Genomic DNA, 72089 nt, shown 5'->3' with positions numbered 1-72089 from the left:
AGAAGGGTCACTGACCCGAAACGTTAACTCTGCTTCTCTTTCCACAGAAGCCGCCATACCTGCTGAGTGGTTCCAGTCCTGCCTGGGCATGTACAGCCCGGGGTTAGATACAGAGCAAAATTCCCTCCACACTGTCCCATTAAACACTTCCTGGACAGTTACAACATGTGGTTAGATACAGAGCAAAGCTCCCTCTACATTGCCCCATCAAACACTCCCAGGGCAGGTAAAGCACGGGTTAAAAACAGAATAAAGCTTGCTCAGCACTGTCCCATAAAACGCTCCAACGGTAGGTACAGCAGAAGGTTATTGTGACTCTCTTTCTCTCCTGTCTCTTTTTCTCTCTCAAGTTCTGATCCAGTTGCAACCGAATGGTTACAAGTTATACTGGTGTTATCAATCTGTACAGCGGCATGGTGACCATCACGAGGAGCAAGGTATTCCTCAGTGCGGATACTGTTTGACTGTGCAACCATGCACTGAGTGATATGTTTCACGGTTGGTCCAGTGCACGTACGGAAGCAGTAATTCTGAAGGCGTTCACGCTGGAAACGCTACTTTACTCCTACAACACTGCTGAACACAAAGTATCCTTCAAACTGTGTCACATGGAATTGTGCGCTCTCCACTCTCCAGTCGCTGCCCTGCGTGCATCACGCTGAACCCAGAGCTCTCTCTCAATCTGAATAATACACCCAAATTCTCAATCATAAAGGACAGGAGGTCATTCAGACCAGCGTCCCTGTGCTGGCTCTTTAAGAGTTATCTAGTTAATCTCACACTCCCCCTTGCCTTCCTCCAAAGCTCTGTACATTCATTCCCTTCAAGTATTTTTCCAATTCTCCTTTTCAAGTTACTCTTGAATTTTCCTCCTCTGCCCTTTCAGGCAGTGCATTCCAGATCATAACAACTCACTGTGTAAAAACATTTGCTGATCTCCCCCTCTGGTTCCATTGCCAATTATATAACATCTGAGTCATTTGGTTACAAACCCTCTTGCCACTGGAAACATTTACACTTATTTACTCTATCGAAAAATTGCATGATTTTGAAAGGCTTGATTAAATATCCTCTTAAGCATCTCTGCTCTAAGGAAAACAATCCCAAATTCTCTAGTCTCTACGAATTAACAGAACTCCCTCACCACTGTTGCTATTCTGGTAAATATCCTCTTGCACCCTGTCTAAAATCTTGACATCCTTCTGAAACTGTGGCGCCCAGAACTGGACACAATATTACATTTGGGATCTAATCAGCTTTTTATAATCCATGTATTGCAGGCTGTGCCTCTATATATAAATCCCAGGCTCCAGTATATGTTTTAATCAGTCCTCTCAAAATGTCCCGCCACAAAGGCCTGTGAGCAAACATCCCCTGTTTCAGATCTATTGGCAGTGCCATTCATAGGGAGTGCTTTACTGTTGCATGGGCAGCTCTGAGGGAGAGCGACACTGACAGAGGAGCAGGATGATGGAGCACTGCAATGTTGGATGGTCAGTACTGAGGGAGTGCTGTAACATCGGGAGAAGCAGCATGAAGGGAGCCCTTCAATGCCGGAGGAGCAGTACTGAGGGAGCACTGCACTTTCGAAGGTTCCATGCTGAGAGAATGCTGAGACAATTCAGAGGAGCAGCACTGAGGGAGTGCTGCAATGTCGAACGGGCAGTACTGAGGGAGCACTGCAATGTCAAAAGGTCAATACTAACGGAATACTGCACAGTCAAAAAGTCAGTACTGAGGGAGTGCTACACTGTCAGAGGGTTGGAGCTGAACAATCGGAGGGGCCGTACTGAGGTAGTGCTGCCCTGTCGGAGGGTCAGTCCTGAGGGAGCAATGCACTGTCAGCGCCACAGTACTGAGTGATTGATCCACTGTTGGAGGAGCATTACTGAGGAAGTGCTGCCCTGCAGAATAGGCGTTTTGAGGATGCACTGCAATGTTGGAGGTTCCGTTTGTTTGGATGACAGGTTATAACTAGGTCCCGTTTGCCCTCTTAGGTTGATATAAAAACTTCCACGACCACTTCTACTGCTGAGGGAGCCTATGCTGCGTTAAAACAATCACCAATTGGCCAGTTACCACCTTCACCACCACAACTGCCATCGAAAGGCGAAAAGGCTCGAGTAGGCCTCTTCCTGTGCAACAGGCTCGAGGTGCTGAAAGACCTCCTCATGTCCCTGTATAACATCGTCTAGGGGGCTGAATGGCCTCCTCCTGTTCCTGTTTATCAGACTGAAGAGGGTTTAATGGCCTCTGCCTTTTCCTCCGTTTTCGCTGATTGGTGAGACATGGCAGACAGTGAATCTCCTTGTCTTATTAAAGCTGTCTTTGTACGTTGTCTCGTCCTCGCTCTCCCATCCCCAGGAATAGCTGAAGATTCCTGTCTATGAGACAGTGAATGACGCCCCAGAGTTTCGCTGCCTGCCACCCCAATTCTCCATACATTACATTGAGATCCCACAGCTCAAGGTCCAGATGGATGATGGACACAATTTGCTCTTCCCCATCTCAACCACAATGGAGTGAAGGACATCTTTAAAACAACATGAGAGCGAGGGATGGGTCAAAGGGTGTTGGAAAGAACGCCCTCATTGCTGGGAGAATGCAGCTTCGAATTTTCAATAGTTAATTCAAGTGATGTGATGAGAATTGTCCAGTCTCTGGAGATTTTCAATTCAGTCTCAGAGATAAATATATTCTATCACAATACGGATTGAACACAATGTCATAATCTGTTTGTTGAATTAAAAAAAAGAACAGCGTGATCAGTGATGCAACCTCAGTATCACCGTGGAGATCCCACAAGGTATAAATGTCAGGCACTGGGGAAGTATTGCCTCAGAGTTTAATGCAGAAAGATTGCCTGCAACAAGAATGGACAGATCACTTCACACAGAAAATGCATCTTCCAATTGATACTTTCATGAAAATATATTACTTGATCCTTGCCTTCATTGGTGTTCCTGGTAAGTGACTAGAAACATTGAAGTTGTGTAAATCTGTGTGTGAGCTGCTCTCTGGTTTTACTCTGTGACCAATAATGTGATATACTGATCTAGTACAAACAACAAAGAACAAAGAACAGTACAGCACAGGAACAGGCCATTCGGCCCTCCAAGCCTGCGCCAATCTAGGTGCCTGTCTAAACTAAAACCTTCTGCACATCCGGGGACCGAATCTATCTATTCCCATCCTATTCATGTATTTGTCAAGATGCCTCTTAAACGTTGCTATCTTACTACCTCCACCACCTCCCCCAGCAGCAAGTTCCAGGCACTCACCACCCTCTGTGGAAAGAACTTGCCTCTAAACATTTCCCCTCACACCTTAACCCTATGTCCCCTAGTAACTGACTCTTCCACCCTGGGAAAAAGCTTCTGACTATCCACTCTGTCCATGCCTTTGTAAACTTTGTCATAACTTTGTAAACCTCTATCATGTCACCGCTCGACCTCCGTAGTTCCAGTGAAAACAATCCTAGTCTTTCCAACCTCTCCTCATAGTTAATGCCCTCCAAACCAAGCAACATCCTGGTAAACCTCTTCTGTACCCTCTCCAAAGCCTCCACGTCTGGTAGTGTGGTAACCAGAACTGCACGCAATATTCCAAGTGTGGCCGAACTAAGGATCTGGACAGCGGCAGCATGACTTGCCAATTTTTATACTCTATACCCCGAACGATGAAGGCAAGCATGCCGTATGCCTTCTTGACTACCTTATCCACCTGCGTTGCCACTTTCAGTGACCTGTGGACCTGAACACCCAGATCACTCTGCCTGTCAATACTCCTAAGGGTTCTGCAGTTTACTGTATACTTCCCAACTGTATTAGATCTTCCAAAATGCATTATGCAAAACCTCACATTTGTGGTCCTAACCAATATTATGCAGATACCTGATCAGTGATCACTGATCAGTTAAGTCCTGAATTTTCTGTGAATTTTCTCCATTGTCTCAGCTGATAATAAAACCTTTGTTTGTAACTAACAGGCTCTCAGAATTATCAAGTTTTGGCATTTTGTGGAATTTCATGTCATGTTGAATTGAAGCTCAGAGAATGTAACTCTCTGAGTGAAGCTTTTAGTGGGAGTATCAGTTAGTGTAAAAGCATACTGAGTGTGGATCACGAACCAGAGTGCAACACCTGACTCCAGTGACCGTGTATTACTGAGAGTATCTGGCTCTGTAGAATTGTATTGAGTTAAGTTCACGAACCGCAGTGGGACACCTGATCCCAGTGGCCATGTATTATTTGGAGTATCTGTCTCTGTTAGGCTGTACTGAGAGTGGTTTTCCAGCCAGAGTGGAACACCTGATCCCAGTGACCATGTACTACTGGGAGTATCTGCCTCCAAGGAGTTGTACGGAGTATAATGGTGGAACACGGTTCTATTTCAAAATCATTTATTCAGGGGAAATAAAAGCAAAATACTGTGGAAATCTGAAAGAAAAACAGAAAGTGCTGGAAATTCACAGCAGGTCTGGCAGCATCTGGGGAGAGAGAAACAGATTTATCTTTCAGGTCTGTAACCTTTCGTCAGAACTGGAAATATTTAGAAATATAGTTGAGTTTGTGCGAGTGAAGGGGGGAGGGGGAAGAGAAACAAAAGGGAAGGTCTGTGTTAGGGCAGATGGAAGGAGAGATTAAATGACAAAGATGTCATGGAATGAAAGGCAAATGGATTAGTAATAGACGTACTAAAAGACAAAACATTTGTCCAGAGAATGGTAACGGTAGAATTGAAAGATGCATTACATGGGCTGCAACAAATATACTTTCCTCGAAGAGACAAAAGCCAAACAGGAAAGATACATTAAACGTGATAGTAAAAGTTAAAGATTGCCCTGATCAAGGTAAGTGGCTTATCAGGTCGCCAGAGAAATGGATAAACCCGAGGAATGAGAGCAATTTAAAATCCAGCAAATGATGACCAAGAAACTGACAAAGAAAGGTAATGGATAATACGAATGCAACCTAGCAAGAAACATACAGATGGATGGTAAAAGTTTAATTAAGTATGTGAAAAGGAAAAGATTAGCAAGGACAAACCTATTGCAGGTGGAGACAGGAAAATTGTTAATGGAGAATAGGGAAAGGTCAGACAAAAAATGAACAATTACTTTGTGTCTGTTTTCACGGAGGATGAAACAGAAAATGTCCCAAAATACAAGGGAACCAAGGGACTTGCGAAAATGAGGAACTGAAAGAAATTATTATTCATGAAGAGTTAGCACTCGACAATTTAACCGGATTGAAGGTTGAGAAATCTAATGGATCAGAAGACCCAGATCCCAGAGTGTTGAAGTTGGTGGCGATAGAGAGAGTGAATGCACTGGCAGTTATCTTTCAATATTCTATAGATTCTGAAAAGGTCCCTTCAGACTGTAAAGTAGCAAATATAACCGCACTATTTAAGAAAGGAGGGAGAGAGACAACGGGTAACTACAGACCTGTGAGTTTGACGTTGGTAGTATGGAAAATGGTCGAATCGATTCTAAAGAATGTGACAACTAGACACTTAATAAATCATGATATGATTTGAAAGAGTCAACATGAATTTATGGAGGGAGATCATGTTTGACAAAGCTGTTGGAGTCTTTTTAGATTGTTACTTGCAGCATAGATAAAGGAGAACCAGTGGATGTGGTGTATTTGAATTTTCAGAAGGTATTTGATACTGTCCCACACAGGAGGTTAGTGAACAAAATTAGAACACATGGGATTAGGCACAATATACTGCAATGAATGGAGAATTGGTTAACAGACAGAATAAACTGGTCGTTCTCAGGATGGCAGCTTGTTGCTAATGGGGTACCACAGGAATCAGTGCTGGGGCTGCAGCCATTCACAATCTATGTAAATGATTTGGATATGGCGACCGAATGTAACATTTCCAAATTTGCTGATCACACAAAACTAGGTGGGAATTTAAGTTGTGAGGCGGATGCAAGGAGGCTTCAAGGGACTTTCAAAGTCTAAGGGTATGGGCAAGAACATGGCAAATCGAATGTAATGTGAATAAGTGTTATGTGATCTACTTTGGTAGAAAAACACAGAAAAAAGTGACTATTTCTTACATGATTAGAGATTGGGAAATGTTGATGTCCAAAGGTACTTGGGTGTCCTTTTTCATGAATCAGTAAAACCTTGCATGCAGCTGCAGCAAGCAATTAGGAAGGCAAACAGTATGTTGAGCTTCATCAGAAGTGGTTTTGGGTAGAGGAGTAAGCAAGTCTTGCTGCAATTGTGTCGAGCCTTGGTGAGAACACACCTGGTGTATTGTGTCGCGTTTTGATCTCCTCTTTCTGAGGAACAATATACCTACCATGAAGGGAACTGGGCCTGCATTCCCTCGAGTTTCGAAGAATGAGATGTGATCTCATAGAAACTTACAAAATTCTTAAACGGTGTGACAAAAGTGGATGCAGATTGGATATTTCGCCTGGCTGGTGAGTCTAGAACGAGGGGGCATAGTCTCCGAATAAGGGGTAAGCCATTTAAGACTGAGATGAGGAGGAACTTCGTCAGTCAGAAGGTGGTGAATCTTTGGAATTCTTTATCCCAGAGGACTGTGGAAGCTCAATTATTGAGCATGTTCAAGACAGAAATCGACAGATATCTATTTGAAAATTACATCAAGGGATATGGGAATAGCACAGGAAAGTGGCCTTGAGGTATATGATCAGCAAAATTTAATTGAATGGCGAAGCAGGCTTAATGGGCTGAATGGCCTACTCTTGCTCCTATGTTCCCATGTTCCGCTGTTCATATCATGAACAGTTCTGTCTGAAAGCAAAACCATGAAAAAACGAAGTTTAAGACACCCATTGAACTGCACCAACAGAAATGATTGTTAACTAATTACTGACATTAAATAGCAGGGCAGCACTGTCACAGCATTCTAATTCTCTGTCCAACGACTTTCTTGCTCTGAGTATAGTCACTGTAAACACTACAGTCATTTTACTACTGAGTATCGCCTTTCCCCCAGCTTGGTCATAAAAATCTGTGTGTCATGAGTGCTGAATTTTATTGTCTTGCTATTACATAGGAAAAGTATTAGACTGTGGTTATTGAAACGACCTATTCTCTCACTGCTTAAGATTTGATGGATATATTATTACCTATGAATCAGAGTCTCGACACATGTAACCTGTATTACTCACTGCTCTGTGCTCAGTGAGGAGTGTCCCTGAGAGAAGGGACACAGAGAACTGAGGAGTATTTCTATCTGGTTTTCATAATGCAAAGCTCAGTTCGAGGGAAATAAATGATAACATTAATAAACGGTTAACGATTAAATAAACCGTGCACTTCTCTCAGTTCTGGTATCATCCTGGTTAAAATAAGTGCACATTCCCCAGTACATCAATATCGTTTTTGCAACATGGAGACCAGAACTGCGCATATTACGCTAACTGTTGTGTAACCAAGGTTCTGTATTAGTTTAACATCAGCGCTGCTTTTTCAATTCCAGTTCCTTCGAAGTGACGTCCAGTAATATAAACAGAAAGTCCTGGAAATACTGAATAGCTCTGACAGCATCTATGGAGTGAGAAACAGAGTTAACTTTTTAGGGCTGTGACCTTTCATGTTTGATGTTTTAAATTTTAATTTTAAATCTTTAACCCTGCATATTTGTTCCTCCCTAGCCTATTCAGGCACTTATGTCCTCAGGTGCATTTCAGAACCTTATCCTTCTGACCAAAAATCCTCACATTCAATTATATTGAAATTAATTTGCTGCTTAACTTTCCATTTAATAACGTTTATATAGCATATTTTTAATGTATTCGGGTGCTTAGTTGCATTCTTCCTCTTTATTAACTATATTCTCAGCGTGGATTTTTCAGCAAAGTTTCAAATTGTGCTTCATTTTGTATGTAACTGTTGAAGGATACTGTTCCCAGCGTTGGTCAATGTGGAACACCACTTCCCACCTTCCACCAATATGAGCTAACACCTTTTACTTCATACTCACTATTTTATCTGTCTGAAGCCAGCTTGCTGTCCATTCTTCTGCTTCTCTCCTCACTCCACTTGCTCTGAGATCAGTTATGAGTCTGCTTTGTATTTCGATCCTGGAGGCTTTTAGAAAATCAATATATATTACACCTATTGTATTAGTCCTATCCACTCTATCTGACATTATTCAGAGTTCAATATGTTTGATCAAGTATGAGGTTCCTTTGGAAATATGTGCTGTCGACTCTTCATTTCATTTTGTGCTTTCTAGATTTTCTTTTACTTCTGTTCCATCTCTGAATAAGTATCCCATTATCTTTCCTGTCACTGACGTTCTGCTAACTGGTCTATAGTTCCTTGCACTTGCTCTATCTCCGGTTTTTGGTGCAAGAACCGCTTTAGCTGTCCATCAGTCCTCTGGAACAATTTCCTATTCTGATGATTATTAATGAACAGGTCACCGTGCCTCTGTTATCTCTTCAATATATATAAACTTTTCTTAGATGCGTGGAAGCACTCCATCCGAAGCAGGAAGTTTTTGTCTATTCGTTCATGGGATGGGAACGTCGCTGGCTAGACCAGCATTTATTGCACTCCCTAACTGCCCTTGAGAAGGTGGAGGTGACCTGCCTTCTTGAACCGCTGCAGTCCATGTGGGGTAGGTGCACCCACAGTGCTGGAAGGGAGGGTGTCCCAGGATTTTGACCCAGCGACAGTGAAGGAATGGCGATTTAGATCCAAGTCAGGGTGGTGTGTTGCTTGGAGGGTAACTTGGAGATGGTGATGTTCCCATGCGTCTGTTGCCCTTATCATTCTAGGTGGTAAAGGTCACGGGTTTGGAAGGTGCAGTCTAAGGAGTCTTGGTGAGTTTCTGCAGTGCACTTTGCAGATGGTCCACACTGCTGCCACTGCGCACTGGTTGTAGAGGGAGTGAATGTTTGTGGATGGGGTACCAATCAAGCGGGCTGCTTTGTCCTAGATGGTGTCGAGCTTCTTGTGTGTTGTTGGAGCTGCACACAGACAGGCAAGTAGACAGTATTCCATCACACTCCTGACTTGTGCCTTGCAGATGGTGGACAGGCTTTGGCGAGACAGGAGGTGAATTACTCGCCGAGGATTCCTAGCCTCTTACTTGCCACATATTGCATATTGTCCAGGTCTTGTTGTATTTCTACACGGACAGCTCCAGTATTTGAGAAGTCACGAATGGTACTGAACATCGTGCAATCGTCATCAAACATCCCCGCTTCTGACCTTATGATTGAAGGAAGGTCATTGATGAAGTAGCTGATGATGTTTGGGCCTCGGACATTGCCCTCAGAAAGTCCTGCATTGAAGTTCTGGAGCCGAGGTGATTGACCTCTCACAACCACAACCATCTTCCTTTGCGTTAACTCCAACCAATGGAGAGTTTTTGCCCTCATTCAAATGGGCTCCATTTTTTCCAGGGCTCCTTGATGCCATACTCGGATAAATGCTGCCTTGATGTCAAGAGGCAGTCACTCTCACCTCAACTCTTGTTTGTCCATGTTTGAACCAAGGCTGTCATGAGGTCAGGAGTTGAGTGGACCTGGCGGAACCCAAACTGAGCGTCAGTGAGCAGCTTATCGCTGGGCAACTGCTGCTTCATAGCACTGTCGACAGCAGCTTCCATCACTTTAATGATCATTGTGAATAGACTGATGGGGCAGTAATTGACTAGGTTGGACTTGTCCTTCTTGAAACATCTCTTTGATTACTGCATCAAATATATTCCCTTTTCTACCTTAAATATCTTCAATATTTTGTTGAATTTATTCATAATTATGTGACAGATTATTTCCACCCCTCAGAGATCTCTCTCTCTCCTTTCTTCAGGTTATGAATCCTTATCCATGCCATCATTGTGCCCAGACTGTCCCACAACAAAGGAGACTTTCTTTCTTCTCAGCTCGGAGCTATGCTCCAGAAATTCACTTACAGTTCTGTCCATGGCAGTCTGCCGCTCACTGATACAAAGTCCAGTAAACACACACTGTCCTTAATCTCACATCTCCTGGTGGACGCCATTTGGAATTGATTTGTGTGCTTCATTCACTCATTTGTGTGTTTCATTCCCGATGGAACGCATTTCGTCCTCAGCGACTCTGGTTTGGGAATGAAAACCCTCGCATGTTCCCCATCCTAATCCTGATCACTGTGCAGTGATCCTGTTGTGAAGTATAGGTGTATATGTGTGGATCTGGAGTGTAACATTCCACACTGAAATGGTGCCACGATGGTGGCCTGCATTTGTTCTCACTATGCTGCCTTTGTGTAGGATAAGTGCACAATTATTTTGTCCAATCCTACTCAAGTCCCTCCTTCACATATCTTTTCTGACACTTTTATGACTGTGCTTCATTCACCTTGCACATGAAATTCTCATCAACTTTGCTTTTAATTTCTATCCCCACCCATTTCTTCCCTCGTCCTTCCTACCTCCATTTCGGGGAATTGGCTGTCCGACATCATCGATTGTAATTCCACCGACTTCCACAAAGACATTGATTATACCTCTTCCCATCTCGCTTCCTGGAAGGCCTTTGTTCCATTCTCCTAGTTTCTCTAGCTATGTTCCATCTGTTCTGACGATGCTACGTTCCACAATAGTGCTTCTGAAATGTCTTGATTGTTCCTCAGCCGAGGCTCCCCCTCAACTGTGGTTGACAGGTCCCTTGGCAATGTTCATTCCATTTCCTGTGTTACTGCCTTCATCCCTTCCCGTCCCTCCTGGAATCACGAACAATTTCCCTTGTCCTCACGGTACATCCCACCAACCTCTAAAATCAATGTTTCGGCCTCCACATGTTTAGGTAAGGACACCAACAAACATATCTTCCACTCTTTAATCACCTCCAATAGCCCCCTCCCCTTCCCCTTGGCAACTTTTTTTGCAAGTTCAGGAGATTCATCTCTTGCCCCTTCACATCCATATTTCTCTCTGTCCATGGTCCCATATATTTCTTCCTGGTGGGAAAGGAATTGATTTGTATTCAATTTAGTAACTGTATTCACTGCTCATAAAGTGGTCCCTCTGCAGGAATTGATAAATGACTTATCTGGTCTCCTCCGTTCAATCAGCAAGTGAGATCCTGAGATTCCAGTCTCCTGTCACCTCAATCCTACATCCCATTCCCACAGTGGCGTATCTATCCTCGGTCTCCTATGCTGTTCCACGGACACTCAATCAGGAACAGCACAGCAGTTTTCCATTAAGCGTTTTATTTCCAGTTGGACTCAACACTGAGATTGAAAAGAACAGATTATTACCAGAAGGTTCTCGAATGGCCTGTGCTGCTAAAGGATGTTGACTACGCCAGTGTCACTGGGGTTGGAGCGGGTGTGGGTTAGTGATTAGGGTGGGGGTCCCTTATTTGTACACAATTTGGACGCTGGTCCACACCCCTGGGATATTCCCACCATTCTCTGTGTCCTCTCAAGGCACTGGAGACTTCCGTACTTTGCCAGATTTTTCATGTTCTCCTGCCCCTCTGTTATTTTGCTGAAACCATTTGCACATCCTCTGGACCAATCTTCTCCTTCTTTATTTGTCCCATTAGTCTTTTACCATCATCTGTTTTATCACTCAATCACTCCTACCCTCCACTTCCCCTTTGTTCTCTTCTCCCCCTCTCCTCTACTTTTCATTGGCCCTCTCATTGCTTTAAAACTGTTAATCTCTAATATCTTCCAGTTTCGGTCAAAGCCTATCAACCTGCAAACGTTAACTCTGTTTCTCTCTCCACAGATGCTTTCTGGTCTGCCATGGTGTTGTCAACATTCTCCTATTTCACTCAGAATTGCAACAGTCTCAGTGTTTTGTTTTTGCTCAACTGCTCAGGCCTAGATATTAATAGCAGTGAGTGAAGTATGTAGGGAATGGAGTTTCAAAACGTTAACTCCACAAAATGCCTTTTTATCATTGACAAGTTCCCCACCTTGAAGTCGGCCTGACTTACAGGCTTGGCTTCCAGCCATGCCAGTAGGACGATAGAGCAGGCCTGTGGACCAGGGAGGTCCAAACATGGCCACTGGTTATTGGAGGGGCTGTCTGATACTGGTGGTCCAATTCCCAACACCAGAAGTGGAAAAAGTGGTGAGATCTCTGATTGCAGGGCTGTCATTCCCCAAAGCCGGGGCGGTATCTCCTATCCAGGAGCATGGACCAATTCCAGGGTAGGAAGATGAAGTGTCTGATCCTCAACACTGGGAAGGCATCCCCTATCATGTCGCAGGGACCGAGTCCAGGGAGAGGGAGAGGAAGTTTCTGAATATTTGCCCTTGGGAGCGGTCTCCTATCCTGTCCAGGAGGGAGGCGAGGGAGTCTCCAATCATTTACCATGGGGAGGGGTCTTGTACACTGTAGCTGAGTCTGTGGCGAGGGACATTTACCTTGGGGAGGATTCTCTTAACTCGTAGCGTCACCTGAGCCCAGGGATGGAGAGAGGTAGTTTTTGACTATTTACCTATGGAGGGGTCTCCAATTCTGTAGTGTGTTCTGGGTCCAGTAAGTGAAAGGATGACTGTTTGATCCTCAAACGCGGGATGGGATTCTCCTATCCTGTAGCAGGGTCAGACTTCATGGAGGGGAAGAGGGAGCGTCTGATCATTTACACTGAGGGGAGGTCTCCTGTCTTTTAGCTTCATCTGATTCCAAGGATGGGGATAGCAAGTGTCTGATCATTTGCCCTGGTGAGGGGGTCTTCTATTCTTTGAATGGGACAAAGCCCAGGGTAAAGGTAAGCGGGGAGGGAGTGTCTGATCACTTACCCTGGGGAGAGGTCTCCCCATTCCAGGAGGATCCGAGTCCAGGGAGGGTGAACGGAAGTATATGACATTAACCGTGTATGGGTTATTCTATCCTGCAGCGTGGTCGCATTCGAGGCATGGGGAGGAGAAGTGTCTGGCCCTGAGCCCCCGGGAGGGGTCTACAATCCTGTAACATTATCTGAGTCTGGGGAGTGGGAGATGGAGTGTCTGATACCCAAACGTAGAGATAGATATTCTATTCTAAAGCATGGCCTGTTTCCAGGCAAGCAGGAAGGAGTTTCTGATCCCCAACCCCAGGGAAGGGTCTTCTATCCTGAAGTGTGGTCTGCGTCCAGAGACTAATGGGAAAGAGGGGTCTTTGAAGCAAAACACGTTTGGAGGATCTGAGCTCCTGGGCTTCTGCACCCTGGAGGCTTGTCTGATCCCGGGAGAGCTGGTTCAAGCACAGATGAGGCTCCAATTCTGGGAGGGATTTCATCCCGCGGGGTGGAGGGTGTGCGGGGGGTGATGGTGATGATTCCAATCCCAGGCGTAGAGCGGTCCAGGGATGAGGTTCAATCCCGGGGATGGTGATATCCAATACAGCTGGGTGTTGACGTCCAACTGGGGGTGGTGGATTCCGAGGCCTGGCCGGGGCACATAATCCCAGCTGGGAGGCATCTGTTCCGAAGGAAGGGTCAGATCCCAAGCGGGGCACGGGGAGTCAGCGTTCCAATGACCAATTCCAGGTGTCTTTGTATGTAGTGTGGGGTAGAACAGCGAAACCCGGCTGGCCAGAGTTAAACATATGAAACGGATTAAATCAGAGACTTGCAATATTATTAAAATTTTTAAACTGCCAATCCGCCTCCTGGGCACTGTTGTCTGCTGGCCCCTGTCCCGGCTTCATTAAACCTGGAAGTGGGAGTGCCGAAGGTGGGTTGGCATCCGATTTGAGATAATTTTTTACGTTGTCACAGCTGACCCGACCCCAAAGCACCTGTTTTTGAGTTAAAATCCTGCCCTTACACTCTGGGTCAGACACTGAGAATGTTTGATCAGTAATTTCCAGTCTAATTTCCCATCTCTCGCTTGCAGTTAATTTACTGACGATTGTGATCCTGTCTCGGGGAAAATGCGGCCTCTCCACCTGCACCACTCGTTATCTGCTCGCCATGGCCGTGGCCGATCTACTTGTCCTGATCACTGAGGTCATACTGTTTCGGATCTGTTATTACTATTTCCCAGGATTTTTCCTGGACATCACCCCTGTTTGTATTGTTCTCGCTGTCCTGATTCGTGCAACCACAGAATGGTCTGTCTGGTTCACCATCACTTTCACATTTGACAGATTTGTGGCCATTTGTTGACAGAAGCTAAAAGCAAAATATTGCACAGAGCAAACTTCGACTGTAGTTCTAGCAGTAAGCTGCATTCTGTTCTTTTTAAAAAACATCCCCTTCTACTTTATATTTGAACCTGTACAGATAATCGACAATGTACCGTGGGGTTGTGATGCAAAGCTAAGTTATTATACAGAGCCCTGGTGGGTGGCATTTGATTGGTTTGATACGGTTTCAACCCCATTGCTCCCATTCGCTTTAATTCTGTTTCTCAACGCTCTAACAGTCATACACATTTTAGTGGCCAGTCGGGTCCGTAAGGGACTGAGGAGTCAGAACAAGGGAGAGGATCGCATTGACTCAGAGATGGAGAGCAGAAGGAGGTCTGTGATTTTACTCTTCACTCTATCTGGCAGCTTCATACTTCTCTGGTTGGTGTATATTATGGAATTCTTATATTACCACATTACAGGAATAGATCCTGGGGATTCCAACGTTTCTGAATATATATTTATAAATGTTGCATTAAAACTGCTGATTTTAAGTTGCTGCTCAAACACATTTATTTCTGTGGTGACTCAGTCAAAGTTCAGAGCGCAGTTCAAGAGTGCGGTGAAATATTCACTTACATCAATTTTTCAATTGTTGAAAAACATAAAACTGAGGGAAGTCCAGAGGCAGGATTCAAGTGTTTCTGGCATGTGAATATAATATTTATCTCCAAAGTCCAGAAGATGACCTACAGTTGGCTTACCAAATAGACATTGGCAGGAGGGGAGATGGTCATACATGCCAAAGAGCAGCGAGACAACAGGCAAGAGGTGATTGACATTTGGTTGACCCAAAATGGTGTTCCAGCAGGCAGGAGTTGACCAACGGTTGGATGACCCGAAATAATCTTATGGGCGAGGACAGATACAGCAAAGGACAGTGGGGTACCGAGAAAGAAGCAGCTGCACTGGTGGGAGGACAGAAGGGGTGTTGGAGGAGAGCCAGAGCGTCTCCTACCGGACAGGAGGGGAAACAGCAGCCAAAGGCGATCCTCCACCTGCACTGATTTGATCCTCAGCTCCCCAGATCTATTCAAAAAGCAAAACTTGATGTTGCTAAAACAAAATGATGCAGATTTTGTACATCTAATCCCGTAAGTTAAAAGCGATATACTGTGGATGCTGGAAATCTGAAACAAAGACAAGAAATGCTGGAATCACTCAGCAGGTCTTTCAGCATCTGTGGAAAGAGAAGCAGAGTTAACGTTTCGGGTCAGTGACCCTTCTTCGGAACGTTCTGAAGAAGGGTCACTGACCCGAAACGTTAAATCTGCTTCTCTTCCCACAGATGCTGCCAGACCTGCTGAGTGATTCCAGCATTTCTGTTTTTGTTTCTCCTGTAAGTTGATTATTGTCATTTGTTTTTGTGGCAACACTTTACTGATTGTGTTTTCCTTCCATTCCCACTGTCCATTTGCTGCCATCTCTCTCTCTCCCTTTCTCTCCAAGTCGGATGGTGGAATGGGAGGGGCGGGGTTGTGTTGTCTGCATCTGGACAAGCCCAGTTGTGTGGTAGGGGGAGACAGATCCTAGGGCAATGGAGTAGATCCGGACTCAGCACAGGACCAGGCAGACCCGGTGTCTCAGCTTGGTGGCTGCTGGAATAAAAGGGTTTGAGTTCCATCCTGGTCCCCAGGTTCGCTGATATTAGCATCTCTTCAAGTGTCGCCTGTCCCTCTTTAAAATCTGCTCTTATCTCCCATCCTTTTGAAAAAGAAACCAGTGACATCTCCATCTATGCAAACTGCCATCCTGTCTGCAACCTCCATTTCCTCTCTAATGTCCATGAAGTTGCTGTTTACTTGCAAATCCGTTGCAATATTTCCAGGAACTCCATACCTGAATCCCTACAGTCTGGTTTCCGCCCTGCGACAGTATTGAAAGGTTTTCTTTCAAAGACAGGAATTATATCTTAGGTGACTGCGACAAAGCTAAAACCTCCTCCTCTTTCTTCCTGGCCTGTATGCAGGCATGTAAAGTTGCAATACGCAGCTCTATCTCATCAACACTTCCCACGACACATCCAAGCTCTGAAAATTATCAGACTGCTTATCTGACTTATCTGACATCGAGAACTGCATGAGTAGAAATTTCCTGCCATTAAATATTGGGACGACTAAACCCATTATCGTCTGTCCCGATTACAGCTCCATACCCTAGCTACCAGTTGCATCCTGCTCAGTGATGCTCAGGTCGGGTTCCACCAGGGCCACTAAACGCCTGAACTCATTACAGCCTTTTTTCAAACATGGCAAAAGGAGCTGAACTCAAGAAGTGAGGTGAGAGTGACTGCCCTTCACATCAAGGGAGCTTTTGACTGATTATGGCATCAAGCAAGACTCGCAAAATTGGAGTCAATGGGAATCTGGGAAGCTCTCCTCTTGTTGGAGTCGCACCTAGCGTAAAGGAGGATGGATGTGGTTATTGTGGGTCAATCATTTCAGTTTCAGGACATTGCTGCAGGAGTTCCTCAGAGTAGTGTCCTAGGCTGAACCATCTTCAGCTGCTTCGTCAATGACCTTCCTTAAACCATAAGGTCAAAAATGGGGAAGTTCGCTGATGATTGCACAATGTTCATTGTTCAGTGTTCAATGACCATTCGTGACTCCTCAGATATTGAAGTAGTCTGCGTAGAAATGCAGCAGGTCCTGGGCAATATCCAGGCTCGGCTGATAAGTGGCAAGTAACATTCGCGCCATACAAGTGCCAGGCAAAGCCCATCTCCAGAAAAAGAGAATCTAACCATCTCTCCTAGTCATTCAATGGCATTACCATCGCTGAATACCCCACTATCAACATCTTAGGGGCTACCATTGACCAGAAACTGAACTAGAGTAGCCATATAAATACCGTGCCGACAAGAGCAGGTCAGAAGCTAGGAATCCTGCTGCGAGTAACTCGCCTCTTGACTCCTCAAAGACTGTACAGCGTTTGCAAGGCACTCGTCAGGAATGTGATGGAATACTCTCCAATTGCCTGGATGGGTGCAGCTCCAACAACACTCAAGAAGCTCGACACCATCCAGGACAAAGCAGCCCACTCGATTGGCACCCCATCTACATACATTCACACTTTCCACCACCGATGCGCATTGGCAACAGTGTATATCATCGACAAGATGCACTGCTTGCAATGCACCAAGACTCCTGAGACAGCCCCTTCCAAACCCTCGAACTCTACGAACTAGAAGGACAAGCACAGCAGACGCATGGGAACACCACCACCTGCAAGTTGCCCTCCAAGTCACACGCCATCCTGACTTGCAACTGTATCACCTTTCCTTCACTGTCGCTTGGTCAAAATCCTGGAACTCCCTTCCTAACAGCACTGTGGATGTACCTAGCCAAATGGACTGCAGCGGATCAGGAAGGCAGCTCGCTACCACCTTCTCAACGGCAATTAGGGATGGGCAATAATAGCTGGCCTGGCCAGCGACGTCCACATTGCATGAAGTGAATAATATATTTTTTTTAAATCCTTCTCCTTGTCAACTGGCTGTGGCAGAACCAAACTGTTCGCAATATTGGTGTCATATTTGACCCCGAGCCGAACCTCCAATCACAGTAATGTGCCACCATTCTGATCGTCTGCTTTCATCTCCATAATTTGTTTGACACCCTCCATACATCCTCCACTGAACCCCATAGCAATGGCTTATTTACCTCTAGCCTGCTCGATTCCAATACATTCCTGGCTGGGCTCCTACTTTCCCCCCTCTGTAAACTTAATCATCCAAAACTCTGCTGCCCATGTCCTCAGATGCACCAAGACGCCCTCATTCTTCATTTGCCGACCTGCATTGATTCCAGTCCCGCAGTGCCTTTGTATTAAAATTGTTATCCGTGTTTTGAAATGCCTCCATGGCTTCACTCCTTATCACTGCAATCTCCTCCAGCCCCTACATACAACAGTAGCACTGGAATCTTCTCCAGCCCGTACAGTCGTCCCGCTGACTGTAATCTCCACCAGCACCTGCAAGCGTCCCTACATCAATGTAATCTGTCCCAGCACCCACAACACTCTGTATCTTACTAACATTCACCAAGCCTACAGCTATCCTTACTTTTGAACATCTGCTGGGGCATCCAACCTTCCCTGTCTTTGTGAACTCCTCCAGTCCCGACAACACTCACTATGTGTTTAACCTCCTGCAGCCTATACAGAGAGCCAGGATATCTGTGTTCCTCCAGTTCTGGCTTCTTGAGTTTTCTGATTTTTATCACTGCACAATGGCTCTGGTGCTTTCAGCTTCATGCGCCCGAAATTCTGTAATTTGCCCCTAAAACTCTCCGCTGTTCACTCTCTTCCATTATGGCACTATTCACAGTCTCCGTCTTTAACCAACCTTTTGGTCACCTGTTCTATTATCTCCTTACATGATCAGTGAGACATTTTATTATATAATACTCCTGTCATGTTCCATGAGATGTTTTCTTTTGGTAAAGGAGCTATATATTAATTAGTTGCTGTGAACTCCCTCTCAAAGGTTTTCTTTCACAAGCTTAAATCTAGCTTTGGCATGAAACCTAACTTTCACCATCAACCTAAACCTAATCGTAAAACTATCCTTCACACTAAATCTAACCTCAAAGTATCCCTAACAATAAAATAAACTGTCACCTTAACCCTAACCCTATGTCGAAAGCAAACTGAATACTAAACGTAACCGTAATCCAAAATTTAACCCAACTATCAATAAACCGAAACATAACACTAAACCTGGTACGAAATATAAAGCTGGTCCTAACGCTAATCTGACCCTAATCCTCACAATGTAACCCCAAGCCAAACACTAAAGCTAACCCTAAAGGTGTACTCAAAGCTAACCTTAACTGAAACCCTTAACCTAAGCCGAACACTAACTGTAACAATTAAAGTAGCCATAAGACTAACAATTACCCTGAACAGTAACCCTAATCATAAGCTTAACAGTAACATTAAACCTAACAGAAACCCTAACACTTGCTCTAATCCGAAAGCAAACCATAAACCAAACCATGGCCTGAACTATAAGCCTAATGCTAACTGCAAACTTAACCTAACGCTAACTGTAACATTAACTCCAATCATAACCATAACTGTAAACAGAGCTGAAATCCCAACGCAAACTGCAATTCCCACCCAAACCCTAACACTGTTACCCTAATGTGAACCCGAGCCCTATTTGTATATGCTACCCTAATGCTCAGCTAAACAGAAAACTTAGCACTAAACATAACCATAACCTTAGCATGAAGCCTAAACCTAATCCTATTCCTAAACCTAACACCATCCGCAGCCCTAGCCTTAAATGTAAACCTAACATTAACACAAAGTGCAACTGTATCCAAATGTTGCCATAACACTAACTAGAAGCATACCCCGAACCCAATCTCCAGGTTTAGCAGGAACCTAACCCGAATCCTAGCCCTAATCCTAACGCTAATCCAAACAGAAAACTCATCTCTAACCCTCAACCTAAACATCAATGTAACCCTTTCCCTAAACTCAACGTTAAACCTAACCCTAACTCTAACCCGAGCTGCAATCCTCACCCCAAAGTTAAGAACAGCGCTAACATTAATCCTAACTGGAACTGTAACCCTTCCCATACGCTAATGCAAACTTTAATTCAAATGCTAGCCTATCCCCAAATATAGCGCAAAAGCTACTCTCACACTAACTCTAACCCTACCTAACGTTAACCCTAAAATTTACACGAACTCTAACACTAACACTGACTCTAATGTAGAGCCCATCATAACCATATTGTGACCTTAACCTTAACAACAATGCAACCCTAAGCCAAACACTAACTCTAAAGCTACCCTAAGTGTAACCCCTAACCATAAACTTAACTGGAACCCTAATCTTAACCCTAGCTCTGACCCTTAACCTAACCTTATATGGAACCTGAACACAAAGCATAACTGTAAGAGTAGCAATAAACTTAACACTAAGACTAACAACTGCCATAAACCAATGTGTAGCCTATCTCTTGACCAAACCCTCGCCCTCACTGTTGCTCTAAACTAAATGCGAGACTGAACCAGAACTGCAACCGTAATCCAAACCAAAACTGCAAAGGTAACTCGAATCTTAACGCTAACTAAGTCTAAACATATCCCTAACTGCAAAGGTAAGTGTAACCCTAAACCTAATACTTAGCCTAAACCCAACTATAACCTGAACACTAACATTAGTCCTAGCCCTAATTGTAAAACAAATCCTAACCGTCGCCTTAAACCTAACATTAACCATAAAACGTACAGTCACCGCAGACCTAATTTTAAACCTAACTCTATTCATAAACTCAATAATAATCTGAACCCCAACATTAACCTTTACCTTAACCTAACCTTACATGCCAAATGATAGCCTAACTTGTATTAAAATGAATATGAACCCTGATCTGATGTGAATCCTAACCTCAAGCTGTACCTTCACCGTACACCACCTGGGGTATTGGGTCACCAATATAAAAAGCTGCCACATCGGAGTGACTGTGCTGCAGTCAGGAAGAACGCTCCAGACTGGTCATCTTAACTCAGAACCTGCAATCAACACTGAGAGCGAGACCGAATGGACCTGCGAGGAGAAAGGCACTGGTGAGCGGGAGTTCCAGCAGCTTAAAAGGGGCATACTCTCACAGACTCTCAGGGGGGCAGCAAGAGATTTCCACGACTGAGATCACAGTTCAGCAAGTGAGGCGTTGAAATGGGAGGCAGCTGATTGGTAAGTAGGAACAGGTGGCTATTTCTACCCTTTTTATCCAACTTTCAATAGCCGAAGTAAAAGTAAAGGTAGGGAATTTAGATTGTAGTAGATTGTGTTTGGAGTAGAATAAGGTCCCTAGCGTAATTAGTACTCTAAATTAAGGGGAGTAACTAAGGAGCTTAATCTAAGGCGAAGTCATGGCAGGAGAGCTCAGCCCCATGACATGCTCCTCCTGTGCTATGTGGGAAATCGGGGGCTCTTCCAGTGTCGCTGGTGAACATGTGTGCAGGATGTGTGTCCAGCAGTAGCTACTAGCCGACTGCATTGTGCAGCTGGAGCTGCGGATGGACTCATTGTGTAGCATTCTTGATGCAGAGGACATCGTGGAGAGCACGTTTAGCGCGGTGGTCATACCGAAGGTAATGACTGCAGAGGAAGAAAAGTGATGGGTGAACACCAGGAGGAGTAGTAGGCGCAGGCAGGTAGTGCAGGGTTCCTCTGTGGACATCCTTCACTCAAACCGATACCGCTTTGCATACTGTTGTGAGGGATGGCCTCCGAGGGGAAAGCAGCAGCAGCCACGTTCATGGCACCACGGATGTTTCTGCTGCACAGGAGGGGGTGAAAAAGAGTGGAAGAGCCATACTGATAGGGGATTCAACCGTAAGGGGATCAGACAGGCGTTTCTGTTGCCTCAAACATGACTCCAGGGTGGTATGTTGCCTCCCTTATGCTAGGGTCAAGGATGTCACGGAGCAGCTACAGGACATTCTGAAGGGAGAGGGTGAACAGTCAGATGCCGTGGTACACATTGGTACCAACGGTATAGGTAGAAAGAGGGATGAGGTCCTGTACCAAGAATTTACTGAGCTAGGGAGCAGATTAAAAAGTAGGACCTCAAAGGTTGTAATCTCAGGATTGCTCCCAGTGCCACGTGCTAGCGAGTATTGGAATAGAAGGATAGAGCAAATGAATGCGTGGCTGAGGAGATGGCACAGGAGGGAGGGCTTTAGTTTCCTGGATCACTGGGTCTGTTTCTGACAAAGGAGGGGCCTGTACAAGTCGAACGGGTTGCACCTGATCCAGAACGGGACCAATATCTTGGCCAGGAGGTTTCCCATTACTGTTAGGCAGGGGGAGCTTAAGCTAATTTGGCAGGGGGATGGGATACAGAGTGGAGGTACAGTAGGTGGTGATGCACAGTCAAATATAGAAGAGAAACTGAGTCAGTCTGGAAGGCAGAGCAAATATGGACCTGTTAAGGCACAAGTGAAAAATGCAAGGCTGATTGTATCTATTTAATACAAGGAGTCTTACTAGAAAGACAGATGAATTAAAACCATTGAATAGAACATGGTATTTTGATATTATTGCTATCACAGAGACACTTTAGGATATAGAATCTTCAGGTGATGGGGTAAAAGAGGATGTGGCATTGCACTGTTGATCAAGGGAGTGATTATTGCTGATCAGAATAAAATGCAATAGTCATGGTGAAGTAGCTCTGGCATGCTGTCCTTAATGGCATAATAAAAGCAAAATACAGCAGATGCTGGAAATCTGAAATAATAAAAAAAGAAATGCTGGAAATATTCAGCAGGTCTGGCAGCATCTGTGGAGAGAGATGCAGAGTTAACTTTTCAGGTCGGTGGCCCTTCATCAGAGCTGGCAAAGGTGAGAAATGTAATAGGTTTTAAGCAAATAGAGCGGGGGTGGGGCAAGAGGTAACAAAAGTAAAGGCGATGATAGGGCAGGCTCACAAATGACTGAAAAGAAAGTCATGGGGCAGAGGAAAAAGGTATGTTAATGGTGTGCTGAAAGACAAACTGTTTCTGCAGAGAGGGTGTTAATGGAAAGAAAATTGAACAGCCCTGGCCCAAAGCACACACATGAAAAAAACAGTGGGCAGGCACAAGGTAAGAAGAATGAATGATGAAACAAACTAAAATAAAATAAAAAGAAAAAATGAAACAACGAAAAAAAAGCTGAAAATTAATAGTTGTGGGTGTGTGTGGGGGGGTTAGGTGGGGGGTGGGTTGGGTGGGGTGGTGGTGTGGTGGGGGCGGCATGTTATGAAATTATTGAACTCAATGTTCAGTCTGGCAAGCTGTAGTGTGCCTAATTGGTAAATGAGATGCTTGTCCTCAAGCTTGCGTTGATGTTCACTGGAACACTGCAGCAATCCCAGGACAGAGACGTGAGCATGAGAGCGGGCGTGGGTGGTAGGGGGTTTGGGGGGTGTGTGATGAAATGGCCAGCAACCGGAAGGTCAGAGTCATGATTTCGGACTTTGCAAAGTTGTTCGGCAAAGCAGTCACCCAGTCTGCGTTTGGTCTACCCAATATAGAGGAGACCCCATTGTGAGCCATGAATACAGTATACTACATTGAACGAAGTACAAGTAAATCAGTGCTTCACCTGAAAGAAGTGCTTGGGACCTGGGATAGTGAGGACAGAGGAGGTAAAAGTGCAGGTATTACACCTCCTGCGATTGCACGGGAAGGTGCCGTTGGAAGGGGACAAGATGTTGGGGGTAATGGAGGAGTGGACCAGTGTGTCACAGAAGGAACGTTCCCTTCGCAATGCTGACAGGGAAGCAGAAGGGAAGATATGTTTGCTGGTGGCATCACACTGGAGGTGGCGGAAATGGTGAAGGTTGATCATTTGAATGTGGTGGCTGGTGGGGTGGAAAGTGAGCACAAAGGGAACCCTGTCGCCATACTGGGAGGGAGGGGAAGGGGTGAGGATAGAGGTGTGGTAAATGGGCCTGACATGGTTGAGGGTCCTGTCAACATTGATGGGGATGGGGAACGCGGGGGTGGCGGAGTGGAATCCTCGGGTTAGGAAAAAAATAGACATATCAGAAGCACTGTAATGCAAGGTAACATCATCGGAGCAGATGCGTCGGAGACAGAGTAACTGGGAGAATGGAATGGAGTCCTTTCAGGCGGCAGGGTGGGAAGAATTGTTATCGAGGTAGCTGTGAGTTTCGGAGGGCTTTTAATGAATATTAGTAGACAGCCTATCCGCAGAGATGGAGGGCAGAAAATTCGAGAAAGTGAAGGGAAGAGTCAGAGATGGACCATGTAAAGGTGAGAGAATGGTAGAAATTGGAAGCAAGGTTAATAACATTTTCCAGTTTGGAGCGGGAGCAGGAAATGGCTCTGATACAGTCATCAATGTACCGGAAAAAGAGTTGGGGGAGGGGGCCTGAGTAGGAATCGAACAATGAATGTTTGACATGTCCCATAAAAAGACTGGCATAACTGGAACCCATGCGGGTACCCATAGCAACCCATTTTGCTTGAAGTAAGTGAGTGAGGCAAAGGAGAAGTTGTTCGATGTGAGAACAAGTTCAGCAAAGCAGAGGATGGTGGCAGTGGATGGGGACTGTTTGGGCCTCTGTTCAAGGAAGATGCAGAGAGCCCTCAAACCGTCCTGGTGGGGGATGGAGGTTGTCCATAGTGACGCGGAGGCGGTTGGGGCCAGGAAACTGGAAAATAACAAAATGATGCAGGACGTCAGAAGAGTCACGGAAGGTGGGAAGAGTCTGGATTAGGGGAGAAAAGGTAGAGTCAAGATAGGAAGAAATAAATTCGGTGGGGCAGGAACAGGCTGAATCAATGGGTCTGCAAGGACAGTCCAGTTTGTGGATTTTAGGAAGGAGGGAGAATCGCGCTGTCTGGGATTGTGGGACTATGAGGTTGGAAGCTGCAGAGTGATTCTGAAAGCGTTCAAGCTTGGAAGTCTCGACTTTACTCACCCAATTTTGCCGATCTCACCGGATGCTTCCTGTGGGCCACGCAGAAACGAGTCCTCCCATAGTCACTGCAATGGGTACATCATGCTGAAACCAGCGCTCTCCCGAACTCTGAATAATACACCCAAGCACAGTATTATAAGGCACAGGAGGAATTTGAGCCCAGCCTGCCTAAGTTGACACTTTGAAAGAGCTATCCAGCAACACTCGCATTCATACTGCTCCTTCCCTGTAAAATCTTCCCCCTTCATGCATTTCTCCAATTCACCTTTTGAAAGTTACTATTGAATCTGCTTCCACCGCACTTTCAGGCATTGCATTCCAGATCACCGCAATTCGCTGCATAAAAGCAATGCTCCTCATCTCCCCCTCTAATCCCTTTGCGTATTAGTTTAAATCTGTGTCCCTCTGGCTTTGGACCCTCATGTCGCTGGAAACAGTTTCTCCTTATTCACTCCAGCAGAAGCTCATCAACTTTAAATCTTCGATTAAATCTCCTCTGAACCTTCTTTGCTCGAAGGAGAACAGTCCCAAAATTCTCCAGCCTCTCCTGCTTCACTGAATTCCCTCATGCCTGGTAACATTCTGGTCAATCGCCTCGAGGACCTTCTCCAAGACCTTGACATCCTTCCCAAAGTTTGGTGCGAAGAATTGGATACAACACTCCACCTGGAACGCAACTCGTGTTTTATAGAGGTTTAGTGTAATTGCATGTTTTTCCATGCTATGCCTCTATTTATTAACCCTAGGATCCATCTGGCATATTTAATCAGCACTCTCAACCCGTCCCACTACTTGCAAAGTCTTGTGTTCAAAGGTCCCCGTTTTCAGATTTACTGAGATTACCAGTACTGAGAGAATGCTGCACTGTCCGATGGTCAGTATTGAGGGAATGTTGTGCTGTCGAAGGTCAGTACTCAGTGAATGAGGCACTGCTGGAGGGTCATTACTGAGGGAGTACTACATTCAGGGAGACGAGCACTGATGGAGGTGCAATAAGCAAGTGATGCTGTGTCGGAAGGGCACGAATGAGGGAGCACTGCGTTGTCAGATTGTGCCTACTGTCAGAGGCTTAGTACTAAATGAATGCTGCACATTCAGAGTCAGTATTGATGGAGTGCTGCCGTGTCGGAGGGGAGGTAATGAGGGAGTGCAGCAGTGTTGAGATGTTGTTTAGGATGAGACCTTATAATGATATCCCTTTTCCCCTCTCAGGTGTATGCAAATAAATCCACGCCCCCTCCTTGCCAAGAGGCCCTCTGTCGCGTTAAAACTCTCATCTCTTCCCCAACTTCCTCCTTTCTCCCGAAACGTCCATGAAAAGACAGCACAGGCTCGAGGGCCTGACTGGCCTCCTCCTGTTCCTGTATAATAGACTCAAGGGTCTGTATTGTCTCATCCTGTTTCTGTGCAAAAGCCTCGACAAGACTATTTGGCTTCCTCTTATTTCCTGTGTAACAGGCTCCAGACCGTTGAATTGCCCACTCCTGTTCCTGTGTAACAGGCTCGACAGGGTGAATGGTCTCCCGCTGTTCCTGTGGAATTGGCTTAAGCGGCTGGAATCCTCCTGTTCCTCTGTTTCCTATGATTCGTCAGTTATGTTGTGTGGCAGTGAGCTTTCCTCTCTGGTTAACCTTCTGCTTGACCTTTGTCTCCTCTGACATCTCCTCTCCCCAGGAATTGTTGAAGCCAGCTGCCAATGAGATGGTGAAGGACTCCCCGGAATTTTAGTTCGAGCAGTCCCACTTCTCCGCATTTTTAGAGTGAGGAAGGCCCAGATGGACGATTGCTGCAACCTTCCCTTCACCACCCGAACCACAATTGTGTGAAGGACATCATTGAAACAACATGAGATCTAGAGGTGTGACAGACGGTGTTTGAAAGAACAAGCTTACTGCTCAGAGAATACAACTTCCAACTTTCATTAGTTATATAATGTGATGAGCATTTTTCTGTCTTGGAAGTTTGCCAATACAATCTCCAAAATAACTATATTCTATCACAACACAGATGACTTTAACGTCGTAATCTGTCTGTTCAATCTAAAAACAAACGGTTTGAACAATGTGGCAACATCAATACTCCGTGGAGATCCCACAGACTATAAATAACAGGCTCTGCGAAAGTATTGCCTCAGAGTTTAATGCAAAGGGATTGCCTGTAGCAAGACAGAACAGATCACTTCACGAAGAAAATGATTAAAACATTTTATAGTATCGTGAAAATATATTACTTGATCCTTGGCATCATTGGTGTTCCTGGTAAGTTGTAAATCTGAGTGTGAGCTGACCTATGATTTTACTCTGTGGCAGATAATATTACATACTGATCGAGTTGTCACCGATATACAGACACCTGATATGTAATATAAGTTTCTTCTATCAAATATCAGAAATTATCCCTCTAGTTTTACTTCATTGTCTGAGCTGACATTAAACATCTGTTTGCAACTGACAGGTGCTCTCACTGATCAAGTTATTGCATTTATGGAATATTGTGCAATGTTTACTTGGAGCTCAGTAAAAACAACTCTAAGAGTGAAGGTACTAGTGGGAGTATCACTTGGTGTAAAATGGAAATGAGTATAGGTCACTGATTGTAGTTGAACACAAGGTCCAGTGGCCATTTCTTACTGGGAGTAACCGTCACTGTAAAATTGTACTGAGTATGGGTTACTAACTGGAGTGGAGCACCTGATCCCAGTTGCAATGTATTACTGGGGGTACATGTCATTGTAGATTTGTCCTGCGCGTGGGTCTCTTACCGGAGTGGGACACCTGTAAACAGTGGCCATGTATACTGGGACTAATTGTCACCGCAGAATTGTACTGCGTGTCAGTCACTAACGAGAATGGAATACCTTATGCCACTGTCCATGTATTATATGGAGCATCCGGCACTGTGAAATTGCGCCTGTTAACCTGTCACTAAACATAATGATAACCTGATCCCAGTGGTCATGTATCAGTGGGTCTATCTGTCACTGTTTTAATTTACTGACTGTAGGTCACTAACTGGAGTGGAACACCTGACCCCAGTGGTCATGTAGTACCGGGAGCATCTGTCACTCTCGTTTTGTACTGAATACAATTGTACAATCCGATTCTGTGCTGAAATCATTGTTTCAGGTGACTGATCTCTCCTTTAATTGGGGTTGCCTGTGTGATTGACGCAAATAAATGACAGCAATGTGGACGATTTTCCCTGATGTTTGCTAATAAGTGTATACATTGAAATGTATCAGTATTGCTCTGTCTTCCATTGAATTGCCCCAACAAAAACAGATGTTAACTACACCCTTCCAGTTACACAGCAGAGAAGCATTATTAAAGCCTTCTAATCCTCTGTAAAATTACGTTACGTAGTCTGATTATATTTATTGTGAACACTTAAGTATTTTTAGTGTTGATTAATGCCTTGCCCCAAAACGGTTCTGAGAATCTGTCTGTCAAAAGTGCTGCTTTTTACTGTCGTGCTAATACACGGAATGAATATCGAATTGCAGTTATTCAAACATTCACTTTTGCAAATGACTAAGGTTCTTTCAATCAGTTCTTATGCCTGGTTTACCGTCTGGAAACATGTAAACTGCAACAATTGATTCCCTGAGCTCAATGAGGTGTGTCCCAGTGAGGAGAGACAGCTGTTTCTAAGTATCTCACATATCAGATTTTCATGACAGACATCAGACCAGGGGCATTGAGTAATAATCAGAGTGAACTGTTAATGATGAAACGAACAGTGCACTTCTCTTAGTTATACTATCGTCCTGATTAAAATAATTGCACCTTCTCGAATAAATCAATCGCCTTTATGTCACATGGAGTCCAGGATTGTACATAGAACGCTATTTATGGAATGAAAAAAACTTTCTATATGAGCTTAATATCAACTCTAGGCTGTTCCAATTCCTTTCTCAGGAAATGAACTCCAATGCTTTATTAGTATTTTTATGGCCGTGTTTACCTATGTTATGATTTCTGAATCTATGCCCATGAACCCCTTTTCGCTTCTGTACCACTTGGACTCTTATCTTCCAAAGTTTATTTGGGAAGCTTATTTTTCTGACCAACATTCAACACCTCAGACTTAGCTGCAGTGAAAAAAATTTGCTGTTCAAATTCCCATTGTGCAAATCTGTTAACTGTTATTCATAATGTTTTCAGGTATTTTGTTGCATTCTTCCTCAGCGTTAACTGGACTCTCAATTTGGATTTTTCTGCGAATTTTGAAATTGTTCGACTGCTTCCCGTGTTCATATCATTTCTGTAACTGGTGAATGATAGTATTCCTCGGGCTGATCCTTGTGGAAACCAGTTCCCACCTTCTGCCAATATGAGGAACAACCTTTTACCCGGATTCCATGTTTCCTATTTTGGGAGCCAGCTTGCTGTCCATTCTGCTGCTTGTCCCATAACACAACTATTTCTGAGAGTTTTCATGAGTCTGCTGTGTGGCTGCTTATCAAAAGCCTTTGGAAAATTAATGTTAATTGCATGAACTATTTTACGCTTCTCTACTCTTTCTGATATTATTCAAACACGTTTATAATAATCTTCTTCTTCTTTTTTGGCCTCCTTATCTCGCGAGACAATGGGTAAGCGCCTGGAGGTGGTCAGTGGTTTATGCAGCATCGCCTGGAGTGGCTACAAAGGCCAATTCTGGAGTGACAGGCTCTTCCACAGGTGCTGCAGAAAAATTTGTTTGCCGGGGCTGTTACACAGTTGGCTCTTCTCTTGCGCCTCTGTCTATTTTCCTGCCAACTGCTTAGTCTCTTCGACTGGCCACACTTTAGCCCCGCCTTTATGGATGTCCGCCAGCTCTGGCGAACGCTGGCAACTGACTCCCGCGACTTTTTAGATTAGAGAAACAGCACTGAAACAGGCCCTTCAGCCCACCGAGTCTGTGCCGACCATCAACCACCCATTTATACTCATCCTACATTCCTACCAAACATCCCCACCTGTCCCTATATTTCCCTACCACCTACCTATACTAGTGACAATTTATAATGGCCAATTTACCTATCAACCTGCAAGTCTTTTGGCTTGTGGGAGGAAACCGGAGCACCCGGAGAAAACCCACGCAGACACAGGGAGAACTTGCAAACTCCACACAGGCAGTACCCAGAATCGAACCCGGGTCCCTGGAACTGTGAGGCTGCAGTGCTAACCACTGCGCCACTGTGCCGCCCTAAACTTGTGATCAATGTCACAGGATTTCATGTCGCATTTGCAGACGTCTTTAAAGCGGAGACATGGACGGCCGGTGGGTCTGATACCAGTGGTGATCTCGCTGTACAATGTGTCTTTGGGGATCCTGGCATCTTCCATGCGGCTCACATGTCCAAGCCATCTCAAGCGCCGCTGACTCAGTAGTGTGTATAAGCTGGGGATGTTGGCCGCCTTGAGGACATCTGTGTTGGAGATACGGTCCTGCCACCTGATGCCAAGTATTCTCTGGAGGCAGCGAAGATTCAATGAATTGAGACGTCGCTCTTGGCTGACACACGTTGTTCAGGCCTCGCTGCCATAGAGCAAGGTATTGAGGACACAGGCCTGATACACTCGAACTTTTGTGTTCCGTGTCAGTGCGCCATTTTCCCACACTCTCTTGGCCAGTCTGGACATAGCAGTGGAAGCCTTTCCCATGCACTTGTTGATTTCTGCATCTACAGACAGGTTACTGGTGATAGTTGAGCCTAGGTAGGTGAACTCTTGAACCACATCCAGAGCGTGGTCGCCAATATTGATGGATGGAGCATTTCTGACGTCCTGCCCCATGATGTTCGTTTTCTTGATACTGATGGTTATGCCAAATTCATTGCAGGCAGCCGCAAGCCTGTCGATGAGACTCTGCAGGCACTCTTCAGCGTGAGATGTTAAAGCAGCATCGTCAGCAAAGAGGAGTTCCCTGATGAGGACTTTCCATACTTTGGACTTCGCTCTTAGATAGCATGGTTGAACAACCTGCCCCCTGATCTTGTGTGGAGGAAAATTCCTTCTTCAGAGGACTTGAACGCACGTGAAAGCAGCAGGGAGAAGAAAATCCCAAAAAGTGTGGGTGCGAGAACACAGCCTTGTTTCACGCCACTAAGGATAGGAAAGGGATCTGATGAGGAGCCACCATGTTGAATTGTGCCTTTCATATTGTCATGGAATGAGTTGATGGTACTTAGTAGCTTTGGTGGGCAGCCAATCTTTTCTAGTAGTCTGAAGAGACCACGTCTGCTGACGAGGTCAAAGGCTTTGGTGAGATCAATGAAAGCAATGTAGAGGGGCATCTGTTGTTCGTGGCATTTCTCCTGTATCTGATGAAGGGAGAACAGCATGTCAACGGTCGATCTCTCTGCTCGAACGCCACACTGTGCCTCAGGGTAGACGCGCTCGGCCAGCTTATGGAGCCTGTCTAGAGCGACTCGAGCAAAGACTTTCCTCGTTATGCTGAGCAGGGAGATTCCACGGTATTTGTTGCAGTCACCTCGATCACTTTTGCTATTATAGAGGGTGATGATATTGGCATCACGCATGTCCTGAGGTACTGCTCCCTCGTCCCAGCACAGGCATAGCAGTTCATGTAGTGCTGAGAATAAAGCAGGCTTGGCAGTCTTGATTATTTCAGGGGTAATGCTGTCCTTATAATAATACGACACTGCCAGGTGCTTCTGGATGTTTTACTGTTAAATCTTTGAATAAGTATTCCATTATCTTGACTACCACTAACGTTACACTTAATTGCCTATCGTTCCTTCAACAAGTTCCATCTTCTGTCTTAAATACAAGAATCACATTAGCTGTCTGTCAGTTCTCTGGCAGTTTTCCCTACTCTTATGAACATGAGTGAACAGATAAGTATGTCTCTCTTATCGCTTCCCTATCTTTCAAGGTATGTGTGGATGCAATCCACCTGAACAAGACAGTTTGCCCTTTCTTTGATTAATTTATCAAATATCTACCCACTTTCTACCTTAAATAGCATGACGGTGTTTTCGAATATATTCACCATGAACTGACATTAATTCTTCCCCTCAGAGGTCTCTCTCCTTTCTTCAGGCAACGAATCCTAATCCATTGGGTCTTTCTGCCTCAATTGTCCCACAGCGCACGACACGTTCTTCCGGAGCTATGCCTCAATGGTTCTTTTACATTTCTGTACATGTCAGTCTTCCCCCTTCTGGTCCAAAGTCCAGTAAAGCCTGGCTGTCCTTCAACTCCCAATGAATGATATCTTGCCTGGCAGACACCATGAAGCCGTTTGTCAGACAGCATCCATTGACCATCTCCTGCTGGATCATTCCGAGACCCCCACTTGGAACTTATTTGTGCTGTTTCATTCACTCAGCATTCCCCGTGGAACTCCTCCCTTCCTCAGCAGCTCTGCTCTTGGAATGAAAATCCTCAGAGTATCCTGATCCTGACCCCTGTGCAGGGACACTGTTGTAAATGTTAGGCATGTGGACATGTGGTGTAAACATTGGAATATATCACACTCAAATGTTGACGCTGTGGCAGTATGTACTAGATATGTTGCCTTTGCATCTGAGAAATGGACTATACTTTGCTCAGAACAGATGTGATGAAACGTCACAGACCTGCCATGTTAATTCTGCCTCTCGCTCAAAAGATTCTGCCCGACCTGCTGAGCATTTCCAGCCCTTCCTGCTTTTAGTTCAGGTTTGCAGCATCTGCAGCAGTTTTCTCCTATCCCGGAACGTGGTCTGTGCCTGCCCTTATTGTCTGCATCAGACAATTCGAGCATTTGATCGGTTACTTCCAATCTCTTTCCCATTCTCTCTCTTACAGTTAATTTACTGGCGATTGTGATCTTGTCCCGGGGAAAGTGCGGCCTCTCCACCTGCACCACTCGCTACCTGGTGGCCATGTCAACGACGGATCTACTGGTCATTACCTCTGAGGTCGTACTGTTCAGGATCAATTTTTATTATTTCCCAGAAGTTTTAATTTACATCACGCCTGTGTGTAGTGTTATCATCGTCCTGATTTGTGCAGCCACAGATTGTTCTGTCTGGTTCACTGTCACTTTTACCTTTGATCGATTTGTGGCCATTTGTTGCCAGAAGCTGAAAACAATATATTGCACTGAGAAAACCGCAATTTTTGTTCTAGCAACAACCGGCATTCTGCTCTGCTTAAAAAACGTCCCATTGTACTTTGCATATGAACGTTCAGAGATAATCAGCAAAGTGCCATGGTTCTGTTATCAAAAGCAAAGCTATTATACTGAACCTGGATGGTTGGGGTTTGACAGGTTTGCTAAGTTTTTAAACCCATTGCTCCCAATCACTTTAATTCTGTTGCTCAATGCTTTAACTGTCAGACACATTTTGGTGGCCAGTCGAGTTCGCAAGGGACTGAGGGGACATAGAAAGAGAAAGAATTGCAGTGACCCAGAAATGGAGAGCAGAAGGAAGTCTGTGATTTTACTCTTGACCATATCTGGCAGCTTCATACTTCTGTGGTTGGTATTTATTATAGAATTCTTATATTATACCATATCAGGAACGGGTCGCAGGGATTACAATGATTCGGAATACATATTGCGACAAGTCGGATTGATGATGCGGAGTTTAAGTTGCTGCACAAACACATTTATTTATGGGGTGACTCAGTCCAAATTCAGAGAGCAGGTAAAGAGTGCGGTGAGATGTCCGGTTAGATCAATTATTCAATTAATCGATAAACTAAACTGACAGCAGCCCAGAGGCAAGTCCCAGTGTTTGCAGTCCATGAATCTAATATTCATCCCCGATGGGCAAGAGGTAACCGACAGCTGGATGATCCGAAATAACTTGGCAACCGGGGACCGGGGCGGGGATAGTGGGGAGGAGGTCGGTGGTGGTGGCGTGGGGTGTGGTCACACATGCCAAAGAGCATCAGGACAGTGAAATGATGTGACCGACAGCTGTATGATCCTAAATATATTGGCGGCAGGAGGTGCTGCTGTTCACACATCCCAAAGAGCATTGGAACAGTGGACAAGGGGTGACTCACAGCCAGATGACCAGAAATACAATAGCGGGAGGCAGGTGGGTCACACATGTTGAAAAGCAGCAGCGCAGAGGCAATGAGGTGACCTTTGGAGGAGCGGAAAGCTGACAGGAGGAGAGTCAGAGCGTCCCCTGCCGGAGAGACGTGGAATCAGCAGCTACTGTCTCTCCAGCACCCCCACTGTGTCCATCGCTGAAAACAAAAGTTATTCTTACCAAATCAAAATGCTGCAGATGCTGCAAATCTACATTTGTCTGTTGATTACTATTATTTTCTTTCATTTTCGAGAGATATTATTTAGTCCATCCCCCTTACTTGCCCGCAACTTGGTCACTGCCAACTCTCTTCCTTGCTCTCTCACTGAGTCAGATGGTGGGCTGCTGGAGCTCATTTGGGGTTCGCAAGATGCATGAATTAGAGGAGCGCCGAGGTCTCAGTGGGTTGTAGGGGCTGTTGGTGTTTACAGATATAGGGTGGGTGCTGGGGCTGGAGCAGGTCGCAGTGATAGGGTGGATAGAGGGTAGTCTGGGCTATCGTAGGTTAGAGATAAGAAGGATTGTAGGAGCTGCAGGAGGTTACAGTGGTATGGATGACTAGCGTCTGCAGGAGGTTACAGAGATATGGGGCGGGAATGGCTTATACGGGGTGCAGGAGGTTGCAGAGATATGGAGTTGTAGAGGCTGTAGGAGGTTACATAGACAAGAGTGTTGTAGGAGCTGCAGGAGGTTACGTATACTGTCTTGATCCATTTTATTCTGTCCGGGAAATATGTGGTGTGTCCTTCCAACAGCAAAGGATCATTACTGCTTTAAGAACAAACAGGCCTTAGGAGTTACCGAAAAAGTGCATTCTCATTGTCTTGGATAAAGCCATTCGGAGGAAGCATCGAGAGACTCGTTTGTTACAACTTAATTTTGAATTGACTTATAGTGCAGACAGAGTATTCTAACAGAGGAAGCAGACAGACATCGATGTGTTAGCACCTGAAAGAAGCGTCTTAGCCCATTTTAAACAGGAGGAAGATAATTTAGTCTGTTTATTTATTATCTCTCAAACTTAAAAGCAGAAATCAGGCCGAAACAGATATGTCTGGTAATTTAAACAGAAGGAAGGGAAGTTTGACGGTGACAATCTTTCATCACCCAATCACTCTAAAGCCAGATTGAGGCAATTGAAAGTGGTTGTGAGTTGTTGATCTACAGCGGTCACCACTGAAGAAGGAAAACATCACTTCCTACTGGAATTAGACGACAGACTGTTCTACTGTTGAAGAACATATTTTGTCCCCACCCAACGGCTGTGAGGACTTCAGGCTGCAAATTTGCAAGGACTATATTTTTCTATTTTAAATGTTGTTTATGTCTTGGTAGTGTTTAAGAATTTACACGTTCTAATCAAACTATTAATTTGTTGATTTAAAACACCTGGTTTGGTTAGCTTCATGAGGGGGTGAATAGATGGTACAATTTGACTGGGTCTTTCTTTCAATTAGAAAGATTAAAATGATATGTTACGTGATCTGTGGAGGGACGGGATTGAATTTACAGTGTGATGCTCCGAACATAATCAGAATCATATATTTAGACAGGGGTCACAGTGACTGTAACCGTCTGTCATAACAATATATAAAGTTTTATCGAGGCTGGAGGGGGGCACAGTGATATGGATGGTTGTGGGAGCTGCAGAGGGGTTACATGGATAGGAAGGGTTGTAGGAGCTAGAGGTGGTTACAGAGATATGAAAGTTGTAGTGGCTGCAGGACGGTTATATAGATAGAGAGGATTGTCGAGGCTGCGGGAGGTTCCATATAGACAGACGGTTATAGGGGCCAGATGAGGTTAAAGAGATACAGAGTGTCGCAAAGGGTGTAGGAAGTTAAAGAGATTGGGAGGGCTTTTGGGGCTGGAGGAGTTTACAGGTTTATGGAGTGTTGTAAGACCTGCAGGAGGTCACAAAGATTGGTGGGGGGCTGAAGGAGCTGGAGAAGGTTGCCGAGTTTTGAAGGGCTGCAGGGGTTGTAGTGGGTTATATAGATATGGAGAGTTATAGGAGGTGGAGGATGTTACATAGATATGGATGGTTGAAGAGGCTGCAAGGGGTTACTTGGTTAGGAATGTGTTTAGACGCTGGAGGTGGGCACAGTGATATGGAGGGTTGTAGAAGCTGCAGGAAGTCAAATAGATTAGGAGGATTGCAGGAGAGAGAGGAGGTTGCAGGGATATGGATAGTTGTGTGGAGTGTGTTATATGGATAGGGAGAGTTGCATTATCTGGAGGAGGTTACCGAGATATGGGGTGTTTTAGAGCAGCAGGGTGCTGCATAAATAGGGCTGTAGGAGTTGCAGTGGGTTACAATAAACGGAGGTTTGTAGGGGCTGGATGAAGTTAAAGAGATAGGGATGGTTATTGGGGCTGGAGGAGGTTACAGAGATATGGAGGGTTGTGGGGTTTGCAGGAGGTTACATAGATAGGGATGGTTGTCGGAACTGGAAGTGGTAACATCGATATGGAGGGCTGTAAGGGCTGACGGAGGTTTGAGTGATATGTAGGGTTGTAGAAGCTGCAGGAGGTCAAATAAATTCGGAGGATTGTAGGAGCGAGAGGAGGTTGCAGAGATATGGATAGTTGTTATGGAGGGTGTTATTTAGATTGGGAGAGTTGCAGGATCTGGAGGAGGTTACAGAGATATGGAGGTTGTTAGAGCAGCAGGGTGCTACATAAATAGAAAGGGCTGTAGGAGCTGCAGGGGGTTACAATAAATGGAGGTTTGTAGGGGCTGGAGGAAGTTAAAGAGATAGGGAGGGTTATTGGGGCTGGAGGAGGTTACATGTTTATAGAGGGTTGGAGGAGCTGCAGGAGGTCACATAGATGGCGGGTGCTTTAGGAGATGGAGAAGGTTTCAGAGATATGGCGGGCGGCAGCGGCTGCGGGGGGATATGTATATAGAGAGGGTTGCAGGATTTCGAGCAGGTTGCAGAGATATGGATGGTTAATGCCGGTGCAGGGGTTACATTGATAGGGAGGGTTGTAGGAGCTGGAGGAGCTTACAAAGATTTGGATGGTTGCAGCGGCTGGAGGGGATTATATATATATATATATATATATATAGTGGCTGGCGGAGATTACACAGAGAGGGAAGGTTGTAAGAACTGAAGGAGGTTACAGAGATATGGACGATCGTAGGGGCTGCAGGAGGTTCCATAGATAGGGATGGCTGTGGGAGCTGGAGGTGGTTACATATATATGGAGGGTATGGAGCTGGAAGAGGTGATAGTGTTATGGAGTGTTGTCGGAGCTGCAGGAGGTCCCATAGATTGGGAAGACTGTAGGAGATGGAAGAGGTTGCACTGATATGGTTTGTAGGGGCTGCAGGGGGTTAGGTAGATAGGTAGGATTGCAGGAGATGGAGGAGATAACAGAGATATGGAAGGTTGGAAGAGATGGAGGTGGTTACAGAGATTACAGGATGTCTGAGCTGGAGTGGTTTACAAAGCCAGGAATGGTTGTAGGAGTGGTTACAGATATATGGAGGGTTATAACGGCGGGATGAGCTTAGAGAGATATGGATGTTTGTATGAGCTGCAGGAGGTCCCTGAGAGTGGGAGGGTTGTAAGAGCTAGAAGACATTACAGAGATAAGGAAGGCTGTAAGGGCTGCAGGAGGTCACATTGATTGGGGCGGGGTTCATGAGCTGGAGAAGGTTTCAGAGAAATGCAGAGCTGCAGGGGATGCAGGGGGATACATAGATAGAGAGAGTTGTAGGAGCTGGAAGAGGCTACAGAGATTTGGACGGTTGTCGGGGTGCAGGGGGATACATATATGTGGAGGATTACAGAGGCTGCATGAGGTTAGAGAGATATGGAGGGTTGTATGAGCTGCTGGAGGACACTTGAAGTGGGAGGGTTGCAGGAGCTGGAGGAGGTTACAGTGATATGGGAGTCTGTCGGGGCTGCAGTGGGTTACATAGATCAGGAGGGTTATAGGAGATGGAGGGATAGCAGAGATAGGGAGGGTTCTAGAGGCTGCAGGTGCTTACATAGATAGGGAGGGCTGGAGGAGCTGGATGTGGTTACAGAGATATGGGGGGTTGTAGGGGCTGCTGGTGCTTACATAGCTAGGGACGGCTGTAGGGATTGCTTGCAGTAACAGAGACAAGAGAGGGTTGGAGGGGCTGGAGGAGGTTACAAAAATATGGATGACTGAAGAGACTGCAGTGGGTTACATAGATAGGGAGGGTTGCAGAAGCTGGAGGAAGTTACAGAGATATGGATGGTCGGAGGGGATGCAGGAGGTTGCACAGAAAGGGATGATCGTAGGAGGTGGAAGGGGTTAGATCGATATGGAGGATTATAGGGGCTGGTGGACGGTAAAGAGACATGGACGGTTGTACAGTGCTGCAGGACCCAGACACTGAGAGGGATGTAGGAGATGGAGGAGGTTGCAGTAATATGGAGGTTTGTAGGAGCTGCAGGAGTTAACATATATATGGAGGGTTATAGGGTCTGGAGAATGTTGAAGAGTTATGGAGGGTTGTATGAGTTGCAGGAGGTCACTTAGATTGGTGGCGCGTTGTAGGAGCTGGAGAAGGTTGCATAGATATGGAGGGCTGCAGGGAATTACACAAACAGGGAGGATTGTAGGAGCTGGAGGATGTTACAGAGATATGGACGCTTGTAGGGGCTGCAGGAGGTTACGTATATATGGAGGATGACAAAGGCTGGAGGAGTTGTGGAGGTAGAGAGTGTTGTCGGAGCTGGAGGAGATTACATAGATATGGAGGGTCCTGGAGGCTGCAGGGGCTTACATAGATAAGGAAGGCTATAGGAGCTGGAGCAGGTTAAAGTGATGTGGAGCATTGTAGAGGCTGCAGGGTGTTACATAGATAGAGGGAGCTGTAGGAGCTGGCGGAGGTTACAGAGATGGGGAGGGTTGTAAGGGCAGCAGGGAGTTCCATATATCTGGACAATTACAGGGGTTGGATAACATTACAGAGATATGCAGGGTTTTATACGCTGCGGGAGGTCCCATGGATTGTGGTTATTGTGGGAGCAGGAGGAGGTTGCAGTAATGTGTAGGTCTGCATGGGCTGCCGGGGTTTCATAAATAGGGAGGGCAGTAGGAGTCGGAGGAGATAACCGAGATATGGAGGGTTTTAGTCGCTGCAGGGGTTTATGTAGATAGGGAGGGTTGTAGGAGCAGGAGGAGGTCACACAGACATGAAAGGCTCTCGGGGCTGCAGGGGGTTACAGAGGGTTCGAGGAGTTGGATGTGGTTTGAGAAATATGCAGGGTTGCAACATTTGGAGAAGGGCACAGAGATTGGCAGTGTTGTAGGATCTGGACGAACTTGCAGTGAAATGGAGGGTTGTTAGGGCTCCAGAGTGTTACATAGTTAAGGAGGGTTATAGGAGCTGCAGCACTTTACATATGTGTAGTTGGCTCTTGAGACTCTGTGTGGTTTGAGAGATATGGAGGGTTGTATGATCTGCAGGAGTTCCCATAGATTGGGATCTTTGTAGGTGCTGGAGGAGATGGAAGGAGCATGGAGGTTTGTAGGACTGCAGGGGGTAACATCGATAGGGAAGGTTGTAGTGGCTACAGGAGGTTACATATATATGGAGGGTTATACGGTCTGGATGAGGTTAGAGAGATATGGAGAGTTGTTTGAGTTGCAGGAGGTCCCTTAGAGTGAGCGAGTTGTAGGAGATGGAGGAGCTTGCAGAGAAATGGATAGTTATGGGGATGCAGTGAATTATATTATTAGGTAAGGTTGTAGGATCTGCAGGACGTCAAATAGATCTAGGGGGAGTTTTCAGGAGCTGGAGAACGTTTCAGAGATATGGAAGGCAGCAGGGGTTGCAGGGTGTTGCATAGATAGGGAGGGTTCTGGAGCTGGAGGAAAGTACAGAGATATGGATGGTAGAAAGGGCTGCAGGGGTGGCATAGATAGCGAGGGTTATAGGATGTGGAGGAGGTTACAGCGATTTGGAAGATTGTAGGGGTGCAGGGATTTACCTATATATGGATGATTGTAGAGGCTAGTTGCGGTTACAGAGATATGGAGGGTTTTATGAGCTGCAGGAGGTCCCTTAAAGTAGGACGGTTTTAAGAGCTGGAGATGGTTGGCGTGAAATGAAGCATTGTTGGGGCTGCAGAGGGTTATAGGAGATGGAGGAGATAAGAGAGAAATGGAGGGTTCTAGGGGTTGCAGGGCTTAAATAGGGTTGTAGGAGCTGCAGTCGGTTACAGAGATAAAGAGGGCTGTAGGGGCTGCTGGAGTTTGCATAGATAGGGAGGGTTGTAGGTCTGGAGGATGTTACATGTATATGGAGTGTTACCGGGGCTGGATGAGATTAGAGATTTTTGGAGGTTTGTATGGACTGGAAGAAGTTAAAGAGATAGGGAGGGTTATAGGGCTGGAGGAGGTTCCAGGGTTATGGAGTTTTGTAGGAGCTGCAGGTGGTCACAAAGTTTGGGGGGCAGGACGGTGCGTTGTTGTTGGAGCTGAAAAGGTTTGCCTTGTTATGGAGGGCTGCAGGGGTTGCAGTGGGTTACATAGATAGGGAGGTTGACAGGAGCTGGAGGACGTTACAGAGATATGGATGGTTGAAGGGGCTGAAGCGGATTACATAGATAGGGAGAGTTGCAGGAGCTGGAGGACGTTACAGAGATACGGAGGATTGTACGGGCTGAAGGGGGTTCCAAAGATAGGGTGAGTTATAGGAGCTGGAGAAGGTTACATAGATATGGATGATTGTAAGGGCTGCAGGACGTTGAATAGCGAGGGATCTTCGTAGGAGCTGGAGGGGATTAGATCTAAATGGAGGATTACAGGGGCTGGTGGATGTTATAGATACACGGAGGGTTGTACAGCTGCAGGAGTGGGATTGGGAGTGCTGTAGGAGATGGAGGAGGTTGCAATGATATGAAGGTTTGTAAGGGCTTCATGGGGTTTATATATGTATGGATGGTTATCGGGTCTTGAGAAGGCTGAAGAGTTATGTAGGGTTTTCGGAGCTGCAGTATGCCATAGAGATTGGGAGCGGGTTGTAGGAGCTGGAGAAGGTTGCATAGATATGGAGGGATGCAAGGGCTGCAGGGAGTTACATAGATAGGGAGTGCTGTAGGAGCTGCAAGAGGTTACAGAGATATGGACGCTTGTAAGGCTGCAGGGGTTTACATATATTTCGAGGATTATAAAGGCTAGAAGAGGTTACAGAGGTAGAGAGGGTTGTCGGAGCTGGAGGAGAATGCAGAGATATGGAGGCTTGTAGGGGCTTCAGGAGTTTACATAGATAGGGGGTGTCGTGGCCGCTGGTGGAGGTTACTGTGATTTGGAGGGTCCTACGGGCTACAGGTTGTTACATAGATAGGGATGGTTGTAGGCGTTTACATTTAAATGGGGTGTTATAGGGATTCGAGGAGGTGACAGAGATATGGAGGGTGGCAGAATCTGCGGGAGGTCCAATGGATTAGGAGGGCTGTAGGAGATGGAGGAGGTTGCAGATATATAGAGAGTTATTGGGGTTGGAGGACGTTTCAGAGATATAGAGGATTATACAGCTGCAGGAGGTTACATATATGGGGTGTTATTGGAGCGAGATGAGATTACAGAGATATACAGGGTTATATGTGCTGCAAGAGGTCCCATAGATAGGGAGGGTTGTAAGAGCAGGACGAGGTTGAAGTAATGTGAAGGTTTGTCAGGGCTACAGTGGGTTACATAGATTGGGAGGGTTATAGGAGATGGCGGAGATAGCAGTGATATGGAGGATTCTAGGGGCAGCAGGGGCTCACATAGATAGGAAGGGTTGTCGCAGCTGGAGGAGGTTACAGAGATATGGAGGGCTGTAGGCGTTGCAGGGGGTTACATAGACAGGGAGGGTTGTAAGAGCTCCAGGGGGTTATGGAGATATGGAGTGTTGTTGGTGCTGGATGGGGTCTGAGAGATATACCGGGTTGCAGCAGCTGCAGGAGGTTACAGAGATTGGGAGGGTTGTAGGAGCTGGAGGACTTTACAGAGATATGGGGTTTTGTCGGGCTCCAGGGAGTTACACAGATAGAGAGGGCTGTAGCAGTTGGAGAAGTTTATAGATTTATGGAGGGTTGTAGGGGCTGCATGAGGTTACACACTTGTGATGGTTGTTGGAGCTCGAGGGGGTTACATATATATGGAGGGCTATAGGTGTTGTAGGAGGATAGAGAGTTATGGTAGGTTGCAGGAGATGCAGAACGTATCATGGATTGGGACGGTTGTAGGAGCTGGAGAAGTGTACAGCGGCATAGAGGTTTGCAGGGTGTTTCATAGATAGGGAGGGTTGTAGGACCTGGAGTAGGTTACAGAGATATGGAGAGTTGTAGGGGCTGCAGGAGGTAAAATAGATAGGGATGGTTGTTCGTGCTGGAGCTGGCTATATATAAAAGGAGGGTTATAGGGTCTGGAGGAGGTTCAAGAGATATGGTGGGTTGTAGGAGTTGCAGGAGGTCACATAGATTGAGAGGGTTGCCGGAGCTTGAGCAGGTTGCAGTGATATGGATGTTTGTTGTGCTGCAGGGTGTTACATCGATAGGGCTGGTCGTAAGAGCTGGAAGAGTTTACAGAGATATAGAGGGTTGGAGGGGCTGTATGAGGTTACTCAGATAGCGGGGCTGTAGGTGCTGGAGACATTTGCAGAGATATGGAGGTTTGTAGGGGCTGCAAATGCAACACTCACACACATATACATTTGCAACTCTGTAGATACAATCCCTCAGCACCCCATTGGAACTGGAGAAGGCTATTCAGGCATCTCCATCCTGTTAAATAGCAAGAGCAGGAGGCCATTCATCCCCCTTGAGCTTGTTACACAGGAAGAGGAGCGGATCAGTCAGTACCTCACACGGCGAGATCGGCTAACTCAATACAGGCTGGCGGGATGAAGCCTGGAATCTTCCTGCTCTGTGCGTGCGGGCGTCAGTACACACCTTACAGCCCCAAGTAGTCAACGGTTAACACACGGAATGGAAAGATGATTGAAATAATTCTGGTGAGGAATCAGTAAGCCAGCACTCATTCAGAGACAAAATCTTTTACTTTATTTTCTTATCGAAGCAGGAGGGGTTATTCCAGGCCTGTGACTCCTCTCACTACCACACTTTCTCTCAATCTGTTTGGTCACTGGTAAATTCACTCAGTATCACCCCGCCATTTACTTTGCAATGCAGGGTGGCACAGTGGCGTAGTGGTTAGCATCGCAGCTCCAGCGACCCGGGTTCAATTTTGGGTACTGCCTGTGTGGAGTTTGTAAGTTCTCCCTGTGTCTCCGGGTGCTCCTGTTTCCTCCCACATGCTGAAGACTTGCAGATTGATAGGGAAATTGGCCATTAGCAATTGTCAGTTTTGGGATAGGTGAGGATGTGGTCGGAATGTGGAATTGGTATGATTGGGTGGTTGATGGTCGGTGCAGACCTGCATCGCTAAAACCAAAAGTAAAAGAATTGCTGGAACTACCGTTGTAGAGAACCTGGGGCTGGTGCAGAATGAACCGATAATCTCTCCGACTAGAGGGGGTTGAATGGAATTCAAGAGAAGTTTCCTTACCCAGTGGTAGTTGAGAATTTTGGACTCAATAGCGCGGGGAGTGGTTGAAGTAAATGGTGTAGATGTATTTTAGGGGAAGCTAGATCAACACATGAGGCAGAAAGGAATAGAAGGACATGTCGGAGGGGAGAGATGAGGAGCGGGTGGGATGAGTCCTGAGTTTTTCCTGCTCTGTGCTACCCCTTACCTCTGCCAATAAATGTGGCCGGGCCATGTGGTTTGTTCTGCTTGCTGGGACCAGACAATCCAGGTTCTACACATTGTGGTGGATGAACTAGGCTGCAACCACTCCATTTTCTGCCTTGTTGGGATTTTGCGCTGATTAAGATCATTGGAACAGGTCTGAGGCCCAGAAGCAAACCAACAAACGAGAATCGGAGTGAAAATGAGGGAGAGAGAGAGAGAAATGGCCATTGGAAGGAAATCACATCAATGGCAGATAAAATCACGAAAATGATGCAATCTGATCATGCCGATTAAGAATGGGGTGCACCGGTGGGCATAGTTCTAGTGCCATTTACGGCATAGAATGAAGACATTCGGCCCATCGAGTCTATGCCAGCTCTCCTTGGAGCAACCAGTCAGTCCCACTCAAAAACAAGAAATGCTGGATTCACTCAGCAGGTCTGGCAGCATCTGTGGAAAGAGAAGCAGAGTTAACGTTTCGGGTCAGTGACCCTTCTTCAAATTCCGAAGAAGGGTCACTGACCCGAAACGTTAACTCTGCTTCTCTTTCCACAGATGCTGCCAGACCTGCTGAGTGAATCCAGCATTTCTTGTTTTTGTTTCAGATTTCCAGCATCCGCAGTATTTTGCTTTTATTTTAGTCAGTCCCACTCTCCTGGTCGATAACCATAGCACTCCAAGTCTATTTCGTTTAAGTGCCCATTCAATTTCTTGAGAAAACTTCAATTGTTTCTACTTCTACCACACTCACGTGCAGCGAGTTCCAGGTTATTATCACTCACTGGGTAAAAAAACAGGTTTTTCTTACATTCCCCTGCATTTTTTGCTCAAAGCCTTCATTTTGTGTTTGCTCGCTCTTATACCATCAGTTAATAGTAACAGCTTTTCCTTGTATAACGTATCTAAGAATAACACACCCTTGTACACCTCTATCAATTCTCCCCTCAATCTCCTTTGCTCCAAGGAGAACAAAGAAAAGTTTTCCAATCTAACCTTGCAGTTCGCAACCCCCTCATCTGGAACCATTCTGGTAAATATCCTCCGCACCCTCTCAGGGACCTCACATCCTTCCGAAAGTGTGATGACCAGAAATGGATACACTAATCCAATTGGGGCATAACCAGATTGTTATAAAGTTTCAACATAACTTCCCTGACTCTTGCTCAATACGTCTATTTACGAATCCCACGATGCCATATGTTTTGCTACCACTCTCTCACTATGTCCTGTAACTTTCAAAGTTCGATGCACATGCACCCCCATGTCCCTCTGTTTCTGCACACTTTTTGGAACTGTGCCATTAAGTCTATATTGCCTCTCCCTATTCCTTCTGCCAAAATGCATGACCTCACACTTGTATTAAATTCCATCTGCCACCTGTCTTTCCATTATGCTAGCCCATCTATGTCCTGTTGTAGGCTGTTCATATCATCCTCACTGTTTGTCACACCTGCAAGGTTTGTGGCATCGACACATTTTGAGATTCTGCGTTCCAAGATGTAAGGCTTATATAGAGCAAAAATAAACATTGCTCCTCGCACTGACCCTTGGTGAAATCTACTATCTACCATCTGCCAGTCTGCAAAAAAAAAGCAACCATTTTGCATGGCTCGCTGTTTTCTGTCCTTTCGATAATTTTGTATCCAATTGGACTATGGTTTTCCTATTCCATGAGCCTCAATTTTGTTAAGCAGCTTATTATGTGGTATATTATCAAATACATTCTTAAAATCCATGTCGACAAAATTCACTGCATTTCCTTCCTCAACCTCATCTGTTAAACATCACACAATTCAATCAAATTAGTCAAGCATGATCTACCTTTTACAAAAATAAAAGCAAAATACTGCGGATGCTGGAAATCCGAAATTAAAACAAGAAATGCTGGAAACACTCAGCAGGTCTGGCAGCATCTGTGGAGAGAGAAGCAGAGTTAAGATTTCGGGTCAGAAGGGTCACTGACCCGAAACGTTAACTCTGCTTCTCTCTCCACAGATGCTGTCATACCTGCTGAGTTTTTCCAGAATTTCGTGTTTTTATATACCTTTTACAAATCCGTTCTGGTTATCATGAATTAACTGAAGCCTCTGCATTTGCTAGTTGATTTTTCCCTGATTCTTATTTCTAAAATCTTATCCACTACTGATGTTAGGCTAACTGCCTGGAGTTGCTTGAATTGTCCTTACACCCTTTTTTGAATAAGGGATTCACTTTTCCACTTTCCAATCCTCTGTCACTTCCTCATATCTAGGGAAGATTGCACGATTATGACACGCCTTCCCGCGATGTCTACCCCGACTTTGTTTAGAAACCTGGCATGCAGGCCATCTGGATCAGGTGACTTATCTACCCCAATCACAGCCAGCCTTTTCAGCACCTGCCTGTCTCAAATTTTACCATATGCATTGTCTCAACTCTTCGCTTCTATTGATATTTTGTTAGATTTCTCTTCCTTAGTAAACACTGATACAATGTACTCAATAACTATTCTCGCTTTGACGTGCACCTCTAAGCATTTATTACCCTCTTTGTTCCTAACGCACCCCACTCCACCTCTTGCTGCTCGATTCACAATTTGCACGCTGGTAGTACAGTTTTGGTTCCCTATTTCTCATCTATTCAATTTTTCGCTTTGCCAGTCTTAAATTTCTCTTCACCTATGCTTTCAACTTATTGCATATGGCGTAGTTCTCAGTTGAATAATTCATCTAACATGCATCATCCAGATTCTTCATTTACCTCATCATAATCAGTGTCTGCTTTGTCGTCCAAGGAAACCTATTTTGCGTTCCTCTATCTTTTGCCCTTGGTATAATGCATCTAGCCTGTACCTGAAGCATATCTTCCTTAAAGATAGCCCAGTGTTCCATCACAACTTTTCTTGACCGTATTTGGTTCCATTTTACCCTGTCTGGATCCCTTCTCAGGGCGTTGAAATTAATCCTCTTCCAATATGGACGTTCTACCTTATTTTGTTCTTTGCTTTCTGTATTAATGGTCTAAATCCTATGATGCGATGATCACTCTAACTCAAGTGCTCCTAACAGGCACCTGATCCACTTGGCCCACCGCATTTCCCAGGACTAGATCCAACAGTGCATTTTTTCCAGTTGGGCTGATAAGTGGCGAGTAATATAGGTGCCACACAAGTGCCCAGCAATGATCATCTACAACTAGATCGAATCTAACCATCATCCTTGTATATTCAATCGCATTACCATCACTGAATCCCCCATCATCAACATCCTGGGCGTTGCATTGGAGTAGAAACTTAACTAGACCAGCCAGATAAATAGTGTGGCTACAAGAGCTGGTAGCAGACTCGTATTTCTGCGCCCAGTAACTTAACTCCTGTCTCTCAAAAGCCTATTCATAATCTATCAGGCACTACTCAGGAATATGTGGTAATAATTTTCACTTGCCTGAATGTGTGCAGTTCCAACAGCCCTCAAGGAGCTAGACACCAACCAGCAACCCGCTTGATCATCACCCCGTCCACCACCTGTAAATTCATGCTCTCCACCACCGACGCACAGTGCCATTAGTGTGGACCATCTACAAGATGCACAGCAGCAACCCGCCAAGGCTCCTTCGACAGCACTTTGGAGACCCGCGGCCTCAACTACCTGGAGGGACAAGGGCAGCAGATGCATGGGACCACCACCACTTGCAAGTTTCCCTCCAAGCCACATCCATCTTGACTTGAAACTATATCACCATTCCTTTAATGTGGCTGGATCAAAATCCTGGAAATCCCTTCCGAATAGTATTGTGGGTGTAACTAGCCATCATGGCCTGGAGCGTTTCAATGTGGCAGCTCACCACCACCGTTTCATGGGCAATTATGGATGGGCAAAAAATGCTGGCCTGAAAAGCCCACATCCCATAAAGCAAATAATAAAAAAAAATCATCTCAAATTAATTCCGCCCATGAGTAAGAAAGCAACTCAAACTATTATAGCACCGCTTCTTACAAAGTACATCAAACTAATACAGCATAAAATTATAGTATAATTGAGAGTTACAGCACAGAGCAGGCCATTCCTCCCCTCGTGTCATCATCGACAGACAAAGGGTTATGTAGTCGAATGCTGCTTTCCACCTCTTGGTCTGGATTCCTGTCGGTTACGTCATCTCAAGTGCATATCCATATGCTTTCTTTTTTTTTTAAATGTGAGGAGAGTTTTTGCCTCGACCACCCTTTCAGACAATGAGTTTCAGATCACCACCACCCTCTGTGTATGAAGGTATTTCCTCAACTCCCTTCTAATCCTTCTACCAATTACTGTTGTCTATGGTCCATGGTTATTGAATTCGCTGTTCAGGGTAATAGGTCCTTCCTATCCAATCCACCGAGGAGCCTTATAATTTTATACACCTCAATGAAAGCTCCCCTCAGCCTCCTCAGTTGGAAAGAAAACTACCCCTGTCTATCCTTCTAGATAAACTTTTTCCAGTCCTGCAAACATCCGCTGTAAATCTCCGCTTTACCCTTTCGTTCTTCTGGAATGTGGTGACGATAACTTGCACAGAGTGATCATCAATGGAGTTCATGCCAAACGGGGTGTAAAAGTTGCGAATGTTGGGTGTTAAAACTCAAAGCAGAAGAGAAAGATTCTTTGTTTCCTCCAGTTCTTGTAATGGGCTCTGTTACAGGTAAACATTTAATTTAATCTATATATACCCTGAACTGGATCAAATAATTAGTTTTCTAAAATATATATTTACTTGTATTTTATAGGACAGGAGAACATTGAATACTTAAATATTTTTTGACATTTCATGAAGTAAAACACTTAACAGCTATAAGCTAAACTGATAAAAGTTCATAGACTAATCAATCAGACAAATAAACTAGGTTATATAGGTCTGGTAGTACAGTTAACTGCATGATGTGGGAGCATGTGGAGAAATTGTTGATGATCCCCGGGGCTTGTGATTCTCTCTTCGATCAATGATCTCCGCGGATTGTAACTTCACCTTGATCAATGATACCTGGGGATTGTGATTCCCATTTCAGCTGATGTTCCCCGGGATCATAAACCTCTCCACTTCTGTCTTTTGGACGATCTTTTAAAACTACCTCTTTAAACAAGCTTCCGGTCACATTTCCTAATATCCAGTTGTTATGCACAGGTAATACTGGGTGTGGGTGATTCCCAGTGTTCACCTCCCAACTGACCCCTATCGTATTTTGTTAAAAATGATGGGTATTCCCTGAGTGCTTTTTTTTAAGGTCAAATAAGGAGACAAATGACACATAGGTTAAATAAGGTAACTTATATTTTTGCCCAATTCCCAATGTGATTGCAACCTCACCCAGGCACCTTCAATCACAGACACACATACACAAGAACAGATAGATGGAGAGAAAAAGGGCAGAATGTAGTTCAAAGTGAGGTAGGCATTCGTGGTTTACGCTCAACCTATTGAATCTTCTGAGGAGGGCCATATCTTTTAAATGTGCAGACCCCGGTGTTTGCAGTCATGAACGTGTTGACGTGTTATAGGTTAAAATTTCGTACTGGAGATGGTGGTCACTGTAAATTCTCTGCTGCACAAAGCTGAAGTGAAGAATTCGCGGCAGATCTTCGTCCTTGTTTAGTTAGATCTCTTGTACAGCTTCTGACTGGACTGCTTTATGAAGGTGTTGGCTTGATTTCCCCTCTCTTTCCATCGCGTTAAGGTAAACTCCACCACATTAGAGTTTTTGTAAGGAGGCATACAGCCCTCTGCCCTGCGTAACCAAACATTGGGCCAGTATGTAGAGACCATAGCTATCGATTGATGACTGAATGGGGAATATTCTGTTAACGTGGTACGATTTCACACCTATTCAATTTTGGTTTGGAATGTAATTCCATCTGTGTCCAGACTTTTTTGTTAGTTCGTTCATGTGTGTAAGATTCATTAATATGCAATAGCTTTTTCAAAAATAAAATCATTTCAAAGGGGATCTCCCCAGAGCAATTTCAGACGAGGTTAACGAGTTAGATCCTTGTAGAAAAATTTTTAAATCTCCAGTATAGAAGGGGTAACCTGACCGCTCTCCATTGTGACTGTTGTGCAAGTGCCCTTTTTCTTGTGCTTTTGTTAAGCAGCTGACTGTTTTAATTTCATTCTTCTTCAATTTCATTGTTTATTCATCATGGCTCATTCAGTGCCTGACACCTGTCATGTGGCTCGGTGTCGAATGTACATCTGATTCGTGCTGCTATGAAGCACCTTGAGATTTTAAAAAATCGTGTTCAAGGCACTACATGAATGCAAGTTTTTCTTCTGAGTGGTAGCTAGTGATACTGATCTGAATGGAGTGATGACATTTCCCTTTTGCTCGATTAATGCAAAATATAGTGTAGACATGCCTCTGAAACCTGATAGCTGGAAGGAAAGCTATTGTATTTATATGGAGTCATTCACCACCGATGGTCGTCCAAAGGAGATTTACAGCAAATGAAGGACCTTCCCGATGTTTGGTCATGTAGGCAAATGAAGTAGCCAACATGCAGAGAACAAGCTCCCACAAACTGCAATGTGACAACTCGCCAGATATTTGTACTAACCCACCATCAGTGCAGCACTCTCTCAGCATTGCCCCTCTAATAGTCCCATGCTTCCTAGGTACTAACCTTCAATAGGGCAGCGATCCCACAGTATTAATCGTCCCACAGGGCATTGGTCCCTCACTACTGGATATTTCACCAGTCAGCACACCCTAGGTATTGCCCCTCCTACAGTGCAGCGCTCCCTCATTGAAGACAATCCGACAGTGCAGCACACCCACAATACAGACCCTCCAGAAGTGCAGCGCACCCTCAATACTACTCCATCCAACAGTGCAGCAGACCATCAGCACTGAACCTAAGACAGTGCAGCACTCCATCAGTACTGCCTCTTCGGCAACGCAATACATCCTCAGTACTGAACCTCTGACAGTGCAGCCCTACTTCAGTACTGACCCTCCAAGAGTGCAGCACTCCCTCAATGCTGCCTCTGCAACAGTGAACACTCCCTCAGGACTGTTACTGGGGCCTGTTCGCCTGGATTATGTAGTCATAACACGAACTCACTACCTTCGGACTCAGACATATGTGTGTGTGTGCATGTGTGTCTGAGAGAGAGAGAGAGCTACTCACTGAGCCAAAGCTAACAGTTAACGGAATTTTTAAAAAATATTCCAATTTCTGTGTAGCCTTTCATGACCACAAGATGTCGCAAAGCGCTTCCCAGGCTATTGAACTCTTTCAGCATGCAATCAGCGTTGCAATATACTGCGAATGAGTGCACGGCAAGATCCCGCATGATGGAAGAGCATCTGTAGAGCTTCTGAAAGTAGTGATGCTGTTCTTATCCTGTCAAGCCACTTTCCCTTCACCTGTTGCACATGCATCATTTGGACTCTGGGTTCTAGACCAGCCTGGAAATTAATCATTTGTGCGTTAGCTGTGTCGCTGTGACGAGCTACATAAATGTATTCAGTACGAGCAGGTGCCGAGGATGCTGTGGTGCAGGACACAACGAGGCTACGATGTTGCATGTAGCCACAGCCAGTAACTACAGCAATATAATAAAAGCAAAATACTGCGGATGCTGGAAATCTGAAATAAAAACAAGAAATGCTGGAACCACTCAGCGGGTCTGGCAGCAGCTGTGAAAAGAAAAGCAGAATTAACGTTTTGGTTCATTGACCCTTCTTCAGAATTGACAAATATTAGAAAAGTCACAGGTTATAAGCAAGTGAGGTGGGGGTGAGGCAAGAGATAACAAAGGAGGTCTAGATTGGACCATGCCACATAGCTGACCAAAAGGTCATGGAGCAAAGGCAAACAATATGTTAATGGTGTGTTGAAAGACAAAGCATTAGTACAGATTAGGTGTTAATACACTGAATATTGAACAGCAGCAAGTGCAAAACTGAAACAAATAATGGGTAAGCAAACAGAACAAACTAAGATGAAATGAAATAAATGCAAAAAACGATTGTAAAAAATGTAAAAAAGAATGTGAAAAAAGGAAGAAAAAATAACTAAAAATAAAAGTAAAATGGGGGGCTGTCATGCTCTGAAATTATTGAACTCAATGTTCAGTCCGGCAGGCTGTAGTGTGCCTAATCGGTAGATGAGATGCTGTTCCTCGAGCTTGCGTTGATCTTCACTGGAACACTGCAGCCATCCCAGGACAGAGATGTGAGCATGAGATCAGGGGGCAGTGTTGAAATGGCAAGCAACCAGAAGCTCAGGGTCCTGCTTGTGGACTGAGCGGAGATGTTCCGCAAAATGATCACCCAGTCTGCGCTTGGTCTCCCCAATGTAGAGGAGACCACACTGTGAGCAGCGAATACAGTATGCTACATTGAAAGAAGTACAAGAAAATCGCTGCTTCACCTGAAAGGAGTGTTTGGGGCCTGGGATAGTGAGGAGAGAGGAGGTAAATGGGCAGGTATTATACCACCTGCGATTGCAGGGGAAGGTGCCATGGGATGGGGACGAGGTGGTGGGGGTAATGGAGGAGTGGACCAGGGTGTCCCGGAGGGAATGACCCCTTCGGAATGCTGACAGGGGAAGTGAGGGGAAGATGCGACTGGTAGTGGCATCACGCTGGAGGTGGTGGAAATGGCGAAGGATGATCATTTGGATATGGAGGCTGATGGGGTGAAAAGTGAGGACAAGGTGAACCCTGTCACGGTTCTGGGAGGGAGGGGAAGGGGTGAGAGTAGAGGTGCGGGGAATGGGCTGCACACGGTAACTACAGCATTACCTGTTTACATGGGAAATTTCCATTAACACTGCTCACATTGATATTTCCGTTGTTTACCGAAGCATTGCTCTTACAGCGCTGGAAAAGGCCATTCGGCCCATCGTGCCCATGCTAGCTCTTTGAAAGAGCTTTGGAGTTAGTCCCGCATACACCAGATTTCTCCCCATAAACCTGTAAATTAGTTCTGTTCAAGTGCATGTCCACTTGCCTTTTGAAGTTTACTATCGAATCTGCTTCCACCGCCCTTTCACGCAGCACATTCCAGATCACAACATCTCACTCCATCAAAAAAAAAATTCCTTCATCTCCCCCTGTGGATCTTTTGCCAATCATTTTCAATCTGTGCCCTCTGCTCACCGACCTTCCCACCAGTGAATGTAGTTTCTCCACATTTTCTCAATTAAAATCCAATATAATTTTGAACGCCTCAATTAAATCTCCCCTTAACCTTCTCTGCTCTAAGGAGAAGATTCCTAGCTTCTCCAGTCTCTTCTCATTATTTGAATTCCCTCAACCCTAGCAACTTTCTGATAAATCTGCTCTTACATCCTCTCGAAGGACTTTATGTCTTTACTGAAGTGTGGTGCCCACACGATTCCAGTTTGGGCAGAAGAGGAGAGTTGGAAAGGTTCAGCAATAAATGTAACTTTTAATTTACAAGCGAACTGTTTAACTGTCAAAGTTTGCGATGAGATTGGACGAGTGAATGAAGAAGCAGGGACGAGAGATATAAATGGACAGGGTTGGTACCCGTGATTGGGACTAGTTGATCGTGTGTGAAGATCAAATGCCATCATTGGCTGCATGGGCTGAATAACCTGCTTCCGCATTGTATCTAATACGTGTGTGAGTATTGCTTTCAATTTCAAATGCCTTGGGATGGTTCATCAACCAGAGGGATTAACAGCACTCCGGGTGTGGTAATATGACTCATTTGGCACCCCTTCACTTGTCACCACACACGCACAAATATGCATACACAGACACAAAGACACCGAGTCACACACACAGGCACAGAGAGACACACGCACAAACAGAGAGAGAAAGAGAGAGACATACACAGCCACACACATGCACAGAGAGACAAAGGCATACACACACACAGACACATATAAGGGCACTAAAAGACAGACAGAGACAGAGGCAAGCACACACACTCATGCACTCACTCACACACACACATACAAGCACACACATGCCGCCAGAAAGACACACAAACAGACAGACACACATTCTTATGAACACTGGATTTGGAACATGATTATCCTTCAGAAATTGTGATTTAAAATGGAGCCAGAAAAGACAGGTCATTTCACATCAACTCTGCTTCAAAGCAGGACAGAAATCCTGGTTACCAGGGCAACAAAGAACACAAATCAAAGACTCATTTTGAAAAGCAGAGATTGCCGGGGTATAACACCTCAAAACAATCTCGTTCACCCTGCCAGACCATCAGATCATAAACAAGGAGTCAGTGATTCTGAGGATGCGTATGTGAATGGCAGTTGCCAACAGCTGGAAACAGTAAAATGCCCGTGTGGCGATCCTGAAGCCAAATTTGCATTTTTCACATTGGAAAATGACAATAGGCTATTGACTTGTAATTCCAGTAAATCTAAACGTTTTTCTGAAGAATGGAGAAGATGTAGAATGGAAGACAGCCAGCCGTGGAGAGAGAGTGAAGGAACACCTGCTCTCAGAAGAGAAACAGCAAAAGGTTGCGAAGATTTGAAACTGTTATGAAAGTTGATGTTTCCATAGAAGTAAAAGACTAATAGCGTCACCAGGCATTGAGCTGTTCACGGATTTCCAGGTCGAAAATGTTCAGAGAAGTGAGCAAAGAGGAAAGGTCTGGGAGATCCAACTGGGAGGAGTTTGCGAATTTTAACCAACACAATTTCAGCATCAAAAAGAACTGTGGAATTTGTAAGACTGGTGTGAGGTTTCGAAGTGTTTTAATAAGTAAAGAAAATACATTTCTTTGTAATTTGGGTATAAGCTACTTAAACATTGCGATTTAGTTAATGGAGAGTTTAGTTGTTATAATATGTCATAAAACATGAAATCATGTCCTGTTATTAATTAAATTGTTCTGGGGTTCATATCTCATATTTTAACATTAACAGTCTCACTGAGTCGTAACAACAGACACACACCCACAGGCACTCACACACACGCTCACACAGACATCATACACTGTCATACACACGCACACTCACACAGACACTCACGCACAAATTCATACACTCACACAGTTACACACACACAGACACACACATAAACACACATGCACACGCACATCCCACTAGAATCAGATACTGAGTCGAAACGACAATCACATGAATTTCCCTCGTTTGGACCAATCCTGTACCCACTTGATGCACAAGGGACATTTCATCTCCCCTCTTTATCCATTACCCGATCCATTAGAGCTCCTCCACCCCATCTATTCTCTTCACCCACGCATACCTCCATGCCATTACCCCTCCTACTCCCCCACCCATTAACCCGTACCACACCTATTCTGCCCGAGATTGCAGCAGCTTTTTCGGGAGCAGAGAGTGCGAGCGAGTGAGCAGCTGGGGAGGTCAGTTTAAAGTAAACTTAATTTCTTTTTGTTTTCGGCGGAGACCAGGGGGATGCTTGGTAAGTAAAACCCTATATATTTGGGCCGTTTAAAATAACTTGCCTTTCATTGCAGCAGCTTTTTCGGGAGCAGAGAGTGCGAGCGAGTGAGCAGCTGGGAAGGTCAGTTTTAAGGCACTACTTCTGGCTGTTCACCTTCCCTCATAACAATGCCCTGTAGCTGCTCCGTGACATCCTTGACCCTGGCACCAGGGAGGCAATACACCATCCTGGAGTCACGTCCACGGCCGCTGAAACGACAGTTTGTTCCCCTAACTAACGAATCCCGTTTCACTACTGGTCTTCCACCCTTGTTCCTCCTCTCACCCTGTGCAGTTGAGCCACCTGTGGTGCTACAAACTTGGCTCTGACTGCAGTCTTCAGATGAACCATCGCCAGTATCCAAAACGGAAAATTGATTAGTTAGTGAGATAGTCTCAGGGAACTCCTGCACTACATACGTGGTTCACTTATACTGCCTGGTAGCAACCCATTCTCTATCTGCCCACATGCTCCTAACCTGCGGTGTGACCAGCTCCCTGAACATGTTATCCTTGTAGTTATTTTCCTCTTGGATGCACCACAGCGAGCCCAGCCTCCTCTCGAGTTCTGACGTTCTTCTCAATGCAATGACTTTATAATTCAGTGACTCTATCAGTTATAAACTGAGGTTTATTTTTATTGGAGTAAATAGAACAAATCTGCAGAGATAATTCAAGACTTTCAGAGAACAGGAGTGACGCCCGAAAGCCTGTTTGTTTCCATTGTAACAAGACAGGTCGCCTTGAAGTTGAAGGGAAACGTCAGGGTACCCCAAAAGAGTGCAGAAAAAGGGACCCTGGTGGAAAGCACAACGGACCAGGTTGTGGCTTTACCTGCGGCAGTAAAAACCAGTAAATGTCCCGCTGAAAGAGCAGGTAAACCTAACAAAATCACTGAGAGTTACCAGCGTTTTCTGTCTCGAGGAAAGGTGATCCCATACCCCTCGAGTGAGGCGAGTTAGCCCATAGTCATATTTAGTGATACAGGAGCCACCTAATAGCTTCTGCTGGCAACAGGCATGACCTTCCCCTCAGAGACTGCATTGAGTGCTAGAGTGCTAGTTAACGGTATTGGAGGAACGTATATGCCCATATATTTATACCGGTTGCACCTGGAGTGTGACCTTGTTTCAGGACTGGTGACGGTGGTGATTGTCCCTAGTTTACCTAGGATGGGGTCGACCTGCTCCTGGTTAATGCACCAGCGGGGCGAAGGTGGTAGCTTCCCAGTGGTTTGAGAAAGACCCAAAAGATCAGGGAGACACAGCAGTTACAGGAAAATTTCCCTAGCATTTTCTACTGACTGTGTGATGACCCAGTCCATGGCCAAACAAGTTCCGTCAGAGGAGGCTGAACTGGCACTGCAGACAGATGACAGTAATGTTTAGTTATCTGAAACCCTCTTTGGGAATTTAGAGGGCCTATGAGGATGGGTTGAACAGGTCTTCCTTGGTCGAGGCTCAGCAAGCCGACCCAGCGTTAAAGAAGTTAGTACAGACTGCCCAAACTGAAGCTGAAGCACAGGGAGTTCCATACTGCTACTACTTAAAGGGTGCGGTGCTAATGAGGAAGTGGAGACCTCCTCACAGACCTGCAGATCAAGAGTGGACAGTGGTTAACCAGGCAGTTTTGCTGCCGAGGTACCATAAGGAAATTTTGAGAACAACCCACGAAATTCCAATGGCTGGACGTGTCGGCATCAGCAAAAATGAAACAAAAAGCAAGCCTGCATCAGACAGCGTTTTCCCTGGCCAACTCCACAAGGATGCGGTGGCGTTCTGTAAGAATTGCCACACTGCCAGATTGTAGAGAAGCCTCAACTTGCAATAAAACTTGCACCCCTAACTCCCATAGCTGCTTTGGAGGAACATTTCATAAGAGTGTTTGGAAATTGTGTGAGGCCGCCGTCAAAATCAAAAGGGGGCTACCAGTACCTTCTCACCATTGCGTGTACATGTTCTTTCTGTCTGCAAATAACAATGCACTGTGTATAATATATGTAACTTACAGTACACCCAAATGCACCTCACTGCAACCCCTAATGACAATCTTAAATTGGTTGTCAGCGTAAGGCCTGCACCTTGCCCTTTGCGAACAGCTTTGTATTGGTTGCCGTGTCCAGTTTAGCAATACCTGTAACTTAATGGCACGTTTGTCATATTCAATTGAGCAACTAACTGCAACATGTGTTCTCCACATACTTTATCTGGTGAAATGAGCAGTTAACAGTAGTTTTATTGTGATTCCACGATTGGCCAACATTTGTTCAATAATCTGCAGTGTGCTAAGAATTACGCGAGCAACCAATTTAAGATTGTCATTCGGGCTTGCAGCTCGGTACTACCAAACGGCAATTTTTTTTTTATTAACCCCATGCACTGGTTGTCATGATCAGTTAAACAATTAACCAGTTGTATTAGGCAGTGTGTTTGTCATATTCAATTGAGCAATTAGCTGCAATTTGTGGTTCTCTGCATACTTAATCTGGTGTAAGTGAACAGTTAAGGTGTTTTTATTGTGCTTTGTATTGGTTATTGTATCCAGTTTACCAATGCCTGCAACTTAATTGCCAGTGTATTGGCTGGCAAATCCAACATAACAATTTACTGTAAGCATATTCTCCTGTGTATTGTTACCAAGCCAAATATAATGATTGGCTGCAACTATATCCTCTGTGCAGTAGTTAGCAAGCATGGTGAACAATCATTCTGACATTTCCACACTGTGTATTAGCTATCAGACTCAACTGGACAACTAAGTGTAACCTTATTCCCATGTGTATTGTCATCAAACCCAAATTAGAATTAGAATTAAAATTAGAATTAGAATTAGAACATTACAACGCAGTACAGGCCCTTCGGCCCTCGATGTTGCGCCGACCTGTGAAACCATCTGACCTACACTATTCCATTTTCATCCACATGTCTATCCAGTGACCACTTAAATGCCCTTAAAGTTGGCGAATCGACTACTGCTGCAGGCAGGGCGTTCCACACCCTTACTACTCTCTGAGTAAAGAAACTACCTCTCACATCTGTCCGATAGCTATCAGCCCTCAACTTGAAGCTATGTCCCCTCGTGTTTGCCATCACCATCCGAGGAAAAAGACTCTCACTATCCACCCTATCTAACCCTCTGATTATCTTATATGTCTCTATTAACTCACCTCTCCTCCTCCCTCTCTCCAACGAAAACAACTTCAAGTCCCTCAGCCTTTCCTCGTAAGACCTTCCCTCCATACCAGGCAACATCCTAGTAAATCTCCTCTGCACCCTTTGCAAAGCTTCCACATCCATCCTATAATGCGGTGACCAGAACTGCACGCAATAATCCAGGTGCGGTCTCACCAGAGTTTTGTCCAGCTGCAGCATGACCTCTTGGCTCCGAAACTCGATCCCCTGACTAATAAAAGCTAACACACCATATGCCTTCTTAACAGCCCTATTAACCTGGGTAGCAACCTTCAGGGATTTATGCACCTGGACACCAAGATCTCTCTGTTCATCTACACTACCAAGAATCTTCCCATTAGCCCAGTACTCTGCATTCCTGTTACTCCTTCCAAAGTGAATCACCTCACACTTTTCCGCATTAAACTCCATTTGCCATCTCTCAGCCCAGCTCTGCAGCCTATCTATGTCCCTCTGTACCCTGCAACATCCTTCGGCACTATCCACAACTCCACCGACCTTAGTGTCATCTGCAAATTTACTAACCCACCCTTCTACACCCTCTTCCAGGTCATTTATAAAAATGACAAACAGCAGTGGCCCCAAAACAGATCCTTGGGTACACCACTGGTAACTAAACTCCAGGATGAACATTGGCCATCAACCACCACCCTCTGTCTTATTTCAGCTAGCCAATTTCTGATCCAAAGCTCTAAATCACTCAACCCCATACTTCCGTATTTTCTGCAATAGCCTACCGTGGGGAACCTTATCAAACGCCTTACTGAAATCCATATACACCACATCCACTGCTTTACCCTCATCCACCTGTTTGGTTATCATTTGTAATATTATTCTCTTGCATATTGCTTACCTTGTCAAATTTAACAATTAACAGTAAGTTGTCCCACTGTGTATTTGTTTTCCCTTTCCAACTGAACGATGACTGTAACTTTATTCCACAGTGTATCTGTTATCAAACCCAATATAACTATTAACGGTGACCTTAAACCCCTGTGCATAGTTATACTTCAAATATTATGATTAACAATAACTTTATTAGCAATGTATTAATTATCAAACCCAATAAACAATTAATTTTACCTTTGTTCCCTTGCGTATTTTAGCATGTCCAATTCAAAGACTAACTGTAACTTTGCAGCCATATGCCCTCAGTGTTACGAACAACTTAACAACTAACTCATTTATTATTCAGTGCATAAACAATTGACCAATTAACTGTAACTTTCTCTCCCGAAGGATTGTTTATTTTAATCCAAATTGACAATTAATTGTAATTTTATGCTCCCGTCAATAACTTACCATGTCAAAGTTAAAAGAACAATTACTTATTCCCCTATGTGTTGCATAATTTGTCCGATTTTATAATTAATTTTAACGCTCTGCGAAATTGTATTAGTTATCGTGTCCAATTGAATAATTTAGCATAACAATGTACTGCATGTAATGGATATACGAACATACATACGAATATACGAATTCGGAGCAGGAGTAGGCCTCTCGGCCCCTCGAGCCTGCTCCACCATTCAATAAGTTCATGGCTGAACTGATTACTCCACATGTCCATGTACTCCTATCACCTTACACCTCCTTGCTTATCAAGAACCTACCTACCTCTGCCTTAAAAATATTCAAAGACACTGCTTGTAACGCTTTTTGAGGACGAGAATTCCAAAGACTCATGACCCTCTGTGAAGAAATAAAAACCTCATCTCTGTCTTAAATGGGTGACCCCTTATTTTTAAGCAGTGACCCCCTAGTTCTAGATTCTCCCACAAGGGGAAACATCCTTTCCACATCCACCCTGTCAAGACCCCTCAGAATCTTATTTGCTTCGATCAAGTCACCTCTTACTTTTCCAAATTCCAGTGGATACAAGCTTGGCCTGTCCAATCATTCCTCGTATTAGTCTAGTAAACCGTTTCTGTACTGCCTGCAATGCATTTGCAACCTTCATTAAATATGGAGACCAGTACTGTTCATAGTACTCCAGATGTGATCTCACCAATGCCCTGTACAGCTGAAGCATAACCTCAATACTTTTGTACTCAATTCCCCTCATGATAAACCACAACGTTCCATTAGCTTTCCTAATTATGTACTGCACGTGCATATTGACCTTTTGCGATTTATTCACTTTGACACGCAGGTCCCTCTGCTTCTCAGAGCTCTGCAATCTCTTGCTATTCACATAATATGCTTTTTCTTTATTCTTCCTTCCAAAGTGAACAACTTCACACTTTCCTACATTATACTTCATTTGACAGGTCTTTGCCCACTCACGTAACCTATCTATATCCTTTTGTAGCCCCCTTATGTCCTCTGCACAAATTACTTTCTTACCTATCTTTGTGTCATCAGCAAATTTAGCAACCATACCTTCAGTCCCTGCATTGAAGTCATTTATATATCCGTAATTAACCTGTATATCTTATCAAGCATAAAAATATAGCATGGCACTAATTCCATATGTATTGGTAAGAAGCCCTATTTAACAATTAAATGTAACTTTATACTCAGTGTGTCAGTTACCAGGCACAATTGAGCAATTAACTGCAATTTTATACCCTTGTACTAGTTATCCGGTGCAATTTCACTATGAACTGTAATCTTACACGCTGCATATTAATTATCAGGCATAGCTTCACAATTAAGTGTAATTTCATATACATGTTTATTTATAATTAACTGTAGCGTTGTTGCCAGGTGTATTATATGAAGGGCAATGCAATAAATAACTGCAAACTTTGTAGTGTGTACTAGTTATCATCTCCAATTTTACAATTAACTGCAGTTTTCTTCCCTTTTGCATTTGCTATAATGTCCACTTAAACAATTAACTGTAACCTTATAACCCTGTGAATTGCTATCAAACACAACATAACAATCGACAGTAACTTTACCCACTGTCTCTGAATTTTCAAGTCCGATGTAACAGTAACTGGAAATTTATTCCACTATGTATCACCTATCAAGTCCAATTTGACACTAAACTGCATTTCTATTCCTAAGTTGTATTGTTCTGAAGCCCAAAATAATAATTAGCTCTAACATTTTGCCACCTGCATTAGCTATTAGGAACAATTTGACAATTATGTTTAAAATGCACTGCACTGCATGTTGATTATCATGTCCAAGTAAACTATTAACCCTATTAACTATTAACCACAAACTCCCAATTTGCCTGTGCTTCCGCATTTCTAGTCTCGTGTGCATCCCCAAATTAAATTGATGGCTGCGCCTTCAGTTGCCAAGGCATGCAGATGTGGAATACCTTAGCTACCCCTCTCCGCCTCTCTATCCCACTTTTCTCTTTGATGACCCACCTCTTTAACCAGGATTTTTGTCATCTGATCTAATATCTCCACATGTCACTCTGTTTCACACTTTGCTTTCTATCGCTCTTTTGAAACGCTGTGGGGCATGTTTTTTTTAAGTTAAAGGCGCTATATAAATATAAGTCATCGCTGTTGCTATTCTCATGTGATTGCTATCAAGCTCATTTAACAATTTAATGCAACCTTCTTTCTTTGTATATCGGTTACTATGCCCAAATAATCCATTAACAGTGGCTTATTCCCCTAAGTATTAGTTACTCAGGCCAATTTTACAATTAACTGTAATCTTATTCTCCCTGTGCATTGGTTCTCAAGATCAATTTAACAATTAAATGCATTCGTTTTCCCACGTGGACTCTATCAAATCCAATATATCAGTTAACATAACATTGAGCAACAGTGTAATATTTACCATTTAATATTTATTTAATAGCAACTTCTCCCACTGTATTTTGCTTGATATGTCCATGTTTTAATTAACTGTATTACCCATAACCTGCGTACTCGTTATCGTATCCACTTGAACAATTAACTACAGCAATGCATTCTTTGCCATGACCTAGTGAGCATTAACTTATGTTATCAGCGAGTTTCCATACTATGTGCAATTGAACATATCAATATTAATGCATTGCTGACATATTACTTATCAGATCACATCAAAAATTAATTGAATATTTTTGGCCTTGTGCATGCGGTGTCACGCACAGAATTAATTAATTCTAACGTTATACATTATTGATTAGTTATCACGTCCAGATTAACAAATAATTGTAAGTTAATTGCACGGTGTATTGGACATGATGTCCAATTAAACAATTAACTGTACCTTTATTGATTTGTGCATTGGTTATCGTCTCTGATTTAACAATTGACTGTAACTTTATTCTCTTGAATTTCAGTCATCATATCCAATTTAATAATTATGTGTACCCTTATTTGTACGTATATTATGAAGCCTAATATAGCAATTGACAGCAAATTTATATCCTGTATACTTGTTACCATGTTTATTTAGTTTTATATTAGTTTTAGTGATACAACACTGAAACAGGCCCTTCGGCCTACCGAGTCTGTGCCGACCATCAACCACCCATATTATACTAATCCTACACTAATTCCATATTCCTACCACATCCCCGACCTATCCTAGGGGCAATTTATAATGGCCAACTAACCTATCAACCAGCAAGTCTTTGGCATGTGGGAGGAAACTGGAGCACACGGAGGAAACCCACGCAGACACAGGGGGAACTTGCAAACTCCACACAGGCAGTACCCAGAATTGAACCCGGGTCACTGGAGCTGTGAGGCTGCGGTGCTCACCACTGCACCACTGTGCCGCCCATAATTAAATAATTATTGGCAACCTCATTCCCTTGTGCATTGTACCATGTACAATTAACAATTAAATGCAACCTATTCCACTGTATAATTTTAGGAAGCCCAATGTAACACCTGTATTTAGTTATATGCACTTGTGCATGAATAATCATGTTAAATTTAAATTAAAGTTAGGTTTTCCCTTGTATGTTTCATAATATGTTCAATTTAATATTTAATTGCAACACCTTTTAATGTTGTATTGTTACCATTTCCAATGTAATAATTAACTGCACTAATTGTAGTTTTATACACTGTGTATTGGTTATCAAGCCCAATTTCATAACTTTCTGCAGCTTAATACTCCGAAAACTCGATATCACGCCAACATTAGCAATTACCTCATTTTATTAGCCAATGTATTCGCGGTAATCGATCGAAGAAATACGTGCATCCTTATTTCCCTGCGTATTGCTTATTATATTCAATTTAACAATTAACAATGGCGTTTTGATTATCACGTCCAATTGAACAATAAATTGTAGCCTTATTCCCCTGTAGATTGTTACACGAATTCCAATTTTACAATAAACTGAACCTTTATTCCTTTAGGTATTGGTTTTCATATCCAACTAAACAATTAGCAGTAACTGTATTCTCCTGTGTATTAATTGCGAAGGCTAAGTTATCAACTAAATGTAACCTGATCCCCATGTGTATTGTACCAAGCCCAGTAGAATAATTAACAATAACTCTATTCCCTGTGCATTAGTTAGCAAACACAATAAACAATCATTTGTAGCCTTATACACAATGCATTTATTAGGTTTAACTTAATAATTAACAGTAAATGTATTCCCTTGTGCATTAACTATCATAGCCAATTGAACAGTTAACTGTAACCTTCAAATAAAAGACAAATACTGCGGATGTAGTAAATCTGAAATAAAAACAGTAAGTACTGGAATTCTGGCAGCATCTGTGGAGAGAGAAACATAGTTAATGTTTCAGGTCTGTGACCCTGATTTCTGACGCCTATTGTTTTTCTAACTGTAACCTTATTCGCCTATGTGTGTATTATTAATGCCAATGTAACAATGACTGTAAATTTATTCCATGGTGTATCGCTTATCATAGCCATTTTAAGAATTAGTAGCAAGCTTATTCCCCTGTATATTGTTATGCAATAGTTATTATTTGCCATTTCAAACTTAAATAAATGTAACTTTTTTCTCTGTGTTCTGCTTAATATGCCCACTTGTAAAATTAATTGTAAGACCCTTATAAGGGTGTATTAGTTAGCGTCTCCAAGTTAAAATGGGTTCCTTAACATAACAAATTTAATGATTTTCAAATGTTATTAGTTACTGTCTTTCTAACATACAATTGAAGAACTAATGGTAACTTAACTCCCGTGCATATTGCATATCAGGTCAGATTTAATAAATGACGTGAACAGTAGCATGGTGGTCATATTACTGGACTAGAAAGCCTGAGGCCTGACGAATGATCTGGAGCAAGATTCAAATCCCACCAGAGCAGCTGTTGGAATTTAAATTAAATCGGGAATACAAAGCTGGTCGAAGTAGTTATGCTCATGAAACGACTGGATTGGCGTAAAAACACATCTACTTCACTAATACCATTTCGGGAAAGAAAAATTTGCTTTACAGATGTAGTCCAGCCTACATGTGACTCCAGATGCTCAGCAATGTATTTGCCTCTTAACGGCATTAGAATGAAACCAGGTAGACCGGCATCAACATTGGCACCAGACATGACAAAACCACATCCTGCAAAATTCTGCTCATCAACATCTGATTAATTCTGCCAAAACTAGGAGAACTGTTTTTAAAGTTGGTCAAGCAACAGTCAAACACACCGAATCATACCTAACAGGCTATGTCCCACACTCCTCCATTCTTATCCCTCGGTATGTCGTGTCCCAGTGGCGCGAGTGGTGATGGCACTGTGATTTACAGTCGGGAGAGAATTCCTCTGAGAGTTCTCTACAATGTGGTTGGAGTTGGGGGTAATATATAGGCATGGATAGATTATAGGGTAAGGGACAGGAAACAGACAGTGGGGATAAACGGGGCATTTTCGATTTGACAGGCTGTAACAAGTGGAGTGCCACAAGAATCAGTGTAGGGCCTCAGCTATTTACAATCTATGTTCATGACTTAGACCAAGGAACCTACAGTAATGTCTCCACGTTTTATCATATACAATGCCATGCAGGAATGTAAGCTGTGAAGAGGCACTAACAGGCTGTAAAGAAAGCTGGACAGGTTCAGTGAGTGGGCAACACGATGGCAAATGGCGTATAATGTGGGTAAGTGTAAGTGTATTCACTTTGATGGTAAGAATAGCAAAGCAGAATATTTATAACGAGGTGTGAAAATTGTAAATGATAATGACGAGAGGGAATTGGATATACTACAACAAGGCATATAGAAAGTTAGCATGTAGGAACAGCAAGTAATTCGTCAGGCAAATGGCATCTCGGCCTTTATTGCAAAGCGTACAAGAATGAGGAAGCTTTGACACAATTGTACAGGGCTTTGGCGAGAGCACACCTCCAGTACTGTGTGCAGTTTTGCTCTCCATAATTATGGAAGGATATACTTGAATTGGAGGCAGTACAGCGAATGTTCACTAGATTAGTTCCTGCGATGAAAGCGTAGTCCTATCGTGAGAGGCTGAGTAAATTGGGTCCATACTCGCTGGCGTGTAGAAGAATAAGTGGTGATCTAATTGAAATATGCAAGATTTAGAAAGGGCTTGACAGGCTAGACACTGAGAGGTCGTTTCCCTTGTCTGCGGAATCTACAGCATGGGGGCACAGTCTCAGGATAAGGGGCCAAACATTTGGAACTGCGATGAGGAGAAATGTCTTCACTCAAAGGGTTATGAATCTTCGCAATTCCCTACCCCAGAGGATTGTGGTTGCTGCATCGTTGAATATGTTAAGGCAAACATCTTTACGAAACATCAGCTGGGGTAAAGCTGTCGAGTGGAGATGGGACAGAGAAACCAGCAGTCGGTATGAGGTTGTCCAGTGGAGATGGGACAGTGGAACCATCAGTGGGCATGAGGCTTTCAAGTGGTGATACGTCAGTGGGATCTCCTGATCCTAGGGTGTTTGACAATGTGCGAGTAAAGAACACAGAGGCGGGAGTAGGGACACAGAAGTGGAGGTGTTGGCAGACTGCAGCCTCTAAGCAAACCAGGTGAATGGAACAACGTCATTTTATAAAGAATGCTTGGAGCTAAGATGGGCGAGTTACCTTTGCGAAAAGCTACAACATTAAACTGATGTACAAAATGCTCATATGAGAAGAACTTCATAGGATCATTGTATAATACAGTCGAAAAGGGATTGTGCTTGTGCTAGTTCTTTGAAATACCTATCCCAATAGTCACACATTGCTTTGATCTGTCCTCTTCAAGTATTTGCTCAACTCACCTTTTGAAAATTCTGATTCAACCTGTTTCTACCTCACTTTCGGGTGTGCATTCCAGAGCACAACATGTCACTGTGCAAATACATTTCTCCTCCACTCCTCGGGCTATTTTGCTGACTCTCAGAATATTGCATCCGCTGGTTACCGAAAGTCCAACCAACCCTTATTTGCTCCATCAAAACCCTTCATGATATTGAGCCGTGGACCATCGGTCAGAGTGTGGGCTCTGTTGATGAAGGGAAATGGGGACAGATCATGATCTTTACACATCCAAAATGTCTGCTTCCAGATAAATTATGTGTGAGATTCACGTGTGATGTGGGCTGAGGACTACAGGAAAGATGTTATCGTGGGCTCACTAATTTCCTCCCTCGTCCCACTAGGATGAGCAAACGAGATGGCAGCAAGGGTGACCGTTTGGAAGCAGGGCGAAAGATGAATCTCCTGGTAGAGAATCGAAGATGAGGAAGAGGCAACAGTTTGGATTCTACCCCGAGGAGCAGCTGCTAGCATTTTTTGTTGTTCCTCTCTCTATTGCTCAAGTGATGGCATTTAATTTACTTCTTCAATATCACCATATGAACAATGTCACTACATAACCAACGTGGAGCCTTCCTTCAATCGCTTGTTGGGTAGAATGGGCCGATATCCCCTGGACTTTAGAAAAAAAAGTGAGTGGTGAACGCAATGAAATACATAAAATTCTGAGAGGGATAGAAAGGGTAAATACTGAGAGGCTTTTTCGCCCTGGTTGTAGAGTCTACAACAGGGAGTCATAGTCTCAGGATAAAGCAAGGCCGTTTCAGAGTGAGGTGACTAGAAATGGCTTCATTGAGAGGGTTGTGAATTTTTGGAATTTTCTACATGAGAGCCACGGATGCTCCGTCGTTGAATAGATTCAGGTCTGAGATCGATACATTTTTGGATTTTGAGGGAATTAAGGGGATCTGACGCTAAAGTGGAGTTGAGGTAGAAGATCAGTCATGATCTAGGGTCATGGTGGAGCACAGTCGAGGGGCCGAATGGCCTACTCCTGCTACTAAGTCTAAACTTCATACAAAGCCAATAGTGGAGGAAATGAATAGACTCACCTTCAGGAGTGAATCTTCCAGTATTGGCCAGCGAACCTTAACGATCCTCGTCACCTCTGGAGGCCAGTGGTGATTGGACTGTAGTCTTGCCTGTTTGACATTTTCTTCCATTGGGGACCGGAAAATGATTCTTGAATGGTTGAGCTGGAAAGACGTGTGGGAGAGAATTTTATTGTAACGATTCCTCCCATCCACCACTTGATGGTCCAGTCAAGGAAAAAATTTGGCATTAATAAAGCAACTCAATTTTAAACTTATGTTGCAAACCTTCAAATCCAATCACGGTATTGTTCCTCTCTATCTCTGTAAGATCCACCAGGCCTGACAACCCTCAATATCTCTGTAACCTCTTGCAGCCCCTATTAGCCTTCCAAACCTCCTGTCTCTGTACGGTTCTCGAGCCCCTACAACCCCCCATATCTCTGTACTTTCCTCAGCACCGACAACCCTCCCTATTTCCAGAAACCATCCAGCCCCGGCAACCAACCATTTGTCTGTATTCCCCCGTAGCAACTACATCTCTCCCTATCTCCATCAGCTTCTCCAGCCCCTACAATACTCCCTTGCTCTGTAGCATCCTCCAGCCCCGACTACCCTCCATATCTGTATAACCTCCTCCAAACCCTAAAAGCTGCGCTATCTCGGGAACCTGCTCCAGCCCCTACAATCCTCCCTCTCTCTGTAGCTTCTCCTGGCACTACAAATCCTCGAGAATCATGTAACCTTCTCCAACTCCTGTAACGCTCACTATCTCTGTAATCTTCTCCAGCCCTGCAACCCTGTACAACTCTGTTAACTCCTCCAGTCCCACCAGCACTCGCTTTCACTGTAACATTCGTCAGACGCTACAAGCTACCCTATCACCGCAACCCCCTACAGTCCCAATAGCCCTCCTTACCTCCAAACCCTCCTCCAACCCCTACAATCCTTATTATCTCTGTCACCTCCTCCCGCACTTTCAGTCATTATCACATTGCCGTTTATCGAAGCTTCCTCTGTGCAAATTGGCTGCTGCATTTCCTACGTTACCACAGTGAATACACTACACAATGCGCTAAAAAGTACTCCATTTGCTGAAACGTTCTTAGGACCTCTGGTGAATTGTGAAAGGGGCTATAGAAATGAAAGTCGTTTTTCTGTTTGAACTCAATTTCTGCCTCAAGACCAACACACAATATCAAACAAAATAGAAAATGGCAAGTAACACTTGCACCACACAAGTGCCAGGCCTTCGAAAACATGAGATAATCTATACATTTCCCCTTGAGATTCAATGACACTACCATGTCGAAACCCCATCAATCAACAGCCTGGGGATTACCATTGACCAGAAACTGATTTGTACCGAGCACATAAATGCTGTGGATACAAGAACACTTCAGAGGCTGGCAATTCTGCGGCGAGTAAGTGACCAAAGCCTGTCCACCATCTACAAGGCACAAGCCAGGATTGTGATGGAATACTCTCCACTTGCCTGGATGGGTGCAGATCCAACAGCACTCCAGAAGCTCGACACCATCCAGCACTAAGCAACTCACTTGCTTGGCACCCTATTCACGACCATCAACATAGGAATGACCTGTTACACTTAACAGAGAAGCCAATAATAGGGGGCAGAGACATAAAGTCATTGGTGGAAGGATTAGAGAGGAGTTGGGGAGAAGGTTTTATACTCAGAGGGTGGTGGGTACATGGAGTTCACTGCCCGAAAGGGTGTCAGTTGCAGAAACCCTGATCCCATTAAAAACAGCACTTCAATATACCCTTATGCTACTGTATTCTACAAGAGCTGGAAAGCGGGATTATGATAAATAGCCTTTTTTTGTTTGGCACATGTGCGATAGGTTTAACATGCTCCCCCATGTCATAAACGTCACTGATTCTATAATTCTATGCTATATTAGTTTGGTGTACTGCATCATTTTGAGGAGCTGTAAAACTTCGAGACATTCTGTTACATTGAGGTATTTGCTTGAGATACTTTATTAACTGTAAGTTATATAATAGCTTGCATATTTATATTATTTTGATTAGCTTTATTCTTGTGAGGAACTGTATTGATTTCAGGTGATGTATTAGTTTGAGGACTGCTCTACTTTGAGACGATCTAACATTTAGGGTTGTTGTATTAGTTTGAGATACTGTTTCAAGTCGAAGGGGCTAAATTAGTTTGAATGTCTGCATCAGTTGGCAGGGCTTTTTCAGTTGGAGGGTCTGTATTACTTGAGATGTTCTATTGGCTTAAATAATTGTATCAGCTTGAGGTGCTGTATTAGTTTGAGGTGCTGTATCAGTTTGTGGTCTTGAATACATTTCAGATGCTGTATTAGTTGAATACTGCAATGCACAGTCACACTTGAATCACTTAACTGAATGTCCATCGTTCAACATGGCAGCCACATCCCAGAGTAAAGTATATCAGCCCTGAGAGAGACATCTAACATTTCAAGTAAAATTACTGAATGCTCACAGTTGACTGAAGAACATCACTGAAACAACATGAGATCTAGAGATGAGTATGATGTCAGTTGAAAGAACAACCTCATTGCTGGGAAAATACAGCTTCTAATTTGCATTAGTTAATTAATGTGATCGGAATTGTCCCGTCTTGGGAGGTTTCTAATTCAATCTCAGATACAAATATACTCTATCACAACATGGAATTAACTCGATATCATAATATGTTTGCTCAATTTTTTTTAAAAAATTGAATAATGTTGCAACCTTAATATCCCTGTGGAGCTCCCGCAGGGTATAAATTACAGACTCAGGGGATGCATCGTCTGAGAATGTAATACTGAGAGATTGTCTGCAGCACGAAGGGACAGATTGCTTCACATAGAAAATGGCTGAAACACTTGAGAGCATCCTGAAAATATATTACATGATCCTTGCCATCATTGGTGTTCCTAGTAAGTGACCTCCACAATTGTTGTGGTGTAAGTCTGTGTGTGAGCTGGTCTCTAGTTTTACTCTGCGACTGATAATGTTACATGGTGATCTAGCGGTCATCAGTAGCCGGACACCTGATCAGTGATATCATTTCCTTATATCAAAAGTCTTGAATTGTCTTTGAGGTTTTATTCTATATCCTCAACTGAAAACAAGCCTATGTAAGTGACTCACAGTTCTCTGAATTATCACGTTATTGCTTTTCGTGGAATGTGCTCTAACGTAGAGCTCAGGGAAGGCAAATCTCTGAATGAAGATATTACTTGAAGTATCAGGCAGTGCAAAATCCTACTGTGTGTTGTTCAATAACGATGTGAACCACCTGGCCGATCTGACCATGTATTACTGGGAGTATCTGTCACTGTGGAATTGCACTGACTGCAGTTTTCCATTCAGGCTCTATTTTGAAATCATTGTTTCAGGTGACTGGGCTCTCCATTCCATGAAGCTGCCTCTGTGTTATACAAATGCAATTGCTTCCGAAGTGGAAGATTTTTGATGATGATTGGTAATAATCACATAAATTGAAATGTTTAGATATTACTTTGTTTCCTCCTGAACTCCTCCAACAGAAACACGTCTCAGAGATTTATTGACAATTAAATATAAAGATGGCATTGGCACAGTATTCCAATATGCTGTATAATAGCATAATCTTAATCTATGTATAGTTACTATAAACAGTTACATTGTTTTAGTGTTGATTGATCCCCTTCACCGAACATAATTCTGCGAATCTGTGGGTCATGCGTGGTGAATGTTATTATGTTGCTATTACATGGGCTGTGGTTATTAAATCATCCAGTTTTGCAACTGATTAAGGTTTGATTGATCAGTTCTTACCTATGATTTGGTGATTAGACACATGTAACATGCACCAACCCTTGCTCTGTTGTGTGTCCCTATGTGCAGAGGCACTGAGAACTGCAAGACATACATACTGGGTTTTCATAGAACTGAGATCAGAGCAGGGGGATAAATAATAATTTTAGTAAATGGTGAATGATAAAATAACGCGAGCACACCTCTCAGCTCTGGTATCATCTTGGTTGAAATAATTGCACGTTCTCCAATGCATTCTTTTTTGTATTCTGGGTAACAGAACTGTGCACAGCAAGCTAAGTATTGTATAAGCAATGTTCTATATTAGTTTAATATCAGTTGCTTTAAATTTCAATTCTATTTCTCTGTAAATGAACCCCAGCACTTTGTTTGCATTTTATGGCCCTGGTAACCTGTGTTGCTACTTCTGGGACCTCTGCTGTTTGTGATTGTTATGAATGACTTGGATGTGGAAGTGGAAGGCTGTGTTAGCAAGTTTTCCGATGACACGAAGGTTGCTGGAGTTGTGGATAGTGTGGAAGGCTGTTGTAGGTTGCAACGGGACATTGACAGGATGCAGAGCTGGGCTGAGAAGTGGCAGATGGCGTTCAACCTGGAAAAGTGTGAAGTGATTCATTTTGGAAGGTCGAATTTGAATGCAGAATACAGGCTTAAAGACAGGATTCTTGGTAATGTGGAGGAACAGAGGGATCTTGGGGTCCATGTCCATAGATCGCTCAAAGTTGTCACCCAAGTTGATAGGATTGTTAAGAAAGCGTATGGAGTGTTGGCTTTCATTAACAGGGGGATTGAGTTTAAGAGCCGCGAGATTATGCTGCAGCTCTATAAAGCCCCAGTTAGACCACACTTGGAATATTGTGTTCAGTTCTGGTCACCTCATTATAGGATGGATGTGGAAGCTTTAGAGAGGGTGCAGAGGAGATTTACCAGGATGCTGCCTGGACTGGTGGGCATGTCTTCGAAGAAAGGTTGAGGGAGCTAGGGCTTTTCTCATTGGAGCGAAGAAGGATCAGAGGTGACCTGGTAAAGGGGTACAAGATGATGAGAGGCATTGATAGAGTGGATAGCCAGAGACTTTTTCCCAGGGCGGAAAAGGCTATCACCAG

The sequence above is a fragment of the Heterodontus francisci genome, chromosome 23 (assembly GCF_036365525.1).
Source record: "Heterodontus francisci isolate sHetFra1 chromosome 23, sHetFra1.hap1, whole genome shotgun sequence".
Lineage (NCBI taxonomy): Eukaryota > Metazoa > Chordata > Chondrichthyes > Heterodontiformes > Heterodontidae > Heterodontus > Heterodontus francisci.
Note: the sequence above shows the minus strand (reverse complement) of the source record.